Here is a 72089-nt window from a genome sequence, read left to right as displayed (position 1 = left end):
CACCCATCTCTTTCTTGAAGTGCCAAGTTGGAAAAGGACCGATATCAACCCTCACAAAGATGCATATTTTTTTTTTGGGTGTGTAAAAGATTATGTTTGAGCTTATTTTATATCCACAAACTGAATTTAAAAAAAAAAATCACTTTATTGTCTCTATGATCACTATCGAATCAACAACTAGAATCTTCATACCCCACATAGTTAAATTAACCAACTACAATATCAAAATGTAAGAATTGGAAGGTTTTACTTAATCATTGGCCTTCTTTCTCCCTAATGATGTTTTAATTGTTAAATCAATCAGAAGGAATGACTTTTGCAACTGAGTCAACACTCAAAACAGGAATTTCTGTTAAGCAACTTAAGCTTAAGGCATAGTCAACTTATCTTTGTTTCATTTTCAGATAAAGTTATATATTGAATGGTGAAAAAGTAGTAGGATTCTTTTACATAAAGTGGAGTGCAACTTTGTTCCAAAACATGCAGTGCAATAATTTTGCAAAAACACACGTCCAAAATTTATTGGATATCTATAAATTATAAAAATAAAATAAAATAAAAAAGAAAGGATTTGACAGAAATTAAGGTAGTGTTAATTACTTCACTTCCCGTGAGTTTAACATTTAAGGAGTGAAAAAACACCTTTAACAAATATTTTCATCATAGTTATATTATCAAAGGTAATCTTAGAGATTCTAAAGGATATAAATCTCTTAAAGGGAAATCATTCCATAATTCCTCAACTATTAAAAATAAAGTGGAAAAAAAGTAAGCCACTCTAAAATTTTAAAATGCACTTCAGAGAAGCATAGTAAGTAGTCAATAATCCTGAATTTCTTGGTGCATTCAAATTTTCAATCAAAGTGTGCTTCCCAAGTAGAAGTCTTAACTAAGTCATCAGTGTTTCATAACTTCTTTGGAGAAATTTACTTCAAAGCTTCATTTTGCAACATTTGCTGAAAAAGAAAGAGAGAAATAAGATCATTGTTAAAGTACAATTGATATTAGTTACTAAATAGAGTTAGTTACTTGATTGCATGTAACACTTTGTCCCCCATTGGTCACAATAGCCACCACTGGAATGGCTTCTCTTGATGGTGTTGATTGATTCAAGTGTAGTTCTTGTGTTTTTCTCACTTGTGATATTCTTCTTGGTAAACCTTCCTTTATTTCTCTTCTTCAACTTTCTCTAGCTTCTCAAATGGCTGTTGAGCTAAAAATAGTGATGTCTTCTCCATTTTTCTCATAAAATATAAAAAAAATGCAACTAAACTTTTATTCTTTTTACTTCAATTTCACTCTCATTCAAGGAGGATAAATATTTTTTTTAATCTTTTAAATATCTGAATAAGATGAGTATTAATAATATGCTTTCTAATATACTTTTTCAAAATTCACATGAATTTTATAATTTTATAAATTTTAATTAACAGTGAAGAGTTTGCCACTGTTAACATTTTAAAACATAATGAGCAATTTCAACTTTTTGTATATTCCTTCATTTTATTTTTCCTCCTCATTGACAAAAACCCTCAAAATAAAGGGGTAGCATACAATTTGAAACCCAAAAGTGCTCTTCTTCCTTGTCACTCCTTTCATTCCAACAACATGAGAATTTGCAGAGATTAGTCAGAGCAAAACCAAACAAAAAAAGAATAGGAGGTGGGGTTATTATAGGGTAGTCTTAGGGGTGTTTGCCTGATCTGTTTAGGTCTTAGGGGTCCCTCTTAGTCCTTTGTAGCCTCCCAATGATTTTCTTGGTGACCCATCATCTCATCTTCTATAGGTATTATTTAGACTTGCATGTCAGAGCTTGCAGCCCTTCATAAATTGGCAAATGATACAAGTTCCCAACCAAACCAACATGGAATGGCCAAAATGTGCCTATCTTATTTGGCTTCCACTTCCTTGTCTGCCTATATATATATATATATATATATATATGCCTTTTAGATACCCTTCACAGTTCAACAAATTGCACTATTATACCACTTGTTTGGTATGGATAAGGTCTGATAATATAAAGCATAATTGAATTTTCAGCGTTGAGTGTAACAATTTTAAAGTTATATATTTTGTTATTTCTTTTTATAAAGCATCTTCAACTTAAGTTATATAGATTGATAAAATAATTAAGTTGCTTTTAAAATTCTAAAATATACCAATTTTATCTTAATTTAATATCAGTAAATTTAATTTTATTATTAACATTTTAATTTTAAAAAATACTCCTTCTTTAGCTAATTTTAGTTTACGATTTTACCAACTCTTTTTAATAAAGGCAAATCTATAAGAATTATAATATGATTTAGAATACTATTTCTTTTTTGTTTTTACATAATACTTTATAAAATTGATTCATATGTATATATAATATTTAAATAAAAATATAAAATAGTATAAAATATAATAAAATTATGTTATTTTATTATTTATATATTTTTCGTTATCAATCTATACACAATAATGATGTTAATTATTGGATAAATTTTTTAAAAAAATTAATATAAATAATTTAAAATTTAGGATGATTAAATATTAATAATTAAAATTGTATATATATATATATATATATATATATATATATATATAATAAAAGTACAATTACGCCAATTATATATTTTTATAGTGTCTCGTGTATGAACTCTTAACATCTGAATTATACAATCATATATAATTTATCTTGTTAAGATTTAATCATCTGAGAAATAATATGAACACTTAAATATATCATGTGACTTTTAAAAAAAAATGTAAATTATATTTTATTTTTGATCATTCATGATAAACTTTAATAATTAAAATTTATTATTTTCACTTTCACATAAAAAAGTTTTCTTATTTAATATACTGACTCAATTTAAGTAAATTTATGAATTAGTCCTTATAAAAAAATAATATAAAAAATAAAATTTCTTACATAAATTAAAAATGACTTATTTCTTAAAATTTTAGAGAAATTAAATAAGAGTAACTTCTAAAAAAATAAAAAATTATAAATTAATTTTAATTTATGAATTTTTTTATTCATATTACTACTTAATTTTGTACTGTTATAAATACTTATAAAGAAGTTTATGCAAATTAAATCATTATATATATGTCCATATTTGTTGGGTCAAGATTTCTTTTTTACGTAATTATATTTTTTTATCTCTCTATATGTGTAATTTTGGTTTTTTTAAATTTAATTACTTGTATTTAGTTCTTCTAATTTTTCAAATATTAAATTAAAGTCATTTAGCTTAAAATTTCATCCAATAATTTAATAAAAATATAATAAAAGTATAAATTTATTAATTTATATAAATAAATAAATAGTATACAAATATTAAAATAAAAATATAAAATATAATATAATAAAAATGTTAATTTTAGAGTGAAAAATTAATTTAAGCTTTAAAAAATTAAAAAAATTATAATCATCCGTATATTAAAATATAACAATTTAGAAAGCTATCACGAGAAGTTTTATCAACAATGTTCAAGAATCTAAGGCACAAGCTTATGATATTTTTTTATCTGATTTCTGAAGCCCAATGATCTTAAACTCATTTATTCGTTAGCCTCTATTGAATATAACATCTTCATGTATTTGGGCCTTTTCTTTTGACCCAAATGAAATACGAAAGCCTATGTTTTTTCTGACCCAAATGATTCATTGATACATAATTGAAAAGTTTTCTTCTCAAACCATATTAAGCCCAATTTATATAAACTTGTAAAAAAAAAAGAAGATTATAGGATAAGAAAATAAAATAATAAAATAAATCAAACTTTTCATATTAGTTAAAATGAATTGTAACTAATCTAAAATTCGTACTACTTTGCATTTAATATTATTGTTAACTATCAAGATAAAACTCTAATTTTAATTAATAAAAAGTATCAACAAATGAATTTTACCTAACTTTTGTCTTTTATTATACTACATTGTTACGTAGAATATGATTTTTATTCTTTCTTGAATCCCTTATTCTATTTTGTATTCCCTAAATCTCAATTGTTTACCATTTATTTGATGTTTTGGTTATTCTTTCATTTTATTTTTTTTATTATTCTCAAAGTTTTGATATACTTTGAGGGTTCATTGCCACCCCAAAAAATCATTCCATGGAATATTATAACTTTATGTCCAATGTTTTGTAAACCATTCGAACTTATCTCACTTTAAATTTGTCAAATTCAATCATCTAGCAAGGCTTTTAAGCCTCTAAGACATAATTAACAAGGTAATTAAAAACTTGTTTTTCATTGACTCTAATTGCTAAGAAAGTTGGTGTATTGTGATAGAAACATTCAAGGACCAAGACCTACTTACTGGTTTACTAATGCAAGGGTAGGGAAAATTTTGACGAAATTCCATTATTTATACCACCTTTTTTTAGTCTTTGATGCTATCATATCGTGTATAAATAGGTCTAATCATTGGTGACTTGCATGCTTACGATTTGGATATGGATAAAACATTGGCTTAATATAGGATATGCAGGAGACTTGCATTCACTAGTATAGAAGTAAAGAGTAATGTTGATAGTAGTTCATTTGATGGTTTAAGTGTGTCTGTGGGTGAGTTTGCATATGATTTCAATGATTCTGCTGTTCACATTTTTATCCTATTAATATTACTGACATTATGGATACTTTTAATGTGATGTCATTCCTGAAGACAACTAAGACAGATAAATGTTGCTGCTAGAAAATTGTCTGAGTTATGCATTTTAGATAGGGATGCACCTTTTCTTTCCTTCATTGATTTATTTGGCCATTTTATGCATTTTGTGATGCATTCTTATGACAATTCTACTTGTCTCACACTTAGGATGATTATGATTGCAGTGCATGTGCTAACCATTAAACTGATTGATTCTTAGTCTTACGATTTCTATAGTAGTTTACATAGGTCTTAACATAGACCCTATATGTTGTGTATGCTATTATAGTTGTTGTAATTGTTGATGTCTTCATGTTTCTCAGTCATCTCCACTAACCAGCAAACTAGTCACAAATTGAGGCATGACCTTATTTACCATCCATAAAAGCTACATCATTTAGATATTGGTATGGAAAGAGATCATGCCTTCCAGAAAAAACAACACCCCATTTGGTTATGTGAAAAGATAAAGAAAAAAAAATATATTATGTGATTCACATTTGATTTGATTTATCCAATTCAGCACTAAAAAGGTGCAAAAAGAAGAAAAACTTATAATAACAACTAAAATGTCTTTACATTTTGTTTTATATTATAAAAGTAAAACAAACATTTAATGCAATTGTGGTTTTTTCTTTTTTCTTTTTTTTCATTTTAACTTTCTTTTACTCATTTTCTCTTTCTTATTTTTTTTCCAAATATTTTTCATTCACAACCAAACAATGGTTAATTGATCACCTTTGAAAAAGAAGGCATGGTAACAGATGAAGCCAAGACAGACAATTATAGCCACGGATTGCTTTTAGGATTAAGATTCTTCATTCATTCTTCTCTGCAGCAAATATATTTATGGTAAATTTTATAGTAATCTAAGAAATAAGGGATATTACTCTCTTTTATGTAGAATAATCATGACTGCTAATTTTATTAGTTAAATTAATAATTTATTCAAAAAATATATAAATATTTTTTAATATCTTAATATAATTTAAAAAGAGTATTTAATGCTTCTTAAATTTAATAATACCGTAATAAGCATTTATATTTATCAGTGATAGAGAATTTAGCTATTCTTATAATTTTAGCTCATGTTGTCACTTTTTTAGATACCCTTTGATTTACTATGATGATACATTAAGATATTTTTCTAAAAAGCTCATGTTTTTAATGGTCTCTAATGATTTTTAATGGTCTCTAATGAATCACAGTTCCATCAAGCTGTCCACGTTCACAAAAGTAATAATAAATGAAAACCTGTTTACATTAAAAGCAAATGCAACTTACAATTAGTGACTATGCCCACTAACAATTAACAAATATTAAAGTCATGCATATATTTTTTTAAGACCTATTTTACAGGTAAAGTATGTCATAGGTTTCTTATCAGCAACTTACATTGCACTGTCCAAATATATTAAATAATAGTAATAATAATTGTAATTCATCCGTAATTAATTATAATATTTAAAATCACATAAAAAAATATTCAAACAATATTAATATAGATCAATGATATTTTTTTAATCATATACTTTTTTTATAGAACATAATCTTATTTGAGTCAGATAAGATTACAATGACCAACAAATTTTTTTTCTAAGTATTTAAAATAGTATAATGATATGATTAACAAATTTTTCTATCTAAGTATTTAACATATCATGATGATATAAAAGTATTGTGATTTATGATTAATTTTTTTCTGTATCTTTTTCTACTTATGTCTTTTGAAACATGTATTTATAACAACTAAAAATCTCAAGTAAAGTAGAGGAAGTCCATTTAAAGCAAAAAACATTTTCCGAGTTCTATTTAATAATGCTTAAGCTTAAATTTGAGACACTTGGCATTCACAGTACCATATTTCAACATCATTTTTAAGAATATAGGAGTCAATTTTGATGGGTCTTAAACAATTGGAATAATAAGTGCCACGCATGTCAACAATGTGATGGTCATAATTTTGTAAATATTTTATTTCTTTTCAAATCATATTTTTAAATATTATTTAAGCAATCGTAACATTTTTTTATTTAAAAAAGTTTAAACATAATGTTAATCTACATAACGTTGATTTTGGGGGGAACTACTTCAAAACGTGGCTTTTAAAAAATTTATGATCACACCATTTTCAAAAATTGCCTTGGAAAGTTGATCTCTCTGAAATTGACTTCTCACTGTATTTATAAATTAATGCATTTATAAATATAAGAGTATATTTTAAAATATAAAAATGCATTAATTTAGTAAAAGTCCACATAAATAAACTGAATAAAATAATATTTTGTGATAAAAATAAAAAACCAATTCAATAAAAAATTTAACTATTTATCATAATATTTTATATCATTTAATATTAAAATAAGCCACAATAACAATAATTTAAAAACCAAGCAATTCCCATTTTGATCCAATTTCCTCCAAGTTAGAAAAAGCTTTATTTTTTATATTTTACTAATTCCAACTTGATCTCCCTCTTTTCCTCCCTCTAACTAAGTAAAAAAGGTAAAAGAAACCAAATCTTTTACTACATAGAAAGCAAGCATCATAAATTAAAGTTTCAAATTACCATTTTCTTATCTATCTCGACAAAGAAATGAGAAAAAGATTGTACATCAAAGCATTCCAAAAATAAAATAAATGAACATAATGTATTCTAAATATATATACCACTCTTCCTTTTCTATTTATTATATGTGTTCCATATGCACACTTTCATGATTCTATTACTATATTTGTATCATTGGCTCATGGTAATTGAATGAAATGTATGCCCTTATTTTAACATAAGGGCAAATGTTTATTTTTATCTAATAAAATATTAACTATTATTATAAATACTAGCATATCATCCATTTGTTACATTGTAAGATTAAATAAGATAGTGTTAGCAAATCAAACAAATAAAAAATTAGTCCACAAAAGGCAATGGGAGTAAACCAGAAACATAGTTTTAAAAGGTTCTAATTGTGCGCTGATTAAAATAATGATATACCAAAGATTTGACATATAATAATAATACTAAGTTTAAATTAAATCAGTAGACTCAATATTTAATAGGCATACGTTAAAGACAAAGACAAAAGTTTTAAGGTTTAATTAAACGTTTGGTATGTATAAAATTATACAATTTCAACTAATTTTTTTTAAATATTTTTCTTAAAATATAATTCTTACTTTTTTTACATAGTATTATTTTTAATTTCTCCGGTTAACGTGATATAATGAAAAGCTTATTTTAAAATTTAATTTCAAATGTAATAACTTTTTTTTTTAGGAATAACAAATTTATTTGATATTCTATTTTAAAATAATTTAAATATTATGTTCTAATAGGATAAAGCATATCAGATGTAATACATGACAACATTACACTAGAACTATATTAGTAAATTCGACATTTAACATATGAAAATTAATAACATAAATTAATTTTTTATTCACTTAATTTGTTAAAGATTAAATTTTAAAAAAACTATTTAGAAATTAATTTTAAATATAATAACCATTATTTTTTAAAACCAAAATCTTATTGAAATCCTTTAAAAATTTACACCAACTATCTGTCAAGATTTATGTTTGAATTTTATTAAATTAAGTCGAAGAAATATATGCAAGTTGAAGTTAGATAAACTTGTTCTTTACGACTTTTAATGGGTTTTTTTTAAAAGAAAATAAAATATAAAATATAAAATATAAAACTTAAGATATATATATATATTGTAATTTGCACATAAAATTACTCTATCTTAAATATAACTTATGCTCAAGTAGGGAGTACGTTAATCATGAGCCCGATCTTGCTCAAGTGTGTAAAGCATTAAATCGTCCAAACTTTATGCGACTTATGCTAGAACGTAACTATGCTCATGACTAACACGCTCCATGGTACGATGTTGCCAAATATTGTATAAAATAGAAATTTTGTGTTACTTCAATTTGCAAAAAGCTAAAAATAATTACTTTGGTAAATGTTTCAAGTGTGAACAAATTTATAGAACCACAAAATCTTAATTGTTACAATGATAATAACTAAATATGTGTAAGATTAGAAGAATTAGTAATCAAATGAGATTTACTTGTTTAAAATAATTATTTTATATTTTAATGGATTAATTATTATTTTTCTCTGTAAAGTTAACATATTTTACAATAAATTTCTATAAAAATTTTTATTAGGATTTAATTTTTAAAAAATTAAAAAATTAAAATTTAATCGTTATTGTCAATTTTTTTCGGTTAAATATTAAACTAGCAGATAAAAAACTAACTTAACACTGTCATTATTAATATTTTACGTCATTTATTTTATAATATTTTATTATTTAAAATAAATATTTATAAAAAAAGGACATTTTACGTATTTGCGAAAAAGTCTTTTTCTTCCTCCCTAACACCTCTTCAACGACAATAGCCCCCACCTCCCCTTAGGATCCAGATCCTCTCATGTTTTGGTGGGAACATGAGCCTCATGTTCACATTCGCTTAAGCGAATGTGAAACGGCTTAAGCGAATTTTGAGTGATTTCTCGCTTAAGCGGGACTTTTGGCTTAAGCGACGCAATTCTGGGATCCACGCTTCAAAGCGAGTTCAAGCAAGGTTGACAAATTCCCGCTTAAGCAACAAAAAATGGCTTAAGCGAATCTTGAATCACTTGACCCCGCCCAAGCAAAAATCTGTAATTTTAAGCGAATTTGGGACAGAGAAGCATGAATTTTGTGCTGGTTACTCGCTTAACCTCTGTTTAAATCGCTTAAGCGGAAGTGTTATTCGCTTAAAGCGGATGCAAGCGAATTTTATTAAAATGAAGCGAATCTGGGACAGATAACACTAATTCACAACACTATAATTCGCTTAAGCTAATAAGGATCTGCTTAAGCGAATGGCTCATTGGCTTAAGCCTACTCTGTGATTTTGCAGCGAATTGAAAATGGCTTAAGCAAAAATAAGGGCTTTAGCGAATTATGCAGAAATTGACAGCATGTTCTCAAAAGGTAAAAGTTTGCAAATTTTGTTGTTAAAGTCAATTCCACTCATCCAGAAACAGTTAAATGTGGCAGCAAAACATGGATAAAGATTCCATTCCATTCCATTCCATTAATGGTACACAAATGTTCACAATAAAGTTTACCTAGAAAGAATTCACTAGTACATAGACAAGTTAAAAACAAAAGAAGTTGAGGATTCCATTCCATATCATCCAGAAATATAATTGTTCATAAGACTTGAAAATGTTAAATGATTCTACCAGCATAACATGGATAAATACTTAAGTCCATTGTATTAATGAAAGGATAGGAGTTGAAAGTGAAAATATACAGAAAATGAAATCCATGACAACATATGAAATATCTCAAAATAAATACATCCATAAATGATTTTATAATTGTGGATTGATCATGTCTGCCATGTAGTCGTGCTCATTGAAGTCTTCATTATGTTGTTCATCATTGTTTGTAGCGTTATTGTCGTCCTCTTCCATTTGTTCATGTGTTTGGTCCTCAAGGACTGGTTCATTGAGCTGAATATCTTTCTCAGCTCCCTCCTCTGGTTGAGCCATATCATCCTCTGCAAATTGGGGGTTGGTTGGAAAAGTTGGACTGTCTCCAGGCCAAGATACAATACTTGCAAAAGATTCAGGTGTAGGCCAAGGGAAAGCATAAGTCTTTCCATGATGGTGGTGTAATGTAAACCTGAGAATTGACAAAATGAGGGTTATGTTAAAAAAGTTGAACATTTTCAATTAATATGTAAAAAAATTATTTAAATAAAGTTTACCTGTAGAAGGCATCATTCAATTGCATGTAAGCTCGGTTGTTTGCTGCGTTTTGTTACTCTATGTGAGTCAAATGGCGTATGACAGCAGAATCTGTATGTGGCATGTGAGGCATGGATGGTGCAGTTGGTGGTGGTGCTGTTGTAGGTGCTGCAGATGAGCTCGGCTGAGATGAAGGTGGAATAGGATGATCTAATGGATTAGTGCAATAATTTCTGATGAAGTGAGAATTTATAGGTTTCTTTAATTTAACTGTTTGGTTGGAGTAGTCAGGAATACTAAGGCCTTGTGAAGCACATAAAGCAGTGATCAGAGTAGGGAATCCTAAAGGTTTGGTAGCTGTTGCAGTAGAGGAGGTGTTGGACATGACAAACTGGTGTATTTCATCTGAAATTATTGCTGCTATGTCCATAGTTAACTTCTCCACTGTTTGGTAGGGGCTATGTTGGCAAAGAAAAACGATGTCCATATTTGTGCCAAAGTGTTTTAAACTTTGCCTCTTGAACCTCATTGCCTTTCCAGCACCATTTGTCTCATAGGATTTTCCAGGGATGCATAAGACATTAGCTACTTCCTGGTCTACAAAACCTAAAAATCTCTTTCTACGTTGTTGATATTGGCACACCTCTCCTTCGGGTAAGATCATAGGATTACCCAAAAGTGCAGAAATAGCCTCCCTATCATAAGCAATTGTTTGCCTCTGAACCCAAGACTTCCTCTCTCCCTTGTCTGGTATCAACGGCCACACATTTGCGTAAAATTCTTTTACAATGACTTCATGTATTTGGTTGGGAAGATTAGCCAAATATAGTCATTTCCTTCTGACAATTTCCTGCATAAATTCGTCATACTCTCCTTCATCTATACTACTTTCCTCTCAGGTAATAATTTCCTTTACTCCAATTGAATGTATCTTTCAGCCTTTGCCCTAGTTCTGAACCTAAATATATCCCATGATAGGACTGGTGTTTGTGTTTGTAGTGGTTCTACGTCATCTATAGGTTGTTCATTTTGTTATGAACCTTGCCCAACCTCAGGTCTTTGCCTCTTTCTTTGAGGAATTGACTTCTTAGGTGCCATGCTGAAATGAAAAAAATGAAATGATAATACTATATAAAATAATGAATTTTAGAATAAAAAAATTTGAGTGCAATGCGAAATGCAGTACTCCTTCATTATTTCAGTTCAGTGGCACAAATCGCTTACGCAACTAGCCTTCGCTTAAGCGATTTTACCAGCACAGTGAACCAACATGGAGACAAAATAACATTATGGAATAACCAATCAAAACATTTACTTTTTTATCACGTTATAAAACAGAAAATGCATGTATCAGAGTACTCTCCATGTATCACAATGAAAATAAGTGAATCTTCGTGAATGGAAACTTTAACCTTAAGAACAAATTGCATGCATCCAGTATAAAAGTGAGGAAGTACCTGACTTTGAAGGTAGAATGAAGGATAGAAGGGTTTAGGGTTTTGGGTGGGAGAAGAAAGGAGAAATTTTAGATGAAGGTATGAGTGCAGTCAGAAGGAGAACGAAGAAACAGAGATGCAGTTTGAACTTTTAAAATTGTAACCGTCGCCATTTTCGCTTAAGCGATGAAATTTCGCTTAAGCGAATGGTCGCTTAAGCCAAACACGGTTCACTAAAATTTCGCTTAAGCGAGGAAACCGTAAGTGAAATTTAGCTTAAGCAAATTTTATTCGCTTAAGCGAATTTGCCTTTTTAAGTTAGCGCCAAAGGTCAGTGCAGTGACGTAGTGAGGAAGAAATAAAGATTATCCAACACTACCTTCTATGAAAAACTCACCTAATTTCTCTTATGTCAAGGAATGGTAAAAAGAATGGATTTTTCTGAATGTACAATTGTTAGATAATGAGCACATTGCTGAGGAATCAATGCTGAATCATGGTCCGAAGGTGAAACTAGTCACGTTCCTTCCAACCAACATCAAAAACAATCTTGGGTCAACCTGACAACATTAACATCTAGTAAAGGTAAATATTTAGCACACATATTTCACTTCATTTGTCATCCTCTTTATAAGGAATCAATGCTTATGATGTTTCTTCTTAAATTTTTGGGCTAAAAAGGAAATAGAATGCGAATATGTTGCATGGAAGCCGCGTGTTGGGTTACAGTTTAACACTCTTGAAGAAGCATGGAAATATTGGTGTGAATATGGAAGGATAACAGGATTTGGTGTGAGGAAACAATATTATAATAGGCGAAAGGTTGATGGTGTAATTTCATCTTGTCGGTACGTTTGTTGTAAAGAGGGATATCGAAAGGATGATAAAAGAAATCTAACAGTTACAAAGCACAGGGCAGAAACTAGAACTGATTGTCTTGCAATAATAACATTGCTTTTGGGATGCAACAACAAATATGTTGTACATGAGTTTGTTGAAGAGCATAATCATCCATTACAACTTCCAGAAACAACACACATGCTTGCTTCGCATCATAAGATAACTGAAGTCCAAGCTCATCAAATTGATTTGGCCGAGTCCTCAGGATTGCGACAGAAATCATCATTTCAACTAATGAGCACACTTGCAGGACATCGAGCTAATGTTGGCTATACTTCTCTAGATGCAAAAAATTATTTGAAGAGTAAGAGACAACGGGGAATGTTATATGGAGAAGTCGGTTGCTTAATGGAATACTTTCAACAGCAGTTAATCGAGAACCCATCATTTTTTCATGCATACCAGATGGATGCTGAGGAACAAATCACAAATATTTTTTGGGCAGATGCAAAGATGGTCATTGATTACGGGTGTTTTGGTGAAGTCATATCATTAGACACTACATATTGCACCAACCGAGCTAATAGACCTTTAGCCTTGTTTTCAGGATTTAATCATTATCGAGGTGTTGTTATTTTTGGGGCAACCTTGTTGTATGATGAGATAGCCGAATCATTTAAGTGGTTGTTTGAGACCTTCTTGGAAGCACACAATCAAAACAACCTCAAACAATCTTTATAGACCAAGATCAAGCAATGGCCAAGGCAATTGTTCATGTAATGCCTCACACACATCATGCTTTATGCACATGGCATTTAATGCAAAATGGCATAAAACACCTTGGCAATTTGATGAAAGGAGAAAGTCATTTTCTAAGAGATTTGAAAAAATGCATGTATGACTATGATTCTTCAATTGAGTTTGAGGAGGCTTGGAGAAGGTTCATAACAGAATACAATATTGAACAAAATTCTTGGATTACTTCACTTTATTCCATAAAGGAGAAATGAGCATCATGTTATCTTAAGAATGTGTTCACTCTTGGAATGCGAAGTACTCAATTAAGTGAAAGTTTAAACTCTGATTTTAAGGCATGTATGAAACCTGGTGTTGACATAAAACAATTCTTTGCTTACTTTGAACGAGTTGTTGAAGACAAGCGTTACAATGAGTTGAAGCATGAGTATGACTCCCGCCACAAGCTAGCTATGTTGCAGTATGAGGTGTCACCAATCTTAATACAAATGGCCAAGGTTTACACACATACAATATTTAACTTATTCCAACAACAGTTTGCTCAATTCTTAGCTTGTAACATATCCCAAAGGTTTGAAACTCCTCCTCTAATTGAATATGTGATTACTAAAGTCTATCAACAAAGATCATGGACAGTTACATTTGAACCTTCCTCAAGCATTATATATTGCTCTTGTAAGAAGTTTGAAACATTTGGCATACTTTGCTGTCATGCATTGAAAATGTTTGAAGCCAATGATGTGAAGGTTATCCCTGATAAATACATACTTAAGAGATGGACAACACAAGGTCGTAGCGAGATTATTCACAATGTCAAAGGAAAAGAGGTAGAAGGAGATCCTAAACTTAATACCACACGCCGATACCGTAATCTAGCATGTAAAATGATTAGGTTAGCCTCCGACGTTTCTAGTTCAGAAGAATATTATCAACTAGTTGATGATAGTATTAACAACTTAATCAGCAAAATCACAAAACTTCGGTTGCAAACAAACAGTCTAATGGATAAAGATAAAGATGATGCAGAATTTATGGCCAATAATGATGGTACACAACCTAAGGGATTCAAGCGACGACCAAGCAGTAAGAGGAAAGGGAGTAAACGTTTCAAAAGTTGGGTTGAGCTACAAGCAAAGAGAAAGAAGAGTAGAACTCCAATTTTAGATCAATCAACATCTCAGGTTCTTTTATATAATGATTTTGAATACCAGTAAAAACAATTCAGTTAACTTCCATATTATAACCATATAATATAATAATATGGGTGTTAATAGGTTATAGGAATATCAACCAGTGGTTTATGATCCAGTTGAAGTACATTGTTCGGCACCTCCATGTTATGATTCCCCTCACACATTACTTAATCAATTAAATTTTACAGATTTGTTGAGAGTAATAATTTTAACCTTAACTTTTACATTGTCTAATCATTGATGGTGGTTCCTAATATCTCTTCTTATTTTGTAGGAACAACTTCATGATACCAATGATTCAATTCTAGATGATATTTGATTGGAATGGAATGGAATCCTCAGCTTCTTTTGTTTTTGACTTGTCTATGTACTAGTGAATTCTTTTTGGGTAAACTTCATTGTGAACATTTGTGTACCATTAATGGAATGGAATGGAATGGAATCTTTATCCATGTTTTGCTGCCAAATTTAACTGTTTCTGGATGAGTGGAATTGACTTTAACAACAAAATTTGCAAACTTTTACCTTTTGAGAACATGCTGTCAGTTTCTGCATAATTTTTGCTTTTTTTGCATAATTCGCTTAAGCCCTTATTTTTGCTTAAGCCATTTTCAATTCGCTGCAAAATCACAGAGTAGGCTTAAGCCAATGAGCCATTCGCTTAAGCGGATCCTTATTAGCTTAAGCGAATTATAGTGTTGTGAATTAGTGCTCTCTGTCCCAGATTCGCTTCATTTTAATAAAATTTGCTTGCATCCGCTTTAAGCGAATAACACTTCCGCTTAAGCGATTTAAACAGAGCTTAAGCATGTAACCAGCACAAAATCCATACTTCTCTGTCCCAAATTTTCATTAAAATTACAGATTTTCGCTTGGGCGGGGTCAAGTGATTCAAGATTCGCTTAAGCCGTTTTTTGTCGCTTAAGCAGAAATTTGCCAACCTCGCTTGGACTCGCTTTGAAGCGTGGATCCCAGAATTGCGTCGCTTAAGCCAAAAGTCCTGCTTAAGTGAGAAATCACTCAAAATTCGCTTAAGCCGTTTCACCTTCGCATAAGCGAATGTGAACATGAGGCTCATGTTCCTGCCAAAACATGAGAGGATCTGGATCCCCTCCCCTTATCCCCAACCTCCATCGTCACCCCTACTCTCTCCCTTTTTCTACACTCCCACCCAACTTTCCCGTAGTCCCTCCCCTTTCTCTCCCACTCTTTCCCCATTCCCGTGCCCCCACCCAACCTTCGCCTTCATCATCACCCCTACTCTCTCTCGTTTCCTACACTCCCACCCAACTTCCCCGCAGTCCCTCCCTTTCCTCTCCCACTCTTTCCCCATTCCCGTACCCTTACGTAACTTTTACCCCTACTTGCAAACTTCACTGTTACTTGCAGATCCAAACTCACTACCAACCCAATCCCATCCCACAAATATCTATTGGCACTCCATAATTCCTTCACTCTCAAGGGCACAACCTACTAGTGAAGTTTGAAACTTGACGCTCCTTGTGTTATATGAACAGCAGAAATAAGAAAACGAAAGAGATAATGTTTGGGAGGAATACTGTGTGTTTATTCAAAGAAGAAAAACCTTTTAAATAGGCTATGCAGTAAACAAAGCAATCAGAAAGCAAATAAAAAATACGACACTAACTCCTAAAATATTGGAAAGCATAACAACTTAAATCAAATACTAACTATTGATGTAGAATAGGTCATAGCAAAGCTAAAAATATCTAACACATTGATGCCTCACTTATTTCCAATAACAAAGTGGGATTTGGTCAAAGTTTTATTCAATCATAAAATACATATTTGTAACCATCTTTTAAGAACTTAATAAAATATAACACAATCATAAAATGCATATTTCGGAAGGGGTAGGGTAAGGGGGAAGGGGAAGGGATTAGGGATAGGGTGAGGGGAGGGGAGGAGTTGGGGTGGGTGGGGTAAAGCGAAAGGGGTGCAAGTGCGGGTGTGGTTTGGGGGTAGGGTGAAGGAGTTGCAGGTGTTAGGTTCATATGTATAGTTTATGAAAAATCTGCACCAACAATTTCATGTAGAGAGACAATTTAATTATACATTATAGTGCACAAAAAAAAGATGTAGTATAAAGTGAGCCCTACTATCCGAGTTATCCAAGCTTTCTCATGGCATTAACTTTGTATACAAAATAGAGGTTAAGGTAAGTGCTTTGAAGCAGGCCACATAAAGTATTAAATAAAAACAAAAGAAATTGTTGCCAAATAAGATAAGTATGAGAGGTGTGGGAGGAAAGGAGAGGGGAGGAGTGAGGTTTGGGCTTAGAGGAAGAGGTGGGGTTAGAGCTAGGTGTGAGGAGGGCAGCGGAGAAGGTGGAGTGGAGAAGAATATGGACCTTTTCTGCAAATATGTTAAATATGTTTAGGGACTTTTTTTGTAAATATATATTTTAATTGATAAAATATAAAATAAATGATGTGGCATGACACGTAACAGTGCTAAATTGATTTTTTGTCTGTCGGCTTAACACTTAACAAAGAAAAATTGACGATAAAAATTAAATTCTAACTTCTTAACTTTTCAAATATTCATTCCTAACAAAAAAATTTATACGGACTTATCGCAAAATGTGTTAACTTTATAGGGACTAAAAAATAATTAAGCTTATTTTAATTTATGTTTTACTTATAATTATTAGTTTAATTTAATCAGCATAGTGTTTTGTAATTTAATTTTATTATAAAACAGAAAATTATTTCAGTAGTTTAACATAAGGTATAAGATGAAATATAACTTCATCTAATCCTTTGTACTAGGCATTAAACAATTAACTCACCTAATCCACGATTTTAAGCTTATCTTGAAATTGCTAGTTTTTAGCACTTATTAGAAGATATATAGTGTCTATGATAGAGTATTTATTAATGTGCATGTTTAGTGTTGACGCCTAAAAACACATATATATCATTTTTCATAGGAAGAATGCACAAATATACTTGAAAATGTGACATTCTAGTCAATATTGTGAGTAGATGATCCAATTATTAGTGGGTGCATGAATGATTATACAAAATTTTACGGCTGTAATATTTTGGCATTGTGCAGGATATGTTTGGAATCATTGTGACATGAAGTAATATGAAAGGAAAATATGTAAACCTTTCGTGGTTTAATATAAATTTCTAAAAGTTGACAAAAAAGTTGGAGATAAAATTACGCTACACTCAAACATACTGTGTGCAATTAATTGTTGCACTTTTGTTTGTAGACAAATGTGATGGTGCTCATCTTAAATGATTATTACATCTAAATAACTTGCACAGGTGTAGAACTCTTAGTTGAGATATAAAATTTCAACATTCTTAAATTGGTCATTGTCATTTTTACAAATTCAATATTATAGATAAAGATTGATGGTTATTAGACTTTTTACAGCTTGAGCTGGTATAATGTGCGTAATCTGCAGTATTTTCATCAATTTTCAATAGAAGCATGGCAAATGAATATAAATAATTAATATTTTATATATGTGATTTAATATTATGTAATTTTTTATGAAAATCAATCAATGATAAGTAGCAAGAGAATCGGAAAAGAGGAAAGAAATAACGTTGGTTAAGAGAGAATGAAAAAAATTGACATCATTTTAATATCCACATATTATTTAATAAAAAAAAGTTAACACTATTGTAATAAAAATTATTAGTTAAATTGTACTATTTGTGATTTGATAATATTGAAAAAACTAACAAATCTGAATAATATTGAAAAAACTGAAAAATGATATTATAATCATGTTACAGGAAATCCAATATTGAAGATAATTTAAAAAATTTACAAGATTAAATTAAAATCATATGACATAATAATGACCAAATTTACATTTTAACAAAAAAATCTTGAAAAATCCCCACTCAATTTTTAACGTCACATTAGCACTGATGATGGTCTTTTACTTTTGGCTCTCAGGTTTTAATTCATGAGCCCACCTGGCCAGTGATGCTAACTTTGCCTTTGCCATCAACACTTTTTTCCATCACGTGAGCCTCCTATTTTTCTAATTACAACAATGCCATCTCTTGGTTACCTCAAATCTTAATTTTCAAAATAAAAATTTATTTTGTAAATTTAAAATTATTAGAATTTATAAAATAATTTAAAATATTTTATATTAATAAAATTTATTGCTCATTTTACAAGAGATTATAACAATAATATTCTTTTACTAATTCGACATATAACTTTAAAAATAAAAAGAAATTTATTTATAATTATTCATGAGAATAAAAGATTCTCAAACTAAAAAGACTTTAAAATTTTCAAAATATCATATATTATTGTATAGTCATTTTTTATGTAAATACATTTTCTTATCTTTAGTATCGTCGATGGATAATTAATATCTAATATTTATTTCTAAAATTATTAATGAAATTTTAAACTAAAAGTTCACACATTAAAGTAAAAATATTTCTTAAATTAAATAATGTTAAAATTAAAAGAAATTAAAGTATAATTATATTAACTTTAAAGGTATAAAATATAACTTTCAAAATAAAAAATATTATAGTTTAAGTTTACTTCCCAAGATATTTTTATCATTATTTTGTGATTAAAATTAGTCCAATAATTTACATCAACAAATATTATTTTTTATTATTAAAATTATTGAGATAAAATTTTAGTTTAAATAAAAAATACTTAAAAATTTACAACTAAAATCTGTCCTTAACTCGCACGTTTATCATGTTTCGTTTGTCATATTTATTGTTTGGTAGATTTTATTTAAAACAAATAAATGAAATTATCCCAAAGATCATCGTAGCGCTTTAAAAAGGATATATTACTTAAATGAGTAGAAATAAAATAGAAAGTGAAAGAAAAAACTCTCTTCACTTATTTGAATGAGTAAAAAGGTCAAATAACTGTATGCGGTATATTCTTATAATAATAATAATAAATAATTAAATTTAATAAGAAAATTTAAAATTTTAAGTATTATATTTTTTTCTAGATATTTATATTTTATTTTTAAATTATTTTAAAACTTGTCTAATACTAAAAGAAAAAGAAAAATTATAGGTCCTCTTCACTATTCCTTTCGCATCTAAGAATGGTTGAAATGTTTTGTAGGATTCACTCTCTTCCTTTTCTTTCTACTTACTAAAATACAAAATATCTATATAAATTAAAACTTCATATTTTTTACTATAAAATCATTCCTTTTAATTTCTTTCCTCTTAAAATCACTTCATCTATTATCATAAATTTAAGACTAAAAACTCGCTAATAAGTTGAATTAATATCAATCATTTGTATTATAAATAATAATATTCGTATAATAGCTTTATTTTTTAAGATATTTTATCTTAATCTTTATTTATAAAAAATAAAATTATTTTTTTCATCCTTTAATTTTAGGATAAAATTTAACTTTTTTTTTAGTTTATTTTAGTCTTCTAACTTTTAAAAAAATTTTAAACAAATTATATTTTATTAAAGTTCCTAACTCCTGTTAAAAAGTTTTTTCGTTTTGTGCCACGTATAATGTGTTACTTTTTATCATCTTCTTTTTTAAAATTTTGATATGATTTTTGACAGTTTTTTTTCTTCCTTTTTCCTTTCATCTTCATCCTTTTATATTCAAAACTTCATTTTCTTATTACTAACACGAAATACCTATCACCAAATTCTAAATCATGAATAACCTTACTTTGCAATATCCATTTTTTATTTCTGGTAGATCTCAAGCCTTCATTAACAAGAATACTGTGTTTTAGAAGTTTAAAATATAATTTGAAAATAAATATGTACTACTGGAGATGAAAAATGGGTATTAATTTATTTATGGTTTGAAATTTGAGGGTGAGTGTTTGGTGTTAGTGGCAAGAAGATAAAGTTTCGAGTATAAGAAGATAAAGATGAAAGGAAAAAGTAAAAAGAAAAGCTACTGAAAATAAGATTGAAGATATGTAAAAGAAGACGGAATAAACAGTAATGTACACTTGACACAAAATGAAAAAACTTTCTAACAGAATTAAATCTTTAACAGAAAAGGACTTATACGAAACTTTTTTAAAAGTTAAAGGACTAAAATGAACCAAAAAAAATAAAAAATTAAAGGAAAAAAGTAAATTTTATTCTAAATTTAAGAGAAAAAAAGAGTAATTTTACCTTTATAAAATACTATATTATGTTATTAATTAAAACTTTCTTGTAACATATTTAATCACATGGAAGTTATTTATTATACTTTTGTTATTATATTGTTGTTTCCCAATCGAAGAAAAGTATAAGTTAAAATATTAATAAATTATAAATTTTAATAATTTTTATATTAAACATGACAAAATAAATACATTATTGTTGTATTTTTTTTATAAAATTTTTTATATTGAAGTACCGTGAGTGGAGATATTTTGAATATTAAATTTCTCCCATTCCGTACGCAAATTATTTTTTTTTCATATTGTACACGTTTCTTATTTGGCAACTCAATTAATTATAATACAAGTTTTGACAGAATAAAGTAAATGAATATGATATTGCTCATGTGGTCCATGTATTTCTAAAAAATAAAATAAATAATTTCATATACATATATTTTTTTAACTTTAAAGGTTTTCCAATTAAAAATAAAATATAAAACCACTGATTAATTTACAATTAATAATTTATTTTCAACGGAAGTTAGATTAAGTATATGCTTAATTTCTTATATTATATAATTTTTCAAGTTTCAACTATAAGTAGATAATTTTGATAGAAAAATTATCCAATCATGAAAACGTACTTTTTGTTTAGTTGTATATAAAAACTTACGTTATCGAAATAATTAATTCAACTAAAATGATATTAAAATCTTTATAATCACGTGTTTTAGAATTTAATCACCCTAAGCTAAAAATACCTTTTTTTTTTCAGAAAGTGAATTTTTAGATCATTGTAATCTTATTTATTTTCAATTTGAATTTAATGGTTTTAAATTTTGACATCCCATACAAATAAAGAGCATAAGAGACATAAGAGTTAGTGTAGTTGAGCAAACTCATTTCAAGTAAGAGTTCTACTTAGAGTTCAAGGATCTTATTTCTTGTTATGAAATACAAGTGAAAAAAAAATTTACTTCAATTAAAAATAACATTTAATATTAGTTGGTAAATCGCTATAAATATATGTGATGTATTAAGTGAAAGATTTTACATTGTTTAATCAATATAGAAAATATACATATTCTATATGAGTTTCTTAACCATCTAATATAGAAAGTGTTCTTTCCATTAATGTATTTATTATTTTTTAGTTTCTTCACAACATTTATAAAGTTGATTTTGAGCAAATTATTTAAGTAAACCTTAGTAACTTCAACCTCACATTCAAAACATTTGACTTTCAATAAGAACTTATTTTCTTTTATCAATCAAACATCTACCTTTCTAATACAATCTATTTACTTAAAGATTGATATGTGAGCTTAACCTATTTTATAAATTATTTTTAGAAAGTTGAACTTTTTATTTTCAAAGTTTTAAGTATTTCAATTTAACCCCCCTTCTCTTTATTTTTACTTAGTCCTAACATTAAATGGTTCTTGGACTCTTATTTAACTCTCACAAAAAAATAATGTATTGGGTGTAGATAAATTTATAAAGTTAAATATAAATCAAATGGCACTGTAGATAGATTTAATACTTATTGGTTGCTAAAGGTTATAGCAATAAATTAGAATTGACTTTTCTAATATTTTTTCGTCTAATGGCAAAGCTTACCATTATTGAGATTCATTTTGTTGTAGTAACTACTAAACCATGGACATTATTTCAATTAGACATCAATAACAAGTTTTTCAATGCAGAATTCTTCGAAGTAGTCTTCATGGATCCTCTTTAGGCTACAATATTTCAAATCCTTGTAAGTTAAAAAATATTTATATTCTTTACTAAGCCACTAGACATTTGTTTTGTAAATTCATTTCATCCCTTATCCATGAATTTAATTAATAAAAAATTGTATACACTATATTTACCAAAGAATCAAGAAAAACCTTTAGTCATTCTACTTATGTATGTAGATGATATAACTCTTGTTACCCCTAATGCTCTAGACTTATAAGAAGTCCAACAAATGCTACAAAAATTATTCAAATTAAAATTAGTTCTAGACTTATATGTGTTTTCCTAGCTTAGAGATAGCCAAATCTTCAAAAAGGCATTGCCTTATCCCAATTCAAATACACTCTTCAACATATAGAAAATCTTGTTTCCTTTTGTTTTTACTAGAAACTAAGAAATCTACTAATGGATATGATCTGGTGTTTCTCTAGTGAGCCTAATAGGATTTAAAGAAGGATTGTTCCAATTATGATACATATGGGATTGTTGATGGCAAGAAGGGTGCATGGTGTACTAGTAAAGATACATCAATACTCAAGTTAATGTGTGTTTCAGTATAGTAACAACACCTGATCTACTTATGCTTGGATATAGGTGATGAACAACTAAGGAACAATAGAAAGTTAATGTTTATTGAAAGCTCTCGCCTGTCAAGATCAATCTATCACTGTAATCTTTATCGACTATAATTCTACGTAACTAACCTCTCTAACCCCACCTTTCTTTTCCATCCACCATGAAAGTTTCGTTAGAATCAGCGTACATCTCATCATGCAGGTTCATTCCACTTTAGTCTCATCTTTTTGAGTTTCACTAATTAGCGTCACTCAGCCCTCAGCATGAGGTTGTCTACTCCTAATTTTTCATTTTACTCAATATATTGAATCTCAAAATGGCGTTACTCAATAGTTTCTTCCACGTTTGAAGTCACGTCATTTCACGTTATATTTATTTGACTATAGATATTCTTTATATAAGTTGTGTGTGTCAACTATGTGAATATATAACAAACTCGTGCATTTATATTTTAGTTTTAAATAATTAAGAAAAATATGATGAGAGGATCGGATTTACTTATTTTAAAAATAAATAAAATTTATTTATAAAGGAAACTTAAAAAATCAAAATAATATATAACATAAATTAAATAAACTATATATACACCCCAAACACGTGATTAAAAGGTATAAATTTTAATTTAACCTATAGTTTCAAAGTTCAAGTTTTAATTAATTACAACTATTATATTAAATATTTTTAAAAATTTATTTTAAATATATATATCTATTACTTATATTTTAAAAAGTTGTAACTCGATCGTTTTATATATATATATTTTTTTTTTTTTCATCTTGTTTCTATTTTTTAAAACAATACAAATACTTGGCAGCCAATATAAAAAGAGAAAGAAAATGAGAATTAGAATGTAACTTTATTAAAAAATTTCAATATTGAGAAAATAAAAAGATATCTAAATTTATGTTTAAGTAAAAAATAATAATAATCGACACATATAATTCATATAAGTTAATTTTCTATTCAGGGTAAAAATAATTATGTTATGAGACAAGTATATCTCAAACAGAAGGACAAGAGCTGTCGCTTATGCATGATGGTATGGTGGCAGTTTATGCGTAGATGCATGTGCAAGTGAACTGAAGGATAGTGGCATGTGAAAGGCATAAGAAGAACATAATTGGCCAACTGTCTATATCATACAAATGTCCAAGCTTTGTATTTTGGACAATTGCAACATACATGTTTAAATTAATAATTGGCACTAACTGAAGTTAGATCTAGTAGTAAAGGTTCATATTTTGTAGAATGATAGATTATTATTTGAATGGCATTATTCATAATTTGAAGCATGAAAGTAAACTACTTTTTTTTAAGGATATGGTAATAAGTTTTAAGGCTTAAAAGTAACCAATGAAATTGACAATTTTGAATAATTCACAAATATATCTCACCAATACCACATCATATATGATTCATGCACCACAATAAGGGTTATAATGTCATGGCTTCATCATGATGTATTCGGACTCTTTACAATTTTGGTTCATTTATTTAAGTGTAATACACAAAAAAATTGTTTTTATTTAATAGAATGAAATTTTCTTTGGTAAAAAAAAAATATTTTGCTTTAGCAAAAGAGAAGAATGAGAAAAAGCAAGAAAGGGAACAAGAGAGAGCGAAAGAGGAAGAGGATAAAGAAGAGAGTAAGAAGAATTTAGGAAGGAAAAGAGAGAAGAAGGTGAGAAGGGATAGGTGGAAACTAAGAAAAAATGAATGGAGGAAAAGGAAGGCTGAGGAAAAAGAGATAAAAAAAAAAAAAAAAGAACTAAAAAAAGAAGATGAGTGAAAGTAACAAAGAAAGAATGAGGAGGGAGAAGAAGTATTGATAAAGACGTTTTTATTTTAAAAAAATAAAATTACAAATTACAAAGAATTTGTTTTCTATCATAATTGGTTTTATATATATATATATATATATATATATATATATATATATATATGATATTGTATAGATCATATTTTTTATAATTACAATGTCAATTTTAGATTGATTATAGTGATTATATTAATTATCAATTATTTGATAATTTAATTATCTAAATTTACTTGTTAAGAAATATTGATAAAGAATATACATTGAAAACAAATTATAAAAAGATTAATAAGATAAAATTAGATAGCCTTTTACTAATTGTAGCTCAACAGATTTATGGGATCAACATTAGTGTAAAGTGAATCAGAACCATCAAGAACTAGCTAAGAGGTTAAGTGACATTTAAAGCATTCATCATTATTTCTTAACGACTCTTAAAGAATAAAAAGAGAAAAATACTCAATCATTGTAGTACTATAGCCCATTGGAACAAGTTTGGCCTTTAATTTTTATTGTCTTTGGGATGTTTCTTTTATTCTCTCTTTCGCCTATTGAAACTCAACACAAAGATTATGTGAAGTGCAGGGAGTAGCTTAAATCACAAAATGTGGGTAAGTCCATTCGTAGCTAGTGAAGTTCTTTGGAGTGATTTTCTAACTTTTTTCTTACTGCAACTTTGTAGAGTATAGAGAATGCATATGAATATGCACTATTTCAATTTATGCAAGACACAAACAATTATTTGAACTAAAGTATGGAGAATGCAAGCTACATGTCAACCAAATAAAGCATGAATATGCAAGATTTTGGAAATCATTTTCACTTGTTGCGAATTGGATGAATTCATTGAGTACTTCGAATGCATTAGGTTAAATTACAATTTATGGTTTGTGAACTTAGAAAACGATTAATAAAATTGATCATTAATATAGAACGAATTTCTAAAATCTATTTAGAGAGTGATTATTTGAGAATTATTCTTTAAATAGTAGTTAAGAATTAATCAATTTCTAAAGTTTTTAGAGACTTTTTTTCTCTCTTCCATCTAAAATATAAAATATTTTATCTATAATTTTTGTATTAACATTGTATATTTAATCTTGGTTGTATTTTTCAACAAATTTATTTTAAAATATTATAATATATTTGTAAACAAATATGATAAGATAGAAAAATAATAAAATATAAAAAATTAAATAAAAATATAATAAAACAAAAGTAAAATAGAGTTCTTATTATATTACATTTTTTATGACAATAATAAAATAAATTAAATTATTTTTTTTCACTCAGGCTCGATGCAGGAAAATATTTACACAGAATAAACTTATCTGATATATTTATTATATTATGTTAGTTAAATAAATTTTAAAAATAAAATAAACAAAAAATATATCTTGTCTATAGAATAAGCTATTAAAAAATTTAACAAAAATCAAAATATAAAATTCATAGTTTGTAAGGCTTTTGAGATGCAAGATCCAATTACAACTCACAGGGTGAATTGAGCAGATAAGGAATTTTGACAGCTTGTTTAATTTATGTGTTATATAAAAGTTTATCTTTAGATGTATATTTTTTTGCAGAAAACATAAGTTTAATTTAAATAAACTTTTAGATAAGTCTTTATAGAAGAATAAAATTAATATGAAAAATAAATAAATATTTTTATAAGTTAAAAATAACTTATTTCTTTAAGTTTTAGAAAAATTAAATAAGAGGATTTTTAAAAACTTATGAGAATAATTTGTTTCACTTTATCATTTAATTTGTGTCTCTTATAAAAAATTATTGAGAATTTTTTTCAAAATGGGCTATTGTTGAAAACTAAAGTTTCAGAGACTTCTCGGAATTAAAATGTTTCACTTGACTAGGAACAAAATAGAGTATTTATGAATTAAAATTTTAACCAAAACAAAATGAAATAAAAATGATGGATTAGAGGTTAAAATTGAAGCTAATGTCATACAGAAGTTTCCAAATTTACTCAATGGAATCCGAATGTTTATACTTGAATAGTATTAAAACAATAAAATGAAAATAATTAATTGGTAATTAAAAATGGAGCATGATGTTATACAACTGATTTCTAATATTAAACATTTGAGACCTATTTTACAAAATAATGTAAAATTAATGATGTTACACCCATAATTCAAGTTAAGTATTTAAATAGAGAAAAATATTATCAGACAAAGTATTCATCAAGTTTAAAAACAAGTTTTATCAAACTTTAGTATGATTAGTTATCCTATATGATACTAAATGTTGAATTTTAAATGAATTAAAAAAATAAAAATAATAGAAATAAGATTATTAAAATGGATGTGTACTGTAAATATGTACAATAAAAAATATATGATGAGAATTAAATTAATTAAATAAATTTAGATATGTGAAAAAATTACTAAAATTATAAGCAAAGAGAAGAGAGAGAGAAAACTTATTGCATCATCTTTAAACTTATGAAAAAAAGTAGAAAAATGATAAAAAAAAAAACTTTAAATAAATTATTAGAAGAAATTTAGTAATAAATAATACTTTTTAAAATTTATTTTTATCCAAACCTTATAGCATCATACAATTCATGTAGATGTCCCTAACTGAAATAAACTTTAATGTTTTGTTATTAACTTATGTATGTGACTTGCTCCCCATCTGCAAATATCATTTACGATTGAGAATGAAAGTCTGTTCCGTAATTTACAAAAGCATGAAATGAGAAAGTGAAAGATAAAATAGCAAATTTAATATATTATATTTTATAATAATGTGTAATATTTATATCTCACAGGAGAGGGAGTGTATTTTTTGCTCAAACAACAACTAAAAAATTAATAAATAAAATAGTTTTATTAAAAATTATGGTAAAAATATATTGATAATAAAAATATAATCCTCTACTAATTATTTTTCAAATAATAATTAATGAATAAATATTTTTCATGTAAAGTAAAAAATATTATATTTTAATTACTCAATTTCTTAATCCATATAATATCAAAATCAATGTATCATAATTTTACGTTCGTGATGGGCAAGAACTAACAAAATCATTATTTTTATATGTAAAGTGAAGATTATTTTATCTTTATTATCCAAAATTTTAGGATCAATATATATAAAATAAAGTGTACATAAATATTAAATATATTTGCAGCTTGTTAATGAACTTTATCTTTATATATTAACTGGAACAGAGGCAAATGACTTTTCAATCATATTTTATCTTTTGGTCACACATCTTGCAATGTACTTGTCAAAGTAGATTAATTGAATATTGATAAAGACACAAGAGTTGTGCTATTTTTATTTAAGTGTAATCCTACGCGTCACACTGTCTTTAAGTGAGTAAAAGCCAATGGTCTTCGTGGAAGAGATGTCATCACCACAATATACAAGAGATGAAGCATTAAGTCTATGTATAATATTTGATCTGATAACTTTCAAATTTAAGAAAAATAAAAAACAAAATTTGTTATATATATAAATATATAGACATTGCGTCAGAATAGAGATCTGAGAGCGATTTCAATTTAAATTAGAGAACATTTAGAACTTGTTCTAAAATCTTGTACTATATGATGTGTTATATTTAAGAGAGTAGTTAAACAACCACTCTAAAAAGTTAAGATTGGAGAGTGTTTCTACACGGAACCGCTCTCCAAAGTATAGGTGTAAGATTAGAGAGTGGTTCCCACGTGGAACCACTCTCCAAAGTATAAATGTAGACCGCGAATCTAAAATTTGAAATTGGTTTCTTTTTTAGTTTTCTGCAACAAAATAAAATTAATTTATTAGTACGTTTAAATCAAAATTTGGAATTGATTTCTTTGTGAGTTTTCTTCATTTTTATCACAAATCAAAATTAACTATTGAGTTTATACGTTTGGTGTTAACCAAACAGTCTACATCTACATGAACCAAACAGAAAAAAAAAGAAGAACAAATTAGTAGGATAATTTTTAACGTTGATAGAGAGAAAAAAGAAAGAAAGAGAGAATGGATGATTAACCGTTAACAAAGAGAAGAAGAAAGAAAGAGAAAATGAAGAAGTACTTACAGATGTGAAAAAAAATCAATTTGTTAGCGCAGAAAATATGAAGAGAGTAGGCTAACAAAGAAGAAAGATATACCTACAAATATGAAAAAAAAAAAAATTGTTAGCGCAGAGAAGATGAAGAGAGCAACTTAACAAAGAATGAAGTACCTACAGATGTAAAAAAAAAAAAATCAATTTGTTAGTGAGAGAAGGCTAACAGAAAAAGATGAAGAGAACATAAGAAAGGAGAGAAAAAGAACAGAACTTACAGTAAAAGAGACCAACTTTGTTAGCTAAGAAGAAGAAATGCTTTGAGCGTATTTCATTTATAAACAACTTTAAAGATTTTAAAGAACAGTTCTTTATCCACCGCTCTCCAATGTGTGACTTTAGAGAACGGTTAATAGAAAACCGCTCTCAGAAGTATAGATTTGAGAGCGGTTAATAGAAAACCGTTCTCTAAATATATAGTTACAAAGCGGTTTTTATTAACTGCTGTCTAAGTTAGCGCTCCAAAAACTCATTTCTGGCGTAATGAGAGTAGGATCTTCTCAAACTAATATAAGTTTAAAAGTTTTTACACTCAATTTAAATTTTTCATTTAACTTATATTTAACGGTCAATGAAATAATAAATTATAACTAATTAAATATAAGTTAAATAAAATGTTCAAATTAAGTATAAGAATTTTTATACTTAAACTTGTGTGTAAGAGATTTTAACAGAATATGAGTATGTGTAAGAGATTTTAACAGAATATGAGTATGTATGGTTGAATTTGCATATTTTAAAGTTTTAGTATCTTCTATTTATTGGTACATAAGGTCTATTTTATTTGGATAAAAATTCTATTCCTATGACATACCATAAGTAAGAGGTATTTTTGAAGATCATATTAAGTTAGAATACACACAAAGTTAGATATATCGTGAAGGCATGAGATGGTTATGAAATGATATGAGAAAGAATCCATAGTTTAGGGTTGAAATTCAACAAGTGGCATAATGATTCAAAATACCTAAATTCTAAAGATTTAAAATGTTATGTAATAATAAAGAATTTAACTTTTTAAAGTTTTCTTAATATAATTAACTTCAACTTAATGATTTATCAATCTTATATATATAAGACAAGGTTTACTAAATCTATATAGGATTCACTATAAATTATGTTTATTTTAAAAATTTTAAAAACTAACCAAAAAAATAGGATATTATTTCTTTAAACAAACTAAACTAAGCATGCACTAACTGAATTTGAATTCAAGACATGCCCTTCAAATGTATGAGGCTGACATGCCCTGTAAGCTTAGCATTAAATTTGAAGGTGTTTGTCTTAAAAATTAATATTTGTTCCAATAAAAAGGATTTCTTTTATTTGAAATATCAAATAATTTATTTAAAATATGCCATGCAGTGTCAGTCTTAAGGAGAGCTCACACATTCAAAAACTAAAAAGAAAAAGAAAAAGAAAAAGAAAAAAAGGGTCGTTTCTTATTCAAATGTCCCCATTGGTATATTCAACCACTTTTTGAAATAAAGATTCCAACCTTTATGTTTATTTAATATGTTTGGACAGAAAAATAAATAAATCAACAAAGATTCAATACTCCTAACCAATAGTTAGTTGATTTATTACAAATATTTTTAACAAAAAAATTACTAAAAATAATATTATTATTTTTTGCTATAAAAATAATATTATTTTAAAACATATTGGAGTTATTTATAATAATATGCTGTTTAATGTAAACCAATATTATATAAGTCATTTAGTCCATTAAATCTATAATATTACATATAATTTTTTTCTTCTAAAATTGGATATTTGTTGTTTGACTTGAATTAATTTTGAAGAAAAAAGTCATTCAAAATAATTATAAATAATTTTTTATTCAATTTAGATTGATTTTAAAATATATTAAAGTCAAATTAATTCAAATTGATATTTGATTAATAAGTAAATAAAATAGTACTCAATATTAAAATATATTAAAGTCAAATTAATTGAAATTGATATTTGATTAATAAATAAATAAAATAGTACTCAATAAAGTTAAATTTGTATTGAATGCACAATTTTAAAAAAAATGTAAATAACACTAAATCTAATAACTAATTTTATAATATCTTCACATTTTAAAAATACACGATTTATGATATCCGAATTCAATTTCATCTTATTAAAGTTAAATAATATAATAATAGCAAAAAGTTAAATAGTATAATAGTCATTGTATTTTTTTATTGATGTAGAATTTTTTGTGATTATAAAAATTACCAACAATCTAGACTAATATTATTATGAAGTACAACGAACAAAAGTTTAAATAATATTTTATTCGATATACAAAAATTATTTAATTTTTAATTTAGTCGTTTATATTAAAAAAAAGGGATAAATAAGTTTCTAAATAAAAAAATATTTTTAAAATAATTCTTGACTTTGATTGTAAAATTGTTATTATATATATATATATATATATATATATATAATATTAATCTATATGAATAATATATATTTGGTAAAATTATATTTTTTGTCCTCTAAAGTTTCATTTTAATTTTTTAATTTTTTTATCTTAAAGTTTTTTTTTGTGTTACTTCTTTTCGTTAGTTTTATTACATAACTTAACAGAATCATTCTATATAGCGTTAAAATTACCTTAATACTGTTTATTTAATTTAACATGAACTTTTTTATTTTAAAAAATTAAAAAATGGTAAAACTTGAATACGTACCCTTAAGCCCTAGCAGCAACATCTCCATTTCATAATTTGCAACCTTAAGAATCTAAATAAGTTGAACCTCTCCAATAACTCCGTTGTTGGCAACATTTACTCAACCTCGGTGACAATAACTTCTTCGACAAAATCCCAGCTACAATTGGAACTTGACGGAGCTACAAACGCTACATCTTTTCTATAGCAACTTCAATGGAACATTCCCCAAAGAAATCTAGAACTTCTCAAATCCTGAAAAATTGAGTTTGACTTCTAACTTTAAGTTTGTACCCAAGGAGATACCTTTGTGTTATGTTAACAATGTATTTATGTAAATTCATTTCTCTGAGTATGGTCAAACCAAAATTTTCAATTGCAAACTAAAACTTAAAGGCTAAAATAAAGTTAGTGGAAATCGAGAATGAACCAACACTTTTAAAATATGCTAAAATGGTGTTAACTAGAGTAAATAATAATCTTTTTTACAACAATTGTCCTTGTTCTCCTTATCTGCCAATACATTCATTTTGTTTACTCAAATTTTCAATGGTCTTAGCAAAAGTGTCTATAATCGTCTTAATCTTATCAATTAGAAACCTTTCAACATCCTTGTTTCTAAGAGCAAAATTAACACTTTGCAATATGGATTTTATTTTTATTTTCAATTGATCAATATGCATCTAAATGTTTTTCAAGTCCACCAATGTAATGTAACTACCAACATGCATTGAACTGATCAATTCCTTTTACCATTTTAGATTTGTCTCATATAAGAGAAATTATAACCATTGTATTGTTGAATCATAAATATAAAAATACTAAAATTGTCATCCATTATATATAAAAATTTGAATCAACCCACCAATGCTATAACTTAAAAAATAACAATGACACATTGAAATACAATAGGTGTTACACGAGCCTTAATTTTTATCTAAGCCAACAACAGTGAGTGGTGAACGTTAAGTCTAAAGGGTAGTCCATCACATACATATCATCATTTATGTTTACAATCTCTACTTATTTTATTCTCTCGTTCTGTCTTTTCTTCATTTTTTCTTCTTATAAAATAAGACAAAATATTTTTGGACCAAATTGACCTCACGTTGTCTTTTGTTCTTTGAGATAGAACAAATTAAATAGGGAGAGGTAGCAGGGTAGGATAGCAGTTTAGAGGAGGAGGAAGGATGGAGATAGAGGTAAGGGTAATGGGAAGGGTTTTAGTTTAGGGGAGAAGGTAAGGATGGAGGTGTGGGGAGGGGAAAGAAAAGCGAGAAGGGTTGCATTTTAGGGAGGAGTGGGGAAGGGTAGTGGGAGGAGTTGCAATTTAGGGGAGTGATGGTGGGGATGAAAGTGTGGGGAAGGGGAAGGGGAAGGAAAAAGGGAAAGGAGGGGGTGGGGGTGGGAATGGAGGTATGGGGAGGGGTTGCAATTATCGTCAAAAAATGAAAAAGATGTGTACACAAGGAGTCAACGTGATTAACATATTGAGACTTATATTTTGTAGGGACACATATTTTGTGGGACTTATATTTTGTACTTTTAGTTGGACAATAAATTTTGTGAGGCTTGTATTTTGTCCTTTTAGTTTTTTTATTGCATAGAAGATTAACTTATCCATTTTAACCAAGATGCCTTCTACTATGCCTCTTAGATAAGTTATTGATCGATCTGTCAATTGCAAAGAAATAGAGGTAGGTTTAGGTACTTGCATATCCAATTGTTTAAAAATAGAAAAAGACATTAGATTAATACTAGCGCTCATATCGCAAAGCGTTTTATCAAAATGAGTTACCTATAGTATAAGGAATAGTAAAACTCCCTAGGTCCTTAAGTTTTAGTAGTAGCTTCTTTAACAAGATAGTCCAACACTCTTCTTTAAGTTGAACAATCTCAAACTCTTCTAGCTTCCTTTTATTGATTAACATCCTTTTGAGAAACTTCACATATTTGAGCATTTGATAAATGACCCTAACGAAAGGGATGTTGATGTGCAGTTTCTTTAGGATATCCAAGAACTTACCAAATTGTGACTCCTTTTGATTGCCCTTCAATCTTTATGGAAAATGAATCTTTGGTGTGAAAGATTTTGTTAGCATAGTGGGTTCATCTCCTTTCTCTTTTTCAAGCTCTGCGTATAAAGCACAACCTTGCATATTGTAATTCACACATGTTTGTTTAATTGCCTTAGGCGTGTATATCTAAGCATGGTTGTGCTTTGTCAAAAGCATAGGTATACTAGTCAGGATGCAAGGGCATGCTTGTAAAAGATGCAAAGGTGTTCTTCTTAACAAGCATGGACGTGCTTACATCCATGTTATGCATTTCTTTTAAATTCTTTCAACTCCTAAGAGTGATGACCTTGACTTTCTCTTTAGGGTTTGGTTCAAGTTGAGTTGGCAATTTTTTCAAAGTTCTTTAAGTCAAAAGACTAGCATGTTGTTCCAATTGTACCTTGATCTCTAAAGATTATGATCTCATCTCTTAAGAATATGATCTCATCTCTAATTTGATCTCTACAATTACAAACATTTTATCTCCCCTCTCAATTTGTTGCTCCAACTAAAATTCAAGCTCTGATATTTTTATGGTTTCTTGAAAGTATTTGTAGGCAAGTGTACTTGTTGAAAAGTAATAAAGAATTTTAAAATAAATTTTTGAAATATTATCCTACAAAGATTGTCAATTGTGTGCCACTAAAAACCAGCAAATATCATCTCATTTACCAATGTATATGTCTTGTTTGGATCTTTTTTCATGATGGCTTATCCAGTTGTTGCATCAACCATGCCTCTATTGGAGACTAATAGCCTACTATAAAAAAATTGCATCTGTCTCTACATAGGAAAACTAGATATATATGTCATAAGCTTAGTAGATGTAGATGGAGGAAAGTATTTTTCCAAGAATTACTGAGGTCAGGTCCTCACATGTTATGATTCAATCAGATGGTAACATGACAAACCATGTATTCACCTTTTTTTTACAAAGAATGGGAAAAGGCAAAGCCTAATAATATTATTGTTGACCATGTTGTAGTTTATAGCATTTATGAGTCAAAGAATTTTTGTTAGATGGAGGTTGGGGTCTTCATTAGGCGTTCTTCCAAATTGTGCAAAATTTTGAGCCATAATGATTAACATTGAATTTAGCGCAAAGTTGTTGGGCTCCACATAAAGGGCTGAAATGCTTTTAAAAACACCTCCAACAGTAGATGTAACATAATCTTGCATTGATCTCTTTCCTCTGCCATCCTTTACTCTCTTTTTACTCTGTGTTCACACAATTCTTTTAATTTTCAAATCAAATAAACAAATTGTAGAATACATAGATCGAGTGAGCATGGAACAAAGTAAATTATATAAAAATAAAATAGAAAAAATTAAAAATAAGGATTTACAAAACAAAAAAATTAAAATTAAAATTAAAATAACAATTCTTCAATTCAATTAAACATTAAATTTTTTTAATATTGTAAAAATAATCTTTGACAGCAGCACCAAAAACTTGTTTGTATGCAAGTATACCCGTCAAAAGTAATAAAGAGATTGTAAAATAAGTTCTTGAAATATTGTCCCACAAAGATTGTCTTCAAGTATCAAGAATATTTTAATTTAATTGTTTAAACTAAGAGGATGTATAATAAAATTAAACTAAGAACAAATCAAATTGACAAGTAATTGAAAGCGAATAAAATAACACAACTTTTAATTAAACCATTAGAAAAGAACCTAAGACGTATGGTTTAACCTTTACACTTCTTTATATTTACTTTTAGCATAATTCTAATCTTATTTTTCTTATGATTGTCAATTACGCATATTAAATCTATTAACACTCAATGGTTATGTAATGTTAATAGTTTTTTTCTTAAGTTATTACCCTGAATTGTCATGCAAGGTAAAAGAAAGAGAAAACATAAAGTACCTGTGAACTTGTTAATTTAATAATGATTGGAAAAAAAAACTAAGTTTGATCCACTTAATTTTTTGTCCCATTTTATCCTATAGTTCCATTAACTATATGTTATATAATCACCTATGACGATGCAGTTAATTATGAGATACTAAGAGTGGTCAATTCCTAACATACATTTATATGTATTAGAATAAAAATCAATCACAAATGGAAACTGAAATTATCATTAAATGTAAATATCACATAAAGGTCATGCAAAGGGTTTACCATAGCTTTAACTATAGATTTAACTGCTCATCTTAAAGTAAACAATCATAAATAAATTCATATTCAATTAAAAGAAGAATGCAAACTAAAAAAATTCCCAAGAGATAGGAATGAAAATAGTTCTTGTTCTTCACACATGCTTTTAATCAATTGCTTAGATTCCAAAGAAGTTGTCTTTTTCTTTGTTAGTGATTTTCGCTCTTAATGACTCTAAGTACCGTCAAAAGCGCGTCAAAAGCGCGTCAAAAACAATATATCTAAATTGTAACCCTCAAAGTTAACTTTAAAATAGGTTTAGAATCTATAAGAGATGATGATTATTACCTACAAGAGATATGTTTTATCTCTAATAAAGATATGACATACTAAAAAGAAATATATGATTTGGCAAATTTAAATTTCAAATTCTCTCTTTACATATCCTTTAAAAATCTTCAAGTTAGATGCACCATAAGATGAGCACGACCATGCACACTAATATGCATGATCATGCATATGGATCGAAGCATAGATGTGCTTATTACTAAAGCATGAGTATGCTTGCCTTATGTTTTTTTATTAATTTATGTCCAAAACACTTTAATAATACATTAGAGCTCTTAACATGTTAAACTGCGATAATCAGTAGAATTGTTAATGTAAAACTCATTTAAATAAAGATCAAGTATAGAAAAATATGCTAAAATACAAACTTATCAAGCAACACTATAAATAACTCATGAACTACTACACTGATACTCAAATGAAACTTAAAATTTTAATATTTTTATGCTAATTTTGAGTGAGTATTGAATATGTAAAGTTCTTCTCCTTTGTCTCAATAGTACAATTTTGTTATCTTTAACTTCATCATCTTTTCTCCATTTGAAACACCCTAAACTCTCATCAAAATAAAAATTATACAATAGATTAATAACATTAAAATAAAGCACTTATTTATACACATAAAGAAAATTCAATTATTTATCCTTAAAAAATTAGCTCATAATTTTTCTATTTTCAAAAATCGCTCTGTATATTTATTCTATATGATAAACACTCCTCACATCATAATAAAAAAAATAAAATATTCAAACATATCTACAGACGTGTGATTTAATATATTTTTTATTTACATTTATAGTTTTATTTTGATTAAGAAACAATTTCCATATGCTTTATTTTTAGAGTTTTTATCATTTTCTAGTTATTTTAATAAATTAGGTTTGTTACAAATAAATACTTTAATTTCGTATTTTTTATTATTCTGACTTCTGACTACTCTTTTGGCCATAACTATTTCTACAGATATCATTTTGGCTTATTCTAATTGCATTGTATTCTACACATCTAGAACTTCAAAATGTATATATGGATCTCTAAATTTAAAGTTGATTTCAATTTTTTATGATTTTTTGAAGTTGGGAGAGATTTGCTGAATGTTGTTGTGAGATTGCATTTGGACCCTTTGTTATTAGATAATTGTATTTGGGTTTATAGTTATAATTAAAACTCAAATTTTGGCCATTTAATTTACCTTAGAACTTATAAATAGACTAATAAGGTTCTGATTTAGGAGAGGTGATTAAACACTTTGAGATTTTAAGACATGACTAAAATAAGAATCCTTATTTTTACTTTCTGTCAAACTCTCTCGTTCTTTTCTCATTCTTGCGTAGGTTAAGTGCTTCAATGGAATGTTAAACCTCTCGTTCAATCTGCAGAATCCAAACACTGTAATTCCAACTTAAGTTTTATGCTAAATTGCTCCGAGTTTATTCTCTTTTTCTCTCTAATCTCAAAATTGTGTATTGCGATTGTGATTAATTTTTCTATTGTTAGAATTCAAATTAGAACTGGATCGATGCTCTGATTTGATAATTAATGTAGATTAAGTTAAATAATTATTTGATTTAATTTATAACTCTATTCAATTAGGTTATTCAATTGAATTAATAATTGAATTAGATGATTGTTTAAACGCGTATTTAAATATTTAAATACTGCGATAGTAAGAGTTACACGCATTTGATATTCTATAGATTGATGTTTTTTAATTCATTTTTACTCAATTTTATTCTGTTCGTAATTTAATTTAACTAATTTACAATTTTTAAAACTCCAAAAATCTTATTTACATTTTTTAAAAGAAAACATAAAATTGAATTTTACTGAGAATGTATTTCTGTGAATCAACTTAAATTTAGCTTTATACTACAAAATCTTTAAAAAATTTAGTTATTCTGATAGTAACTCAACATCATCTATCAACATGGTCTTTAAAAATTATATCCTTTATTCTACTGTTTGAAAGAGATAAACATATAAACCCTAAATTGCAATAAAGGAGAAGATACAATTATAACTTTTTTAAACAAATTTTCAAATAAAAAATATAAGTTGAACTACTTAACGCTATTTAAATAAAAAAAAATGTATGTTCAACTGCTTAATGTTATTTAAATTATTTTAAGTTCGCATAAAATGTTTCCGTTAAATATTGTAACAACTCTAATAAAAAAAGATAAATTGAGAATTTATTTTTAATAAACTAAAATAAATAAATAAAATTAAAATTTACTCTTAACATAAAAGATGAAAATATTAATTTTTTAAATAAAATATTTATTTATTTAATATAATTATCCATTTAATTATTTGATACGATAAAGAATTTTAAAATATCGTATAAATTTATAATCTATCGTTAGTATTATTATTTATAAAAAGTCGACAGTAATATACATTTTTAACTAACTTATTACTTAGAAGTTATAAACTTTAAAATTTTAATTAATTGTACCCATAATTGGATCATATAATACTCAATGAATAAAAAGATTTTCATCCGTTGATATGATAAAAGTAATCAATTATGGTGCAAAGCGAAAACTTTATTCTACTTCCTTTTTCATCTTTCTTTCAACTCTCGTAATCTGACTTTGACTCTTCTGCGTCCGTAACCTGCGCGTAATAGAAACACCCCTTGCCTAGTTCAAATTACCAAAATGCCAAAAACTGTCGATTTTTTCCAGCACGTATATCCCACGCGCTCATGAGCGCGTGATCGTGGCCGTCCAGTTCGGCTTGTACGAATGACGAGCTTCACAAACTAACTCTATAAATCTCAAACGAAAATTGCTTTCTGATATCACAATTCAACTGTCCCTGCTTTCTCTCTCTACAATCCCCTCTCTCTAGAGATTTTCCTTTCTCTTTCTCTCTCTTTTTTTTCAAGGAACTCTTTTCCTAGTTGCCAAACACCGACAGAACCGTCCAGAACCTTCTCGTTCCTCAACCGAGGATCGCGATTTCGCCGTAGTTCAGGTCGATTCTGCAATTCGATTCCGTAATCGATCGGTTACAGAGCGGTTGAACTTTTTCTCGGAAAGTCGAGCTGCATGAACTGGTTCGGGAAGCTGGATTTATCGTCGAACTTGAATTTCAATTTCTTCGTTACTTGTTTGTTGATTTTTTTCCTCCATTTTTCGCCTCAATCGCTCGCTTCCACGTCCAATTTCCACGACAATAGCTTCGAACTGTTCTTAATCGATAGTAACAGTAATCTCAAACTTTATTCCGAATATGGAGTCAAGAACTAAGAGTAATCCTCAATTATCCAGAGGTTTGATTTTGATCGTGTGATTATTATTATTATTATTATTTTGAAATTATTTTACGATCTTTAAATGTCGGTGCATTTTAGTATAATAATATCTGTATTTGTGGTAAGAAATAAAGAGGAGATTTCTTGTTTGTTTATTTTTTTTATTTTTATTATTATTATTACTTTTTATTTTTTGAAGAAAAAGGTTATGTCAGTAACAGTGATAAACACGTGCGTGTCTACTTGACGCGAATATGTCCACGTTTAGATTATATTTTATTTTATACATAAAACATACTCTTAAAATATATTTGAGAAAAAGTAATTTCAATTTTTATAGCTTAAGCAAACTTATATGGTATCGTGAGGATTTAACTTTCCTTTTGAACTTAGAAATATAGACTAAAATTTTACTATATTTTGCTTTGTATACCCAAACTTAGTTTATTATTTTATATTATATTCGCCGTAAAAATCGTAGTTACTTACACGACTCTAAATCTCAATGTATATTTGATTAAGATTATTTATTTTCAATTTTTTAAAATAAGCGACTTTTATTTTAAATATTAATAGTTTTTAAAACATAATCATTTTTTTTTAATTCTAAGAGTTCATTTTTTATTGAGTTTATTTTAAAAGTATTTATTTATTTTATTTGTTTTTAAATTTTAAAATATAAAGGATCTTTTTTCAAATTTTGAGAGTTTCTAAACATACGCATAAATGTGAGAAAAAAGAAAGTGCTCTTAGTGGTTTGTGAACTATACTCCGATGACTACTTGGAAATGATTTTGATTTAATTACTTTTCTCTGATAATCTTATGCGCATGGCAACTTTTGTTATACATATAAATTTAAATGATTTTTTAGCGAAAACTTTAAAATATTAAATTTTTATTAAAAATTGAAATCTTGATATAAAATGAGAGAAATATTTGAAATTGGACCACGACAAATGATTTTAGTATTGAATTATTAATCAATTGGTTAGTGAGCGTTGCCCAAGCTATGTGCAAGAATAGTCTTCTTTTGATGTTTGTCGATTCAACTATGTCTGATGTTATTTACTTGCACACTTTGTTGTTCCTTTCTTCCCTTTTGGCGTAGCTCTCTGCTATGGGAACGTTAGCAGGCAGCAGGAGAGGACACCTTCTGTTATTGTCATTGGTGGCGGCATGGCTGGGATTGCTGCTGCTCGTGCACTCCATGATGCTTCATTTCAGGTAGCCGAGCTAAATGTTATGAATTCAAACTATATTTGAACGAAATGATGAATGTTTGTTTGGCTTTACTCTAAAGTTTGATGTTAATTGCATTCTATTTCAGTGAAAGAAGTGGTGGATTAATAAATGATTTTGAGTTTTCCCTGTTTTTAGTCAATTTATAGATTGTCAGTAGGTTAGCTTGGTTGAGTAGAGGCCTGTAATGTTTCCAGTGAAGTGTCCTGAGTGATACTTGCTATTTGCTAGTTTAGAATTGGGCTGGTTTTTGTACTTCACACATTTTTGGGAATAAAATTCCACGCAAGGTGTGCAATCACACACTTAACAAATGAATTGAGGAAACATCTCCTTTATTTTATTTTTGGTAAACAGAGAGGAATCGTGCCAGTTCCCAAATAATGCAAGTAGTGGCAAAATAATTAAACTACTGTTAAGTAAAGGATTGTGTTACTGTGTTGCTTTTTGTTTGAAACTTGAACCTACGTCTTTCTGTAGTCCATAATTAACTATTAATATAAATTTCCAGAGTTCAACTAAATGGTGCTCTTATTTTTAAATTTTGAGCAGGTTGTTCTCTTAGAGTCAAGAGAAAGAATTGGTGGCCGAATTCACACTGATTACTCATTTGGTTTTCCTGTAGACCTGGGAGCATCATGGTAAAGCTCATTCTCTTTATTTTTGGATGTATTTATCATGAAGAGAATGCAAAATTTCTTTCATTTGTTTTTGTACTAAAAGTTACATGCTGTTCAGGTTGCATGGAGTTTCCAAGGAGAATCCATTGGCTTCAATGATTGGGAGGCTGGGGCTACCGCTTTACCGTACTAGTGGGGATAACTCTGTGCTCTATGACCATGATTTGGAAAGGCAAGTACATAGAATTTTATGTTTTATTAGTTACGCTAATTCTGTTACACTTGCATAGTAGGTGATAATTTTCAATTATTTTTTGGCCACCAATTAAATATTTTAATATATATTCTGATCATCCTCTATACTGGAAATTGTTGTAAGCTAGTTCCCTTTTATTGACATTCATCAATTTCTTGTAGCTATGCACTCTTTGATACAGACGGGAATCAGGTTCCCCAAGAGTTGGTTACAAAAGTTGGTGAAATATTTGAGACAATTCTACAGGAGGTAGGTCATTTGTTTATTAATTTTCCATATTATTTGAGACAATTATACTTACTGTTCTTGTGAGAATCCCATCAAATGATTGTCCATGACTTAATGCAGACAGATAAAATAAGAAAAGAATCCAGTGAAGACATGTCTGTACTTCGTGGTCTTTCAATTGTTTTTGAAAGGAACCCAGAACTGAGGTTATTATTGGCATTAAAATTAATTTCTTTGATACCATTATTTATTCAGGCTTAGTAACTGATAGTATGATTTTCACTTTTAAATCCAGGTTGGATGGGCTTGCCCATAAGGTGCTTCAGTGGTATTTATGCAGAATGGAGGGCTGGTTTGCTGCAGATTCTGATACAATTTCACTGAAAGGTTGGGACCAGGTAATTTCAAGAAATCAAGTATAAGATATTTTGCTTGAAATAGCTGTTTAGTTCCAACTTCCCCAACACCCCCCCCCTCCCTTTTTCCCCCCTCCACCCCCGCAATTTACGTACTGAATGATCTATTCTCTTTGGTGTTACATACAGGTATCTCCTGTAGTGAAAGAAATAATTTGTAAAGTCGTCTCATAGCCAGGTGCATGAGTCTTCAACATGCAGCCTTTCTATGACCGATAATCGTGTAAATGAGTTTCCTGATCTACAAATAGGAGTATGTATTGAAATGCTGAGAGATTAGTGCTGGAGATACAAATGGATTTGTGCTACTATGCATGTGAAACCTGTAATAAATTGAATAAGTTAATAATAGGCAAATTGCATCATGTAGAGTCAGATGGATGCCATTTACCTGACTCCTTTTTATTAAGATTTGGAACAAATTTGAACTACATAATGAAGAAAATCATTATAATTTTCTGCCTCCGCTATCAATTGGGGATGTTTTTGTTAGGTGATAGGGTTGGGGTAGGAACCAGGAAGCCTGTGTCATTTGGATATACCATCATATTGCATCGTTGTGAAATGACCTCACCTTTATGGGATGTAGGGTTGAAAATGGTTATGCACTTTATACTTCCTACCATATAGTAATATAGTATGTTGGAAAAGAATGCATATTAGATTGATAACAGACATACTTTGTCCCTAATTATATCATCTTACAAGAAACTTCTTATATCACTTTTTTATTTTTCTGAATTACTTTTACTTGTATATTATATCACTCTTCTAGTGTGTCCTTACAGGAAGTGCTGCTCCCTGGTGGTCACGGTCTTATGGTCAGGGGCTACTTGCCTGTTATAAATACTCTTGCCAAGGGTCTTGATATTCGCTTGGAGCACAGGTAGGTATTAATTTGAATTGTTATTTTAGAATTATATGTACTATTTTGTTTAATTAAAATTGCTGGCTTTGGTAATGCCCCATTTTCAGGGTCACAAAAATAGTTAGGCGGTATAACGGGGTGAAGGTGACAGTGGAGAATGGGAAAACATTTTTCGCCGATGCTGCAATTGTTGCTGTCCCACTTGGGGTGCTTAAAGCAAAGAGAATATTATTTGAGCCAAAGCTCCCAGACTGGAAGGAAGCTGCCATTGCTGATCTAGGAATTGGGCTTGAGAATAAAATCATTTTACACTTCGAAAATGTGTTTTGGCCTAATGTGGAGTTCTTGGGTGTAGTTGCAGAGACATCTTATGGATGTAGCTATTTCCTTAATCTCCACAAGGCTGCAGGTCATCCTGTCCTTGTTTATATGCCTTCTGGGCGGCTTGCCAAAGACATTGAAAAGATGTCTGATGAAGCAGCTGCTAACTTTGCTTTCACACAACTCAAGAAAATTCTTCCTGATGCTTCTTCACCGGTAACCATACATATTTTGCTTTTTATTTATATCACTTTTCTGTTATTATTCATACTCTTTTCCCATTTAACTGTGCAAGAAAAATGAATGCTTCAGTCTCTAATCCTGTGTCTAAGCTACAGAGGCCTTAACACAATCTATTTAGGAGTCTGTAAATGTTCTTTTTTACTTATAAAAGTATGGTCTATGAATTTTTAAATGGCAATATGTTTCCACTATGCAGATTCAGTATCTCGTGTCTCGGTGGGGCTCAGATATAAATTCACTAGGTTCATATAGCTATGATGCAGTAGGAAAACCCCACGAACTGTATGAGAGGCTACGTGTTCCAGTAGATAACTTGTTTTTTGCCGGGGAAGCAACAAGTATGAGCTATCCAGGGTCTGTTCATGGTGCATTCTCCACTGGAATGATGGCTGCTGAAGATTGCAGGATGCGTGTGCTCGAGCGATATGGGGAGCTAGATTTGTTCCAGCCAGTGATGGGAGAGGAGACTTCCTTGTCCATTCCACTTCTGATATCTCGTATGTAATCAATCATCTTTGGGTCACCAACTTCTATTGGACAGAATCCCATACTTGGGTGCCATTTGTGTTCCACTGTGATCAATTAGCAAATGTTTCGTGCGGTTTTAAATGTGTCTCGTGAAGTCACCTTTGTGTTGCATGTCCGTAGTTAATGTTGTGAAAAACTGGTAATGTATATGTTTTGTAACTGAGAGACGTTGTTGGCACTTGTGGAGTTTGAATCATCGGTCTTGAAATGTCAGAAATGCATTTGTTTGTATCGAGTATTAATTTGCGTAGTCAAATATGGTATCAATGTGGGGATTTTATCTCTTGTCGTTTAAATTAATTTTTACTGCAGAGCATAAAATCATTTTAAGAATTTGACAAATTAGGGGGTGTTATTTGTATGGATGGTTGTTTCGTGCAATGATTTATCTTTCAAACATGTTTCTCATCTGTCGACTCCCCTACTTTCCATAAATTTTTAGGCGAGTTTGAGAATACTTGGAACGTACAAATGATAAGCAAAGAATAAGAAGCTTTAACAAATTTTGATATGAAGACTTTATTTTGACACATATTTGAAGCAGTATCTTGTTTTGGTCTCTGAAATTCGTTTTTAATGAATACATCATGTATTTATGAAGATTATCATCTTAAGAGATTAATAATAAACCACATTCGTCAACAGGTTATGGTTTGTTATTTGGCTTAAAAGTACTTTTTCTCTTCTATTGAATGTTAATTGTTCGTAGTTAGTCTTTCTAATTTTTTATTAAGTTTTTTATTTTAAAATTTTATCTAATAACTAATAAAAATATAATGAGTATGACCTTTTATTGACTTATATAAATAAATAAAGAATAAAATATGCAACATATTTAAATAAAATTAGAAATATATAAAATATAATAAAATTATATAATTTTAAAATGAAAAACTTAATTTAAATATTTAAGTAATTAAAATAAAGAAGACTAAAATCATTAGTATATTAAAATATAGGGATTAAAAGTCCAATTAAGTCTTTAATATTAAATTTATGTTTCATATAAAGTAAAGGCATTTGATTTAGGAAATATTATATTTATACATCAAATTATATAAAGATCACGTTTATTTACCATGCAATAATAGCACGGTTTTCCTCCAGGTTAATGCATCTTGAATTCTGTGTACGTTGTAAAAAAGAGTGTAAAATTCATTTGGATTTAGCAACACACGATTTACTATTTTGGATATTTTAATCTGTGTGGTTATGCAGGGACATTTTAGGGGGCTTAAACCTTGAGTCATAAGTTAGAATTATTTTGTAACATGGGCATAAAACAATTACTTATCCATTGTCATGAATTTTCAACTTTTTCTTTGAACTATTGCCTTAAGCACCCGTGGACATATTTTTGGAATTTTCTTTAAAAATCAACGTTTAGGACTTAGGTGAATAATACATAATACAATTAATACCACTCAAATCAAAATTATGTGAACTGCTACAAAGAGGAGAAACTGACTAAATAATAAATGCATGTGGCCCAGAACAAGTTGCTGTGCTGCTAAAACTACTTTTCTATAAGCTTCTAGAGAAAATGAAAATCCTATTCGTTGGCAATCAAGTGATCTAGGTTCTCTTCTTCTGCAGATCTTTTGATGCGTGTTACAGCTTTTTCAACCTGAGATTGCATCACAAATTGGTTCAGAACTTTACATGTCACAAGCAATTCCTGTAACATAAGTAGTATTTTACATATTTTTATTACCTCTGCATCCCAATTTGTTCTGGCAGTCAGAATTATTAGAGTTGCTGTTTGTACTAGAACTCCAAGGATCATCCCCCACCAGATACCCTTTGAAAATCCCAAATGCATACCATCATTCAAATATTGATGCAAACTTAGTAAAAAAGAGTTGGTGTAGGAAGTATTTTAAACTTACAGCTACTCCTAGAGCTGTTTTAAAGCCAAGAACACATCCAATGGTTAGACCAATGACATAGTAAGAAGCCAAGTTTACATATGCCACTACAGCTTGCCACCCACTTCCAATTGCAACTCCTTAAATTTTCCATATACAAGTAGACAACAGTAAGAATCAAAAGTAAGGATGCAAACAAGTGTTTATCAAATTGCTAAATTGATATAACTAGTGAACTACTTAAAGTTAATGAATTGAAATCACATTTATTTGAAATGATCCATTGACTATATTCAACTGCCCCCTGTCATATCACTTGGGGGTAGATAGAGCCTAGAATTCTCCCTAAACCAGAACTGGTGTTTAGAGTATCTCTAATGGTGCACAATTTTGAAGTTGCTTAATATTTAATTTATATTTTTTGGTATGGATTCTACAAAGACACATATTCCTTTAAATCCCTTTTTATTTTTTAAAATTTAAGCGACCTCCTATCTAATCATTGAGCCTAAAAATTTATTAAACAGAATCTATATTTATATATCTCATCAACTTTAAGATTTCTTTTTATATTGTTATACAGCTCCACGGAAAAAAATAATAACAATAAATATGATAATATTTAGGTAGATGTGTAGTCATGTCATAAAAAAGGCTAGTATAAGAAATGATTGCATAACAGAAAAGATTGTGATAGCTCTTAATAAAAAAATGACAAAAATCAGTTAAGATAATTTGAAAATGCGCCAAGAAGGTTTAATTGTGTGATTAAATATGTGAAAAAGAATAGAAGGAGATTATGATTCATTTAACTAATGTAAGAGATTGTATATTACGTTGCTCCAACTGTGCAATTTACTTCACCTACCTTTTCTTGTATCAAAATCAACTTAGAAGTTAAAAGGGAGTTTTGGATACAAAGAGAGATAAAAAAAATTATTTTAAATAAATATATTTAAACTTAATATATTAATCATACATTTATTATTATAAATGATATATAATTTTTTTAATTTAAAGTTAAAAAATATGTTCTTTCTTCTCATCCCTTTCAAAAATCTTTTTTCAAATGTACTCTCTGGCAATGAAATTGAAGCTGCTCTTGTGATTAAAGATTTTGTTACCTGACAGTATTGGTTGAATTCCATTTAGGAAAACTGAGATGGCAAGCAATGGAGTCAAACTAGATACACCCTCAATGACTTCAGTGTCAGAAGTGAAAAGCTTGCTCAAAGCAACTCTGAATATCAAAATTATTGCACAGAAAACTATACTGATGAGAATGCTTGTTCCATTCACTACAAAGACTGAAAATTTTGCTACTCTTGGATGAGCTGCTCCTAATTCATTGCTAACTCGGACACTGCAATCACCCAACCTCCCATTAACATGTTTGTATGAAAGTTGTTTATATAAATATCTTTTGTTATAAGTCTTTTGACACTAACCTGGCTGCTGCACTTAGGCCTAACATAAATTGCATGTCCCAGTTCAAGTAATTCATGCTAAATGTACATTCATTGACATTGAAATTATGGTTAGATAACATCAAGTATAATTGGATATAGCAATAAAGGTTATTCTTAGAGAGAATAACTTACCAAATGGAAATAGTGTCCAGTGAAACTGTGGGATTAGAGAGCAAACCAGATATAAGTACTAGGCCCTGATTGTACCATATCTCCAAACTACATTAGGATGTATTTTCAGCTTGTTAAATAAAAAATCATTGGAACTTAAAAGGGTCTCTGTATGGCTTGAGTTTTTTTTTTTTCTTGTTTTAGTTTCCTGTTTTACCTAATAATTATAAAAAATTACCTTATTTTCACTTTATTTCCTCTTCTCAAAAAATGTGTACAAGAAATGGTACAAATAATAATATGTAGTATTTTCACCAAACAATTCTTTGAAAACAGAGGACAAAATAAGAACAAAGGTAGTGTTTTGTAATTATTAATGAAAACAGAAATTATTTTCTCAAATCGAATACCCTAAGAGATGAACTTTTAAATTGACATTTGTGTTGTTTGTGTGTGTGAGGAAGTGAGAAATAGGTAGCCTTTTGGATCATACCACAACATAACAGCAGAAGCAACTGTTAGCTTGAAATAAGGCCAAATTCCTTTGAAGGCTTTCACAGTGAGGCCAGTCCAAGTTTGCTTACATCTTGGGCTAAGAATGATATAGAGCCCATTTAACAAGACAAGAAGCCACCAAGAAAAGCTAAGAGTAAGGGCAGCACCAAGTAGTCCATAGTCCAAAACATACACAACTAGCCAACTGAGAAGCACATGCAAAAGGAATACCCCAGTAGACATAAAAGCCAGTGGATTCACAATGTTCTGGGCTTGGAGGAACCTTTGCATTGGGCAGGATATAGCAAATGCATAGAGTTGAAGAACAATTCCATGGGCAAAAACTTGACCTTGTTCTGCTATGCTCTCTGACTGCCCAATGGCTTTTAGAAATGACCCTGAGAACCAATAGAGAAATGTGAGAATCACTGCAGCACCCAAGTGTAAGATGATTGCTCTTTGCAATATTATGCCCATTGCTGAATATTTTTTTGCCCCATATGCTTGTCCACACACAGTTTGCACTGCACTTGCCATGCCCAACTGTTATAAGGGAATTCAATAATCACATTCACAATGGAAATTGCCCCTCAATGAAAGATGTACAAAACAACATTGAAAACAATTTTCAGGTCATAAGCTAATTCTAGTGTATAATTGAAACTAAATGCAACATTTCATAGTTCTTTATGCTGACCTGCATTCTAATATCACCCCAGATTTTTTACTACTAGTGTCTTACATTCAAGTGGAAGTATTGCCATTATAGTATTATACTTCTCAAAAATTAGGTAAGAAGCTATTTTAAGGAAGCTAGCTATATATTTTTTAAATGGCGCGTGGTTTCATTTATATGACAAGTAGCATTAGGATCCAATTTAATGCTTAACATATTGTTAAAATAACCACAAATAAAGGAACATTAATTTCTGAAAAAATCAACACAGTTCCGTAAGAAAAACAGCCAGAAGCATCTACTAATTAAAATACAAAACGAAGCTGGCACAAAATGCTACTGTACATTCGGATCACACCTTCTTAAGTGCCTATTCAATAAACTTTTTTTACATGATGACTTATGACATAAATTTAACTAAAAAAAACTTATCGAAATAAGACGAAGACAACTTATTTTAATAAATTATAATAAAACATTTATTGAAACAAACTAAAAAGAACTTACAGAAATCTTTCAAGTCCATAAGCTCTTTCAAACAGGCAGCAGATAAGTAGAAATTTGAGAGGATAAAAGCAGCATACCATGATCCCATAAGCAAGACCCTGAATTCCAACACTAGCTATGGATGCCCCAGCAAGCTCTAGAGGTCCCAAATGCCCAGTAAACATCAAAGTCACAAAGCTTAGCATGTAGTTGAAAATGGAGACAACAATGGAAGCTCCTGAGAGGATCCATAGGAGCCTTGACTCCCAAGCAACAAGTTGAGGCCACCATCTCAACTCAATAGCCCCATGTTCCAAGAATTCTTCAATGGTATCTGATGACAAATCTGGAATGGGAGAGTGTGAGTCAAGCCTAAGTAGCAGTGGCTGGTAACCTGTCTCTGAGTCCATGATTTTGAAACTAAGGTGGAATTTCTAGTATAATGGAACTATAAAAAATGGGATTTATGGAATACTAGTGTGAATGTGACACAAGATTTAGCAACTACCATTCTTGTTGGTACCCACCAGTTTTATTCATATTCTTTTAGATGTAGACAAGTGGATCAAATTAACTCCCTCACTTCATACAATTTATTTACACATCTTGCCATTCTTTATAGACAAATGCTAATATGTGATCTTAAAACACTAGTTAAGAAATTTAAATTTAAATTAAATTTTTTCATTAAAAAAATATAACAATTAACTTTCTTTATAATTTTTAACATATTCAAACCTAATGTTTGACATAAAAAAAAACTATTTATTAATTTTTTAACCAATACTTTTAAAGCAATTAAATAGACTTTTTTTTTATAGTACTATGTTGACTTTTTATTCTCAGCAATGATTTTCTCATCTAATTGCGTCAAGAAAATTTTATCTACCCTTAGCACGTGAACTTGCATGCGAAATAGTACTACGAGTTTTTACGAAAAAAAAATTTACATTTTTTTAAAATATTATCTCGATTCGTATTAGTGTTACTAATTTTAGTGATTAGATTCACAGACTTTTTTTTTTTTTCACAATAAATAAATAATATTTAGTATTATTTTCATCCTTTTTTTTATTAATGTGAAAAGAGGGGAAAGGTTAAATAAATTAACTGATAGTTTTGGTCCTATTAAAAATATATATCACTTAAGTGAATACCATTCTTTCAGCTTTGGAGAATTATAATTAAATTTTAAAATTTATTAAACATAAATTATATTTTTTCACTATCAAGAAGTTTACCTAATGCTTTAGTTTTATTTGAAGTCTGTTCAATATTTTATTTTTGTTAATTTATAATTTATTTTAAAAAAATTTAAGTTTGGTTGATTAAAGTAAAGATATTTGATAAGTGAGTTTATCTCACTAATTTATAGTATTTTTAAAAGATACTAATTAAAGTGACTTTGAATTTAAATAATAAAATGAAGTTGCTTAGTCAACGAATTTATATTGTTAGTTTATAAGTTTTTTCAACTGCTACTTAAAATAATGTTTGAACTTGTGATTTATAACTTATTATTTTGCAATTAAAAACTATTTGTTAAAAGACATGTAAAGAAATGACAACGTATATGCATATAAATAAATAGTACAAATTTCTCAACAAAGAAAGGATAATTAGAAGTAAAACAACTTTTTTTCACAATTCATTAGTGTGTATATTTTAAGATTAAAAATCACTTAGAATAATAATGTAAATTACACTTTCTAGTATTATAATTTTTTTATCTTTTACTTTACATATTTTTAATTATATTTTAATTTTAGAAATTAAATTTGTTTTTTTAATTATTTTTATTATTTTATGTAAATTTTTATATATTTTAGAAATATCTATTTTAATATTTATAAAAAGTAGCTATGTTATTAAGAGGAAAAATCTTATCACTGATACTGATTTTATTTGGCTTAAACAAGAATGTCTTTGATAAAAAAAAATAGTCGTAATTTAAATAAAAAAATATTTAGAATTTATTTTTAAGAGTTTATGGTTAGTAACAGGTAATAATTAATAACATTTATTTAAAAAAATTAATATTATACGATAAAAGTATTATTTTAAAATAAATTATAATACTTTAGAAAATGAGTTTGATATATTGAAATTATAATAAACTTACATAATTACATGGTCTAATTTGGATAGACTTTTAAACAAATTTTTATAAAAAAAGTAGTACAAAAAATAATAAAATATTTTTCATTAATTAGAAACAACTTATACTTCTTTATTCTTTAAAAAAAAATTCATTTAATACTTATAAAATTTAAGAAAATAAAATATTTCTTATGAAAAAATTATTTATTTTAACATTATTATTGTTTTCCTGTTTATACAAACTGGGCACTGGGCCATGGTTTTTTTGTTGGTTTCAACCCAAGATAATTTCCTACAGTGTTCGAGAATGGTAGTTAATAAAAATACATATTCTCACAAATGTATTATACTCATCTCATCAGTTATCTCTTTAATGGATTTATGTAATTTAATTTATATTTAAAATTTTTATAAATATAATTAACTTTTAATTAATGTAAATAAATTAACATTTTCACTTCTCATCTTTTTATTTTAAAAGAATAAAATTTCTCTTCAATTAACCTATCATCATCCACTCTCCACAACCTATCTCCACTCTCCACAACCATAAGTCACCTTTTGATCCCCAACATTCAATATAAGCATACCACATGGGTTCCCTTTTTTTTTTTTACAAACCAGGACCCACAATAATAATAATAATAATAATAATAATAATAATTTTTTCTAAATTAAAGAAATTCTGCTAAAAAACAAGTTAAATTAGAACAACTCCAGCATGCTTGGTAGTTTATTATTATGTATCAAATAATATATATATATATTAAAAAATTCTAAGAATGAAATATATTAATAATATTAAATACTGTTATTTAAAAGTTTATTTTTTTATTGTGTAATTTTAGGCACATATTATAAAAATCATAATAATGAAATTTGAGAGTCAAGAATTTAAAATCTTGATATAAAAGGAAATTTTAATATAAAAAATTAATATAAAATAGTTAATCATTATAATTTTTAATTAATATAAAAATTCAAATAATAATATTTATATATTATTCAAAAGGAAAATAGAATAAAAATATTTTTTTAATTTTAATAATTTAGGGTTAAATTTATTATAGTTGAAATTGAACATATTCTTTTGACATTAGACCTATTTAAAGATATTAAACGTATTCCTTTTTTATATCTATTAAAATATTTACTATTTTCATTTTCAATGTATTTTCCTAAAGAATGATTTATATTAATTAAACATCAAAGTTTCATTCTGAAGCATTTTAGTACCATTATTAAATTTGATACGAACGTCAGTTAAAAAATTATTTTAATCTCTAACTTTATAAAATAATATTTACTTTTATTCTTTTTATACAAAAATTGTAGTTATTAAAAGGCATATCAATCTGTCAAGTTTCAATACTAAGTATTACCTTTTCTCCAAAAATGACCCTTTTTGTAATTACTTATAAGAAAAATGTGTATTTTACAATTTTCAACCAAATACATTTTATGATTTTCCAACAAATTTGATTTTTTTTCTCATTTTTGCACGATTATATTATATTTATATTAATAAAAAAAATTACAACTTTAAAATTTAAACTATAAATAATTAACTTAAAAAGTGTATAAAACACCAAGTTCACGATAAATGAATGTTCCAGTTAATTAAATAAAAAATTTATTTTTATTTTCTTTTATTTAAGTAAGAATTTAATCTTTAAAATATCTAATCAAAGCACATTCAATTTTTTTTATCTAATGTTTTTAATTATTTAAAAAATATATTAAATTATTATTTATAAAATTAATAATATAGTTACACACACAGTGTTAAACTGTGACTCTTCATACAGATTCCTTTCTCTCTTTCATAATATAATGCATAACTTTACCAATGCTTTCATCATTATTATGAACCAACGCTCTCAAAAAATGCTTCTCTCACCTTCGTTTTCATGCACTCTGCTCTTCCTCTTCTTCTTCTTTCACTTTGTAGCGGCGGCGAATTCTTCGGCGGCAACATGTTCCGATATGTTGCCGCTGAGATACCGCAGCGACAAGATTTCCTTAACGGACTTCGGTGGCGTCGGCGATGGGCGCACGCTGAACACGAAGGCGTTCAGAGAAGCCATATACCGCATTCAGCACCTGAGAAGGCGCGGTGGCACGCTCCTTTACGTGCCTCCGGGGGTTTACTTAACAGAGAGCTTTAACCTCACTAGTCATATGACTCTCTATCTAGCTGCTGGTGCTGTTATTAAAGCCACACAGGTACTGTTAAAAACTCTATTAACGTTTAATTACCGATTTCTTATTACTCTTTCTCTTTGAATTCCTGTTTTATTTTAATTTTTCTGCTAAAGAAATTAAGTGATTATGGATTTTAAATGTGTTTGTCTGGTCTCTAACGGTAAATTGACTCTTGGAGTTTTCGATTTGTTGAAATTATTAATTTGGTTGTATGTAAGTTTATTTTTTTTCAAGATTGATTTGCATAAATATTACAAATAAAATATTTTATGAGTCGAATGCAAACAATTTTTGTTTCCGAAGATAAGCCCAAAGAACACTTCAGAGTCAAATTTCTTTTCAGATGTGTTTTTTGAAAGAGAAAGGTATAATTATAATAAAAACGGTATTTTGATCGATGAAATGGGTCTCATTTACGATTTAGTTATTTATTTAAATTGGGTAAAATTGAGAACTTAAAAATAATTGATATTCATTTGATAATTTAAATACCAATTCGTGTACATGATTTAAATCAAACACGAAATTAGTAGGTAAATTCTTTATTTAAAAATGTCTTTTTTTAATAAGTTTTGTTGCGAAAGATTGGTAAACTTTTGTAAAAGCATTAATGAGTTGATACATAATAACTTTTTAATATTACAGTGGCTAATAGTAATAGTGGACTCAAATTAAGTGTGTATTCAGAAATTCGTTGTTTAAGAGCCTTTCGTTTGTTTAATAGGAAGTAGTTTAGTTTAGAAATTCCGTGTTAACACAAGGCCTAACCCACTGGAAAATGACACAGATGAATAGCATCCTTAAGACAATCTGTGTTTGTAACTATATTAATTTTTTATTAATAAAATGTAATTTATATGCAATGATGGTCAAAATTTTACCTTGTCAACATTTAACGAATTTAATCAGTAGTATATTAAATGGTGTGATAATATAATTAATCAATAATTCCGAGTTTGAGTCTGAATATATAGAAAAATAAATGATATTATATTTTTATCACAGTATTTTTTTAATCGAACACGTAGTCACGTATTATTATTAGGTTATAATATTAATTTATTATTTCATTGCGGTAATCATAATTTATGTCGGTGTACATCATTTTGTTCGGAAGCAGATGAATACGATGTGTACTACTAAAATAATGAAAATTTTATATTATCTTTTATTAATAGAAAATGTCTGACAATTTGTGATGTAATTTTTCTTTTTACCCGTAGCGGAGTCTGTAGAGCCCACCTGACTCTAAAATCAAAGTGATAATGACTATGATAGGTACTGCAATGCAAAAATGCCAGCAAATGACAGCATATTTTCAGAAAATTTAAGAAGGGCCAAAATTGAATGTTGGAATTTGACACCATAAATTTTAAGTCCCTTAGCAATTTTTGAGGGAAAAATAAAGTAAAGGGTCAATAATACAATGGTGAGAGGACTGAAAGAAGGAACATTTGTGCATGATAAAAGGTATGTATGTATGTATGATGAATTGGGTCGATTTATACATGTTTATCTGCTAGTGTGAATTATCTATGGTTGGTAACATGGAGTATGGACTTTATGGATAATTGGTTGTCGAAAGCAAAAAATTCACATGAATTATGGTGGGCCTCATCAGGGTGAAGGGATGAGGAGTATTGGGGGGGTCTCTTATCTGCATAGCCGCATGTGCATGTGATATTTAAAGCATTGATAATGGCTTTGTTGGACAGCTGGATTGTTGGTTATGCCATTAGTGTTGTCTACTTTGAAAATCAAGAAGTGGGATACTGCTGCCTTATTCTGCTAATGAAAATTTGATTCATTTATTTAAATAACAAAATCTGAAATTAGGGTATCATGTAAATTGATGAAAAAACTAATTTTGGGTACTATTCATGTGTTTTTTGTCTATAGCAATTTTAAATGAATAGCACCATAGTATCAGAGATCTGGAAATGCTACTTATTTTGTTAATACACGTAGTGCATGTTTGGGTTAACTTATTTTGAAGAAATAATCGGTTAGTTTTTGCAGCTTCCTGAGAGAGCTTTCGAAAAATAAGTGATTATTTCTCCAAATTTAATCGTTTCCAAACACGCACTTAGCTTGCTATAGATTTTAGAACACAGTCAAGCCCCAGTAGCTTTAGATAAGCAAGCTCCATATATAATGTAGATTCTAGCAGTGCAGTACATAGCAAAATCTATTTTGTTCATCTTTTCTCTCATAATGCATGGTTATGAACTTATGAGCAACCTGGAAAATCAGTTACAGCTTCATACATAATAAAAAGTACCTGCCTTATGTATCAGTTCAACATTCAATTCTTGATGAATGGTGTAAATCTATCAGATAGGAGTGTAGGACTATGACTCTCAACCTCATTTGGCACGTTTATATATTAAGTAGAATTCATATGTTATGCTGCTAGAATATGATCTGAAGTGAATGCTGAAAGTCCAGTGCAACTCAAAAATACCTTTGTTCTTCCTTCTATTAATGCATTTTATTGTTTGTCTATGAGAAAAGGAAACATGATAGGTAAAAAGCATGTGATGAACTGAGTCTTTTTTTTAAACTACACTTTTTAATGTTCTTCATCTCTTCATTCTTTAGGAGTTGTGGAATTGGCCTTTAGTTGCACCCTTACCATCTTATGGAAGAGGGAGAGAGCTCCCTGGAGGAAGGTATATGAGTTTTATCCATGGAGATGGACTTAGTGATGTAATAATCACAGGTGGGTATCGAATTTTTAACATTTTCGGAGAAATAAATTACTTTCTTCTCTTGATTTCTTAGTTTGTATTGGTATCAGACCAGGGTATCCAAAATATAAAGATATCAAATTATTGAAGCATATAAGAATGAAAAGTATAATATTTTAATTAGTAAAGAAGAAAAAGAAAAAAATTCATGGTGAAAAAGCTCTATAGTCTATACTGCATAGCCACTATGGATTGGATATCTTGGGAACTGTAAGTTTCTGCATACCTTTCTAAACTATGCCTGCATGCTTCCATGATAATGGAGTACTTTAAATTAAATTTAGGGTAGATACACCTTTCTTGTGCACTTTATAGACAAACTCACTTTAAGGGAGATTCACCCCAAATTTTCATAGGTGAGAATGGGACAATTGATGGGCAAGGAGATGTGTGGTGGAATATGTGGAGGCAGAGAACACTTCAGTATACAAGACCAAACCTTGTTGAATTTATGAATTCCAGAGATATTATTATTTCAAATGTGATTTTCAAGAATTCTCCCTTCTGGAATATACACCCAGTTTATTGCAGGTATAATGGAGCAATGAGTACTAATTTTAACAATATTTTCGTTTTCTTGATTGCAACTAGCTTAAAACAAACTGAAAAGAAGTCAAAGACGTATATCTTTCTTCCTGACATAATTTCAAAACATTCTTCCTTCTTTGCAGCAATATTGTTATTCGATTTGTCACAATCTTGGCTCCTCGTGACTCTCCGAATACTGATGGAATTGATCCAGGTAAATTCTATCCAAATAAGCCATATCTTGTGCAAATAGTGAAGTAGTTGTGACAATTAGTCAAACCTCACACCAACTGATCTCATTAAGTTTCAATTATTTGTTGTTAAACTCTTTCCTTCATAAGAGAAATATGCCTTATCACTTATTGGCGATAAATTGTTCAAGTGAAGTATTGGAATTACTAAATGTTGAGAACACAAGTGTAGTGCCATGTGGTTTAAGAGCTTACTAGTATCTTATCCAGATATAGGATTTTATATGTTGTTTTCTTGATACATAAATCAACAGTTAACGCTATCAAGTGTAATGTCATAGAGCATGTTATATTCTTGCTCAGCCACAAGCTTTTGTACTCAATCATCTATAAATTTCATGTATGCAGATTCAAGCTCAAATGTATGCATAGAGGACTCATATATATCAACAGGAGATGATCTTGTGGCTGTGAAGAGTGGGTGGGATGAGTATGGTATAGCATATGGTCGTCCTAGCCACGGTATCACCATTCGGCGTCTAACAGGATCCTCTCCATTTGCTGGCATTGCAATTGGCAGTGAAACCTCTGGTGGGGTGGAGAATGTGCTAGCTGAACACATCAACCTCTTCAACATGGGGGTTGGTATCAACATTAAGACAAACAGTGGTAGAGGAGGGCTTATCAAGAATATAACAGTGAGTCATGTGTATGTGGAAAATGCAAGGCAAGGAATAAAAATTGCAGGTGATGTGGGGGGTCATCCAGATGGAAACTTCAATCCTAATGCTCTCCCAGTTGTCAAGGGTATCACGATTAATAATGTTTGGGGAGTGAAGGTTCAGCAAGCAGGTTTGATACATGGGTTGAGAAATTCCCCTTTCACTGATATTTGTCTATCTGATATCAACCTTCATGGTATGCAAGGTCCTAAATCTCCTTCTTGGAGGTGTTCTGATGTGTTTGGATTTGCTCATCAGGTTAGTCCATGGCCATGTTCTCAGCTTAGTAGCCAAGAGTCTGGATCATGTACCATTTACTCTTGAGATTAGAGATTTTCTCTCTCTTTGGATATTGTCGTAATTAAGTGCTTCTTCTATTGATTTATTATAATACAGATCAATGAATTCACCCCCATTTGATTTATATGATGTGCATGTAAATTTAGTCAAACATGTTGAGTATCATGTGTCAAATTTATTGTGTGAGCAACGTCGTTAATTAGATTCTTCTCAAAATGATTGGGATATTACGATCTTCTCTCCTTGATCTAGTGTTCATAGTTTAATTGGGTGCAAGTATGCTAATGATTTTGTTTCACAGTTTTTCTAACGACACAGTAAAAACCTCTATATAGTAAATTTTTATAAAATATTACAAAATCTAATAAATTATTAATATTAAAATGATATAATTTTCAATAAAAGTTTACTATTTATTCATTTCTTATTTTGTGCTCCTGGGATTATCCCTGTATAAATCCAGTAGTGATTAGTCGTAGTGGAAGTGGACTATGACCGAAGATAAACTTTAAGCATCTCGAATTTGTGGAGGGCCTTATCTAACAACCACTTCTGACTCATGAGTTAGCCTCAGAGTTATTGCTATGAGGATATCCTTGTCAAATACATAAAAAATGTCCTGTTCAATTATACACTGGCCAATAGTTTAAGCTTGCAGAACCCTAATGAATGAGTCAGGTGGTCCAGTAACTAGTAGTAGCTCATGACCTCTTTCTTTCATTTGAACCTTTTCATCTGGCATTGGTTTTCTTCTGTGGCAAATGGCCAATGGACCAAAGACATGAGAGAGTAGTTATTTCACTACTCAGTTGAGTGTTTTTCTATTTCACAGGACATGGTAGCCTCTCTCTTTTTTATATATTTTTGGGAAAGCTTTTCTTTCATTTCGTTGGTCTCAGCATGCAACTTGGCACCAACATTTGTGGAAGAACTTATTGGTTGTTAGAGAGCAAACGACACAGGAAAAATCAGGTATTGTGTTAATGGATACAAAATAAAAATAGAAAAAGATCATACAAGGATAGAACATCTTAAATCTACAACCACAACCTAGGCTGGTAAAGCTTATAGCCCTCATCTAGCAAAACACACATACTCCTCTCTAGTTCTCTCTCTGCCCTGCCCTGATAACCCCCTCCGTCACGTGAATCATTAATTTCAGCATAACTAACTTGCCCAGTGAGTAAGTTCTTCAAGCATTGCCCTTGGTATCTTTATATTTTTTCTAGGTCTAAAACTTGTATATTTCATGGATCCAAAACCATTTGCAGGATGATAAAAGTAGTTAAATATAGCAATTCATAAATATATATAAAGAAAAGTTAAGCGAACTTGTAAGTTGATGTAAAAAGATTAAGTTGCATGCTTTATTAGATAAAAAAAAAATTCATAAAAGTGGTTAAATATAGCATCTCATATTTTAAAAAAATTTATTTTAGCATGAATATTTAAAAAATAAAAGATGTATATTTTATTTTAAACCGACTGCTTCGGATAAGTTTTTTTGGCACCGATTCGTAGCAAGTTTTGACCATCCACTAATTTTCTAAGGTGGTGATTTGACTGATTCTCGATCCAGTTTTCAAAATCATGAGAAAAATTCAGCATATTCCATTTGAACTAAATATCCATTATTGTCCCTAGTGTGGTAGTAACTTTGTCCTCAAAAACAGCAAAATAAACTTTGTCCTCAAGGTTGAATTTTGATAATTGACTTCATGTGGTAAATTCATCTTCCCAAAGTGGGGTTCCTCTATATTTTGCTTTCCACCTAATCACCCAACTATAAAATCCCGTGAAATTTCTTCCCACACCAGCAGGGGAAATATCCAAACATTTGTCTCCGTACTAAACATTTACATTCATGCATTCAACAATGGTTTTCAACTAACTTCACAATTTTACTGTAGTTGCTTATCTTAATTCCTAAAAAAAAATAAATTAATAACATATTTGGATTTAGGTTTGGATAGGCATGAATCCACTTTTATTTCAACAAAATTAATTGTAACTTATGTGTTAGATCCTCATTTATAGACTTCTTAACGTCTTTCCAAACACACTTAAATGCTTAATTACAGAAGCAACGATATCTTAAGTAAAATTGGGGTTGTTATTCAACTTCTCACTTGTTTTGCTAATTGTGAAAAAAGAGAGAAGATCCAACGGTTACACTAATAAAGCTACCCTTGGGTCCGGTGAGAACCAGAATGCTAGGCCTAAAGGAGTAGATTGAAACTCTGCCAAATTAGACAAGCTTGGAATGACCCATCTTTAATTATTAAAAAACACGAAAGAAAGATAGCATGTTGGATCTGGTTTTGGGTCAGGTTCACCATATATAAACCCAGGAAATGTTGAGTAGTGCCTGAATTTTTTAAAAGGAAAATTTAAAATAATGTTAGTCAATCAAGAACCAACTTAGCATGTAAAATTTTCATTCCATAATAAGCAGTATGATTCAAGATGATTGGATTTTCAAAAAGCACCACATGTCTCTACGCTTTTAAAAAATAAACGAATATTATACTGTACAGATATAGATATCTCTATATCCATTATATTTGATTTTGTATTCACAAATTATATCATTAGAGTCATTTGCGTTTCACTTATAAAGAAATTTGTTAACTCCTGTGTCATTAAATAGTTGAAGTTTAGATATGTAAAAACTGCAAAAGCCAAGCAAAATGAACATAAAGATTAATAAGGTAATAGGTGAGTAGCACAGAATACGTGGTGTTCGCAATTTTACAACTGGACTGTGTCGCATCAACAAAATTGGTTTTATCCTAAAAATTGTCAAAAATATGATTTCAAGTACACATATTTTGCTTTACAGGAAGGGAATACATGATCCAAAAGTGCCCAAAAAATTACTATTCTTAATCTCCTGCTGTCCTCAAAGACACCACAAATTACACTTTATATACACACTTTCACTTATTAGTCAAAATTTATTAAAAAATATAAATATCATATAAATATCACTTTTTCTCATCTCTATTTAGGATTTCTCTCATGCTTTATGATTTTTAATAAATTTTAGTAAATATATTAAAACAAGTATGTTAAAAGAATGTATTCGTGCCTCTGTTTACATTCCATAACATGCATCCACCAACCCTCACTTAGCATGATAAACTACAAACCTTAGTCTCTATTTACTTTGGTATTAAAAAATTGATTTTCGGATATTTCAATTACACGATTCAACACATGCCCTTAATCTTCTTCATGCCTCCAATGGTTGTAAAGTTGAACCAAAACAAAGCAAAAGTCATTGACAGTAATATTAATAGCATTGACAATCATAAAATACAAGTCATTGTGATAAGGAGTTTGCACCTCACACATACAACACAAAAGCAAGGTACACACAATTAGCAGCAAGCAAATATAACACCTCTGCTCATTCATCATCAACCACTGTAAGAGTCGGTTGTGGCAGTAACATGGTATTATTCTATTAAATATCCTCACAACTCATAAATAACATAAAACTTAGCAGTAAGAGTAGTAGTAGTAGTAGTGTAGATAAAATCATACAGATTCAACTCTTTTAAAAGAAAAAATATATAAAGTGAGAAAATAAAATTTATTTATCGTCAATTTAAATTTAATTATTTTATAAATATAATTAAATTTAAAAAGCAACAAAAAAATAAATATTTACTTTCTCACTTTATATATACTTTTAATTTAAAAAAGTCAAAAATTCCAAACTAAACATACATGCTTCCCACATCTTTAGGTCAGATGCAAACTTATTTACAATAAAACACTCGTATTTATATAACTAAATATGCATCATCATCGTCATCAGAAATTCAGTAGCATCATCGAAATCAGAACAGGTTCAAGAACTCGCGAAACCTCTTCGCGAACCAGCTGCGGTGGTGATGGTGGTGGTGCTCGCGATGGACATGGTGGAGATGTTCGTGATCGGAATCGGGGTGACCCATCATCTCCGGCAACCGCGGCTCGGCGACGCTGTGAGCCCTAACCCACCGCGTCGGGATCTGGCGAGAGCCACCGGAGGCGTCGACGAGCATGTCGTTGCCGTAGGAGATCTCGCGGCGGTGGCCATGGCGGCATCGACGGTGGCCATTGCGGAGGGACAACGGTAACTGTGACGGTAACGGTAAAGGACGGCCAGGGTGGAGGTGACGGTTGATTGGACGGAAGTGGAGGAGCGTCAACGGAACGGGATCGATTGTGTGGAGGGGGAACGAAACGGTGTCGTGTGGTTTGGGTTCAGGTTCGGATAGAGGTTTGGGATGGGGAAACGGGTTCTGAATATCGCGAGCGTGCGAAAGGGTAAAGAGAAAGAGGAGGGAGAAGAAAACGGAAGCAGTGGCCATTGTTAGTGTGTTGGTTGAAACAGGGTTTGGGTAGATTACGTGATATTATAACAGTGTGGAAATGGAGAAAGAGAAAAAAGGGTTGAATGAAAGAGTGCAGAAATTTCTTGCTTACATCCTAAGACACGTTGCACGACTTGACTTTGTTTCACCTTTCAAATATTCATACCAATGAAACAAGGAAACGTATCATCAACGTATCACTTTAATATTCATATTTTTGTGAATATTAAAGTGAAGAATGCAAACTATGGCTTACAAAAAATGAAAAAAAAAAAGAACTAAATTTTACTTATCAAGTAGCTTGTTTTATCAATTTTATTAAAAATATTACTTTTAATGGTGAATTTGGGGTTATTTTTAGTTAAAAATGATTTTTAAGTGTCTAAAGTAAAGTTATATATAATAAAGCATTTTGATCCAATAAAAAATGAATGAAGCATTTTTAATGTATAATATTTTTCTGTGTGTTGGAAGTGATGAGGGGTGCAAATGGTGAGGTAGAAGTCTATAGTGGTATGAATCTTTTACCTTTTGATGGGAGTCATTATGGTCCCTACGAGTATTATTACTTTACATTGAAAATAGAAGCCATTTGGATATTTATTCCACACATATTCTTGTAATTTTAAGGCTTAATCAAGAGTAGCAGACTTTATGATAATTTAAAAAAATTCATTAACTTATATTTACAGGAAAAAAAACATAATTAAACTTAATTTTAAAGATTAAAATATATATTATTTTAATATTAAGTTATATTAGTGTAAATTTTATATTTTATTATTATTCTTATTATTGCTACAGTGAAAAAAATATTCAAAAATCTAATTATGTATAAAGAAGATATTAGCATCTATGAAAACAGTGAAAATAATTATCTAAATTATGTAAAAATTAAAATTTTGTTTTATTTTTAAATTTAATATATTGTTTTAAGAGATTGAAAAAAATAGATTTTAAAATAATTAAGTCTAACAGATTTTGATCCCTACTCTTGCATACTAACTAGTATAATAAAGAAATCAGAGTTACTTAGTTTTGAAATGAAAAACCTTTTCTAAAAAGTATAACATTGAAATTAAAAAAAAAAAAACTTCATTAAAAGATTTATGAAAATAAAAATAAAGCAGATGCTAAAATAATCTGAAGTTACGATAAACGGGCAAATTTCTTGATGTGGTAGAACAAGGTGTACCCCAGCATTCACCAGAAGGTGTACTACGTTGGAATAAAGTTGCTTCCTTGGGAGACTTGCTTTCTACCAAGTCAATGGGGCCTGTGATGAGAACCCAATCAACAGTTCTTCTTTAATTTGATGATAAGTGAGGAATTTCTGTTCTTAACTATTATGATATATTAAGATTATTATTATTATTGGTATATAGTTTTTGGGATATGCTTTGATCTTCGTGTTGTTTCTCATAGCGTAGTAGACCACATCATGGCACAGTCAACATTACATTGTTCATCTTCCTTCACTTATGATGTCTTCCTTAACTTTCGAGGTGTGGATACCCGCAACAACTTCACTGGTAATCTCTACAATTCACTGTGCCAAAAGGGTATTCAAACCTTCATTGATGGTGAAGGGCTTAACAAAGGAGAAGAAATCACACCTTCCCTTCTCCAAGCCATTGAAGAATCTAGGATTTTCATTTCTATTTTCTCTGAGAATTATGCATCCTCAACATATTGTTTAGATGAACTTGTCAAGATCCTTGCGTGCTCTAAAGCACAAGGACGCTCTTTCATGCCAATTTTTTATGGTGTGAATCCATCACAAGTTCGGCATCAAACTGGGTCTTATGCTGAAGCTATGGCCGAACATGAGGAGAGGTTCCAAGATCAGAAGGACAAGGTGCAAAAATGGAGAGAAGCTTTATCTCAAGCTGCTAACGTCTCTGGTTGGCATTTCGAACTTGGGTATCCCACATATCCCTTTAATGTTACTAATATTACCTCTTTTTTTTTTTTAATTTGCCTGATGATATATATATTTTTAATTTTTTTTCGTCCGAGTACACATAATAAAAACTTGATCAATAATATATATTTTATTTAATTGTGTATTTAATATTATTAATACATTGAATATATATTAGAACAATTATAGTTTTTTTTCATAGAGATCTAGTTACACAATTTCTAACTTATAGTTATAAATTAAAATTTATTAAAAATCACAAAAATCATCTTAAATATTTTATTTTTAATTTAATGATTCTAACTCTTAATTTAACGATTTTTTTTTCATAATTTTATACATTCTTGATAAGTTTTAACAAATATATTAAAAATAGTGTGTCAAAAATTGTGATGGTAACAATCTTTGACGATGGAAAACCTACGGAACAGAGACAATGATTTGCATATGAATAGTTTGGATTGATTTGATTGAACTAAACAAGACTGATGCTATAGTTTCCATTCACGTGTACTTCTATAATGTGCAGGTCACAACAACCAGAATATAAATTTATTGCCAATATCATTGAAAAAGTGTCTAAAATAATCAATCCTACACCTTTATATGTTGCTGAGAACCTAGTTGGGTTGGATACTCCATTGCAAGAAGTGAAATCTCTCCTAGAACTTGGCTCTGATGATAGAGTCAACATGGTAGGCATTTATGGAATAGGAGGAGTAGGTAAATCAACAATTGCCCGTGCTGTATATAACAAAATTGCTGATCAATTTGAAGGTGTGTGCTTTCTTGGTGATCTAAGAAAAAAAGCAATTAATCATGATCTTGCACAACTTCAAGAAATACTACTTTCTGATATACTTGAAGAGGAAGATATCAAAGTGAGAGATGTTAACAGAGGAATCTCGATGATAAAAAGGAGGCTTCATAGAAAGAAAGTCCTTCTGATTCTTGATGATGTTGACAAATTGAGGCAGTTACAGGTTCTTGTAGGAGGACTTGATTGGTTTGGCCTTGGTAGCAAGATCATAATCACAACAAGAGACAAGCATTTGCTAAATACTCATGGGATTGTGAAATCGTACGAGGTTAAACAGTTAAATGATGAAAAAGCTCTTGAATTGTTTAGTTGGCATGCCTTTAAAAAGAACAAAATTGATCCATGTTATGCAGATATTTCAAAACGTGCAATTTCTTATTTTCATGGCCTTCCTTTGGCTTTGGAGGTGATAGGTTCTCACCTGTTTGACAAAAGTTTAGCTATATGGAAATCTGCACTAGATAAATATGAAAGAATTCTTCATAAAGATATCTGTGAAGTACTTGAAGTTAGTTATAAGGATTTGGAAGAAGATGAGAAAGAAATTTTTCTTGACATTGCTTGTTTCTTCAATTCTTGCAAAATTTCCTATGTCAAAGAAATACTACATATACGTGGTTTTCATGTGGAAAACGGTATTCAAGTGTTGATTGACAAATCTCTGATGAAGATTGATTGCAATCATTGTATTGTAATGCATGACTTGATTCAAGACATGGGCAGAGAAATTGTGAGGCGAGAATCAACATCTGAGCCTGGCAAACGCAGTAGATTATGGTTTTACGAGGATGTTGTTCATGTTTTGGAAGAAAATACGGTATGTTGGAACTTGGGAACATCTCTATGGTACTTCTTTTTATCATCTTCCTTTGTTGACACATTTGTGTTGTTATTGTATTAAATTCTTGGAAATTGATATATTTGTTTAAATTTTGATTCAAAATTGAAAGGGAACTGACACAATCGAAGTCATAGTCGTCGACTTACAAAAAGTCAAAGAAGTGCAGTGGAATGGAATGGGTTTCAAGATGATGAAAAACTTGAGAATTCTTAAAATGGGAAATGTACACTTTTCTAAAGAACCTCAAAATCTACCAAATAGTTTAAGAATGCTGGAATGGAATGGATATCTGTATCCATCTTTACCATTTGATTTTGATCCCAAGAATCTTGCCATACTCAGCCTGCCTGAAAGTTGCCCCAAATCGTTCAGATTACCAAAGGTACGTATTTATTTAAAAGTTTTTGTATTTCTTAACGCGTTTTTTCAGCTTTAGTGTGTATATGTGATAACACAAAACTTAAAACTTATTTAAGAGCATATAATTTATTATTTTAAATAAATAAATTAGTTGAATTTTTTGATAAACAAAATGTAAAAGGAGTTTATAGCTTATAAAAAATTAGTTTATAAAAAGTTACTTTAAGTAATATTGAATTTTTTGGAAGCAATACTTCAACCACTTTCTTTTAGTCAGTTATCATATTTTAATAAGTTCTACAATTAGTTTTACCCAATAACTCTATTTCAATTAATAAGTATAAGCTTTCAATTATTACTTATGAAGTTTCAACTAATTTATTAACTACAAAATTTCAACTAATTTTTATGAACATAACCAATTGAATCATATTGGTTGTTAAATATATCCGTCATTAACTTCTGTTTTGTAGGTGTTTAAGTCGCTAAGCTTTATGAATTTTGAAGGTTGCAAGTCCTTAACTGAACTACCAAGCTTATCTGAAGCACCAAATTTGGTAGCATTATGTCTAGATTATTGCACTAATTTAGTAAGAATTAGTACATCAGTTGGATTTCTTGAAAGACTAATGATTTTGAGTGTTCAAGGATGCACCAAGCTACAAATTTTGGTACCAGCCATCAACTTGGCATCTTTAGAGACTTTGAATTTGACGGGTTGCTTAAGTCTTGAGAGCTTCCCAGAAGTAGGGGGAATTATGGAGGAAATAAAAGAGATATATTTAGACTACACTGCCATAAGGGAATTGCCATTTTCAATTGGAAATCTTGTTGGGCTCCAACGATTGTTCTTGAGGGAATGCCCATTGGTCCAGCTACCAAGTAGTATCCATCAACTACCTTCACTTGAGGTAATAACAACTTATGGTTGTGGGGGATTTCGATTTTCAAAAGATAAAGAAAAAGTGAGCTCAAGAGTGTTTCCCAAGGCCATGCTAGTTTATGATGATGAAGGTAGGAAGTGTTCTCTTGATATGTGTTATTTTAACATATGCCCCAATAATGTCATTGAAGTATGTAAATTACGTCCATGGTTTTTGTCTTTTGTCTCAACTGATATGCTAGAAAAGAGAGAAAATTGGATCAAGCTAGAAAACAAAGAGTCATCAATATGCTTTTCATTCAGAAAGAAATTTCCCAGGATAGCTGTATGTTGTGTTGGAGAACCTGGCATGTACAAAGACAATATTATGGTGTTGGATTTCAAGCTCAGTGTGCTTATCAATGACACTGAGCAATTCATTTCTTCATGCAACTTCATAATTTCATGGAAAAGAATGACCAAGGGGCAAGTACTTCTTTTTGATCTAAGATGCAAAGAGGAGAAGGAATTTGTAGAGTGTGAATGGAACCAAGTAAAAATTTTATGTGAGCTGGAATATCCAATGCCATGTGACTCAAAAAGGGAGGTAATGGGCAACCAGGATGAGACAATAAGAATGCCAATATGGTCCTTTCTCTATGTCTAAGAAGAAAACAGTGAGAATGTCAGATTTCCTCTCTTTAATCAGAAATGTCATAAAGTACCCAGCGGAATTGAAACCATATTGGAAAAACTTCACCCGAAGTTCACGAGTTACGTTTTACCTAAAAAGCGCTCTGCATGTAGGAGAAGGTGTGCTTTTAATTTCTTTAGTTGTTTTTGGTTGGAATAACCAGTACTCTTGGTAGGAATTTTATATTTTTTTCTGAAGAAATTAGTAATTTTTCATTTATTTCAAACTATATTTATTTACCATTTATTCCACGAGAGGTTATAATGAATTTGATGGAATCGTGGATCTTCTTATTAGTTTTTTTTGTGGGTCGCAATTATTTTGTAAGTGGACGGTGGTTATGATATTTTCAAAAAAGAAGAGAGAATGGTTTTTTTGTTGTTGGAGATTTGGATTTCTTGGAGAAAAATAGATTTTACACACACACAAAAAAACACAAAATAGTCCACAAAATGATATATTTTGTAAGAATAAAGTGTGAATTATATTTTCTTTATTGTGGTTTAACTTTTATTTTTATTTTTTGTTTTCTTATTTTTATTTTAAATTTGAAATATTAATTTTTGAAATATTTTTATTATTTTATATAAATTTTTAGATTTTTCATAAATACTTATATTTATATTTATAAAATTTTGTTTATCTTTTAATTTATAATTACAGTGTTAGTTAAAATATTTTTTAAAGATAACATCTTTAAAAATTAACATCAATACATCTATGTAAAATTCTTAATTATTTGTCTTTTCCTCTCATTTGTAACATCGTTTCATTGAGAATTCCAGATGGCCACTCTTTCATCCATTTTAATTTGCTATTTATTGCACCTGTTAAAATTTAAGTATTCTTTTCTATTTTTACATAAAATTTTGTAGTTATTATTATAGCAAATAAATAGTTTAATTAGATTTCTTTAGTATTTTATGTTTTATTAATTATTTTAAAATTTATATTATATCTATATATTTACAGAAATTATTATTTCTTTTTATATTAAAGGTGATGATTGGCGTTACACAAAATATGTTTACAATGAACATGCATAATCTGAAGTAACATTCTAATAAGAACAATAAAAAGGAAAATTACTATTATAATCTTGGTTATTTATAATAATTTGAATAGTATCCTTATAATCATTTTCTAAAATGACATTAGATAAATTCTTGTCATTAGCTAAATGCAAACCACACCGAACAACAAACAATTTCGCATCTAGGGAGGAGCTGTAGCCCATTTTATATAAAAATCCGATAATAAAAGTTCTATCAGTTCCACAAATAAGAACCCCCACAAGTAGCATTCAACCCATCTAGAAGAGTTATTGACATTAATCTTCAAGCAAATCCATAGGAGGCGAAATCCACTTAACAAACATAAACTCATGCAAATTAACCCTTAGGAATCATGAATCTTGAATTGTTAAGCAATTGAACCAAGAGACATATGATATAAAATCCAAGAAACCAAAATATGAGAGAAACAAATTTTGGACTAAAAATTAAAGATTTTCTATAAAACTAGAGGTTTTAGGTAACAATTCCAAAAATCAAGTTCCATAGAGATACAAAAATAAATTTTTTGTTTTCATTTTTAGCTTTATTTATTTATTATGGTGCGCAATTTGGGCGTGTAAATGGGTTCCAAATTAAAATTACTTACAAAGTTGATGGATAGTGTAAGACTCGATTGTATTCACATGTGTGAGATTGATTTGTTTAATAGGAGTTTCAATGTTCAAATGTATAAATCTTAATTGTTGAGTCAGCAAGAAATAAAGCATTGAAGGAACCTGACAAAACCGAAGGGATTAGCATCGTGTAAGGATAGGTCAAGACGACGTCAAGTTAATTCAACAAAAAAAAATAATTAAAGATGGTTTGAAATATTCGAGTGTGTAAAGAACTTTGAACAATAGTAAACAAGAACCAAGTAAACTGGACTAAACTGCGTTTATTAAACTTCAAACAATGATTTATTTATAAGCTTTCACAAAATAGAAAGGACAAAAACTTGCATCCCACATATGACTAACTACATGGTAAATCTAAAAAGAATTGAATTAAAAATTTATCTGCACTATAGACAATTTATTAACAAAATTTGAACAGTTCTTAAATTAAAGGATTTAATCTTATCAAGCCAGCCCTTAAACTAAGTAATGTTACTTAGTACCCTTTTTGCAACCATAAGATGAAGCTCTTTAGGTTGAGAGATGTACCCATTAATTAAACTTAATGAGTACATCAAATCTGAAGGAGTTGAAGTTAGATATATTAGACTTCCAACATTACTAGAAACACACAAAATATAGATAGAATTTTTTTTTTTGTATATATTACAGATAAATTTCTAGACAGATTTATATACAGTAAATAAAAAAAATTATTTTTTTTTAGAAATTTGTCTGTAATACAAACAAAAAAATTCATCTCTAATAAACTCGTTATTTGGCACGTAACATCACAGAGAGAAATTATGGATGAAAATTTTTGTCTGTAATTTGAAACTTGATAAATGTTTTTTTATACTTGGTCTTATATTGTAATTCATGAATGATAATTGAGACTTTTGAACTATTCATTAAGAGAATTTATTGTTATTAAGTTTATTTTATTCATATTTCAGGAAAAAGGATCAAGAAGTGAGAGCTTAAAAGATATTGGGAATTGAAACACACAAAGAACCAAAGTGTATATGAGCGTGTATCTCACTAGTCGCATCAATTGAAGTGTATCATCAAAACTTTTAACGTGCGTCAGAATTTTAAATTTTTGTGAGAAGATGAGCCCTTGGACCACTGATATAAAAGGGAACTTGGTACAGAAACCTAGGGGGACGCTATTTTTGGAGAAGAAAGAGTCAGTGATGGCTGGAGGATAGGATCAAGCGTTTTAATTCATCTCTTTTATAATTTTAATTTCAAGATGTTGAGGTCCTAATTTTCTTTTGAGTATCTAGACGTAATGAATCCTAATTGACTAAATTTTCTGGAATTCTTCTAATGCTATTTCATGTTCTTTTCTCTTGGGTTTAATTGAGTAGTATCATTTTTCTTCCATCTTGTTTTCTTATTTGAATTTGACTAAAATTCCTACATGAAATTAACATTATTCAATTAAAAATACTTGAATGTATTTCTAGAGATAGAAAGATGTAAGTTTTCTGTATTAAGATTAACCCTAATTATGAAATTCATAATGAACTTAATGCAACCTAGGGGTATTAATTAAGAAAGAGATTCTGATTGATCAACCGAGAGTTAGGAATCATTATCCTTGAGAAAGGTATTGATTTAATTCAGAATTTTCTACAGCGATAAAGGTTTGGAACTAAGTAGTTGAAGAAGAATTTCAGTTATTTGGACAGTTAGAAGGATTTACAGTCTAGATACTTGCCTATTTTCCTTGAATATCTTTAGTCATACTTTTCTATAATTTATTATCATAAAAAATCTATTCCTTTCAATTTATTATTCTTTTACTTTTAGCAATTTTATCAATAAAATTTATTTTTCATATTCATTGACAATTGCGCAATTAAGGAAGTAATTCTTAATAACAGTCCCTATAGATACGATACTTGGTACTCTATTTTTCATAATATTACTCTGACAACGGGTACACTTGCCCAATAATCAATTTTTACACATTAAAACTAAAGTAGAAATTTTTTAGCAGGAATTATTGACAGAAAAATACATCCGTAATTTGGAAAAAATCTATCTATAATGTGTGAAACATATCAAAATCGTGATTCCTTCTTCTTCTTCCTCAGTTTCCATAATTTCTTCTCTTTATAGTATCTTCAGTTCTTTGGCCATTACAAGTGATTGAAGCATTCATTTAAAAAATAATTTGCATCATTGTGTTCCTAGTACAATATTCTAACTTTTAATCGATTTAATTTTTTTTTAATTTTTTATGCAAATTAGAGACTTATGATTTATAAGATAGATTTGTAAAACTGAAGATTATATAACTAGGGGATGAGCATAGAGGTCATTCCCTAAATCTAATTATTGTTTGTTGTGGAATTGTTTGTGCTTACAGAAATTGTAGAATATGCATGTTGTGGAGTTACAAAGGGATGCGCTCTAGAACAGTTTAGAATTGTGATATATATGTTTATAATTTATTTAATAATATATTTTTATATAATATATA

General features: G+C 29.1%; 4 protein-coding genes and 2 pseudogenes across 6 annotated transcripts; 4 read left to right on the top strand and 2 right to left on the bottom strand.

Annotated features, from left to right (window-relative positions):
* Positions 1–11941: 11941 nt before the first annotated feature.
* Positions 11942–14956, top strand: LOC113857535 (annotated as a pseudogene).
* A 24020-nt stretch (positions 14957–38976) lies between these two features.
* Positions 38977–44475, top strand: LOC113855937 (polyamine oxidase 2-like). Of its 3 annotated transcripts, none has more exons than XM_027487568.1 (10): positions 38977–39451; positions 40544–40659; positions 41227–41315; positions 41413–41526; positions 41712–41799; positions 41899–41984; positions 42074–42176; positions 42983–43080; positions 43170–43599; positions 43823–44475. In XM_027487568.1, the coding sequence occupies exons 1-10, from the start codon at positions 39412–39414 to the stop codon at positions 44129–44131; spliced, it is 1473 nt and encodes a 490-aa protein (XP_027343369.1). In that variant the 5' UTR covers positions 38977–39411; the 3' UTR covers positions 44132–44475. The 3 variants fall into 3 exon arrangements, with proteins under 3 accessions (XP_027343369.1, XP_027343384.1, XP_027343377.1); XM_027487583.1 differs by having other exon boundaries at positions 41300–41315; positions 43823–44431; XM_027487576.1 differs by having other exon boundaries at positions 38993–39235; positions 43823–44394.
* Positions 44476–45642: 1167 nt separating this feature from the next.
* On the bottom strand, positions 45643–49669 carry LOC113856107 (protein DETOXIFICATION 41-like). The gene is made up of 8 exons (XM_027487787.1): positions 49358–49669; positions 48096–48640; positions 47624–47710; positions 47471–47527; positions 47147–47385; positions 46044–46162; positions 45869–45955; positions 45643–45781 (listed from the first exon to the last, which is right to left on the bottom strand). Exons 1-8 carry the CDS (start codon positions 49667–49669, stop codon positions 45707–45709), a joined length of 1521 nt encoding a protein of 506 aa, XP_027343588.1. The 3' UTR covers positions 45643–45706.
* A 3498-nt stretch (positions 49670–53167) lies between these two features.
* Positions 53168–58213, top strand: LOC113856117 (probable polygalacturonase). The gene is made up of 5 exons (XM_027487799.1): positions 53168–53585; positions 56166–56286; positions 56671–56845; positions 56986–57056; positions 57442–58213. Exons 1-5 carry the CDS (start codon positions 53193–53195, stop codon positions 58077–58079), a joined length of 1398 nt encoding a protein of 465 aa, XP_027343600.1. The 5' UTR covers positions 53168–53192; the 3' UTR covers positions 58080–58213.
* A 3133-nt stretch (positions 58214–61346) lies between these two features.
* On the bottom strand, positions 61347–62498 carry LOC113857973 (protein naked cuticle homolog 2-like). The gene has a single exon (XM_027490340.1). The coding sequence runs from the start codon at positions 62417–62419 to the stop codon at positions 61904–61906; it is 516 nt and encodes a 171-aa protein (XP_027346141.1). The 5' UTR covers positions 62420–62498; the 3' UTR covers positions 61347–61903.
* Positions 62499–63649: 1151 nt separating this feature from the next.
* LOC113857530 lies at positions 63650–68082 on the top strand (annotated as a pseudogene).
* The last annotated feature ends 4007 nt before the right edge of the window (positions 68083–72089 follow it).

The sequence above is a fragment of the Abrus precatorius genome, unplaced genomic scaffold (assembly GCF_003935025.1).
Source record: "Abrus precatorius isolate BTA unplaced genomic scaffold, Abrus_2018 Scaffold1, whole genome shotgun sequence".
NCBI lineage: Eukaryota > Viridiplantae > Streptophyta > Magnoliopsida > Fabales > Fabaceae > Abrus > Abrus precatorius.
Note: the sequence above shows the minus strand (reverse complement) of the source record. Positions and strands in the feature narration are given on the sequence as shown.

Coding starts and splice junctions, on each gene's coding strand:
- LOC113855937 (XM_027487568.1), top strand. CDS start 39,412: ATGGAGTCAAGAACTAAGAGTAATCCTCAATTATCCAGAG. Junction 39,452..40,543: donor TAATCCTCAATTATCCAGAG/GTTTGATTTTGA, acceptor CTTTTGGCGTAG/CTCTCTGCTATGGGAACGTT. Junction 41,985..42,073: donor GAAAGGAACCCAGAACTGAG/GTTATTATTGGC, acceptor TTTTAAATCCAG/GTTGGATGGGCTTGCCCATA.
- LOC113856107 (XM_027487787.1), bottom strand. CDS start 49,669: ATGGACTCAGAGACAGGTTACCAGCCACTGCTACTTAGGCTTGACTCA. Junction 47,528..47,623: donor CTGGACACTATTTCCATTTG/GTAAGTTATTCT, acceptor ATGTACATTTAG/CATGAATTACTTGAACTGGG. Junction 45,782..45,868: donor GAACAAATTGGGATGCAGAG/GTAATAAAAATA, acceptor ATGCAATCTCAG/GTTGAAAAAGCTGTAACACG.
- LOC113856117 (XM_027487799.1), top strand. CDS start 53,193: ATGCATAACTTTACCAATGCTTTCATCATTATTATGAACCAACGCTCT. Junction 56,846..56,985: donor ATACACCCAGTTTATTGCAG/GTATAATGGAGC, acceptor CCTTCTTTGCAG/CAATATTGTTATTCGATTTG. Junction 57,057..57,441: donor TACTGATGGAATTGATCCAG/GTAAATTCTATC, acceptor TCATGTATGCAG/ATTCAAGCTCAAATGTATGC.
- LOC113857973 (XM_027490340.1), bottom strand. CDS start 62,419: ATGGCCACTGCTTCCGTTTTCTTCTCCCTCCTCTTTCTCTTTACCCTT.